This window comes from Cryptomeria japonica, chromosome 8, assembly GCF_030272615.1.
Source record: "Cryptomeria japonica chromosome 8, Sugi_1.0, whole genome shotgun sequence".
NCBI classification, from domain to species: domain Eukaryota; kingdom Viridiplantae; phylum Streptophyta; class Pinopsida; order Cupressales; family Cupressaceae; genus Cryptomeria; species Cryptomeria japonica.
Window position 1 is genome coordinate 454,499,157 of NC_081412.1, and position 72,089 is coordinate 454,571,245.

Below are 72,089 nucleotides of genomic sequence, written 5' to 3' on the forward strand. Positions count from 1 at the left end.
GAAAGTGTGAGAACTTGAAGATGGGTGAATATGATAATATTACTTCTTTTATGCATAAAGTGAATGAGCTTGTGTGCAAAATCAGATGTGTCGGTGGAGTCCTTGAAGAATCTTAGATTGTTGCTAAAGTGTTGAGATTCTTGCCTCCCGCTTACAAGAATAATGCTTCTTCTATTGATGATATCTGGACTATGAAAAATGTGACAAAAGATATGCTGGTTGGTAAGCTTGCTACTTTTGAGCTGAGTGAGTTTGGAGACCCTCTTCCTAAGACTGAATCTTCCTTCAAAGCTACTATATCTGGGAAGCAGAGATATGATCTAGGAGAAAGTTCTACAAGAGTATCTAGATATGAGAAAGAGATGGAAGATGAAGAAAGAGAGCTCGAGAAGCTTGAAGAACTTATTGCTAGAAGATTGCCTAAAGGTGCCGGTAAGTATGAAGGAAAATTACCTCTTAAATGTTTTTCATGTAATAAGATAGGTCATTTTTCATCAAGGTGTCCAGAAAGAGATATAAATGCTAAGATGTCATTTAAGCCTAAATAACAAATGAAGTGTTATTATACTACTGATGAAGGTGTGACAGATGATGACTTAGATAAGGGTAATTCAGGAGATGAATTTGTGTTCATTGCTATTGAGGAAGATGATCCTGTAACTATAGATTCTGCAAGCTACACTAATGAGGAGAACGCTTTGGATGCTAAAGTTGAGGAGAAAGATGAATGGGTAATTGGCAATGGTTTCTCTCATCATATGCTAGGTGATAGGAGTAAATTTGTAAACTTGGAAAGGTATGATGGTGGTATAGTAAGATTTGGAGATAACAAAGCTTGTGTAATCCATGGCAGAGGTTATATTTCTCTTGATGGTAAGCATAATACTAATGATGTGTTGTATGTTTAAAGCATAATATTTTGAGTGTTGGTCAAATGGTTGATCAATTCAAGAATGAAAAATGTGAAATCTTGAGTATCTCTGAAACTGATATTGCATCAGGGACAAAGACTAAAGGTAATATCTTTCACTTGAATGCTAGTGGTAAAAGTTGTCTGATTTCTCAGATAGATGAAATTTGGTTATGGCATAAAAAGATGTGTCATGTAGATTTTGATTGCATGGTTAAGATAAGTTCTACTCAAGCAGTGAGAGATCTACCGAAGTTAATAAAGCCCTCTAATATGGTATGCAAGGAATGTTAATTAGGGAAGCAAACAAGAGTTACTTATAAGAGAAAACACTATAATTCTAATGGATTGTTGGATCTTTTGCATACTTATCTATATGGTCCTGATGTATAATGCTGAACAACTCATACCCTAATTGGTACTGAGAGGGGGGGGGGGGGTGAATCAGTACAGACAAAAAATTTCTCAACAACTTATCAAGTTAAAGCAATACCAACTGATTGTCATCATTACTGAACTTAACCATGGTAATACTCGTTAAACATAGTAAGACATTAGACACCATAAATTGATAAGTCAGAACACTTCAAATACATTCAATACATGATATCAACTTCACCCATAAACATATGCATGTGGTATACCAACAATACCATAACCTAATAACTCTGCATGCATAATCTTTCAAACAAAGAATACATAATCATCACATGAAAAATGCATAACACATGACACACAAATTTTTCACGTGGAAACCCAAATGGGAAAAAACACGGCGGGGATGAATACCCACAGGCTTGTTTTTGAACTCTTTTGAAGCTCGCTCTGTTAGGAGCCTAGTCTGGTTAAAGACTTTACAGTAAGGTTATGTTAGGAACTGATCCTGTTAGAGATCACCCGGTTAAGGGATGGCTATATACCCTGTTAAAGGTTGAAACCCAGTTAAAAGTTACCTCGCTAGAGGATTTGAAGAACTCAATGATATTGAGTCACCTGGTTAAAGGTTTTACAATAAGCCTGTTAAAGCTACCCGGTAAAGGGATTTTCCAACTATTGAAATGATTAGAAGACAACAGGTAAAACTCTGATCTAATAACAACACTACATGCCAAGGCAGATCCTTTTCAGTTCCTCTACTCTGCAATCACATTCTGCAGTTTTCCTCTTACTGGTCTGGCAAGTATCTCATCACTCGGATACACACACACACAACTTTTGCAAACAACTTTACAATAAAAAAGATCATCAACCTTATAGACATCATATAGGTCAGTAGCATAAACCTTAAACCCTAAGCATCTTAGGTTTACAACACAGGCGGTCCAATCCCGATCGTCTAAACATATTGCATAGAGTATTATAATTTCAAACAGATCACAAGACAATCTGCATCGTTCATTCTTTGCCACACATGGGAATCAGTAACCCATCATGCTGTCTTCTCATACCGCAAAGAAGAATGATCATTCCCGTGGTAGACTTCTAATGGATTCAATATTCTCATGCAAGATCCTCAAGGAAATCCTTCACGTGCACAAGGCTGACATGGCACCTCAATCTCATTCACATTTCTTAGCTAACTCATCACAGAGTATCACCGGTTGCATCACACAGGCTGGATCGCCAAACCGGTAACCCTAGAGCTGAGACTACCAACCGGTAGTCACACTTAGTGAAACCCTGACACTGGTTCACTACATCTCCTCATACCTCTTCATACTGGTTCACCAAATTCTTTTATACCAGTATACATATACTTTATTGACATCAATGACAACATACATTATCAGCATATCAACATGTCGGTTCATCAAATGCCAATAATATCCAACAATCTCCCCCTTTGGCATTGATGGCAATACTCAATGTAGCACTGCAACTGTAAACATCATAGACCAGTGTATCTGCATTAACAGATATCTTCTCCCCATACATCAGATATATTCTCCCCCTTTGACAACAATGCCAAAGTGGAGGCACAAGCTCCCATACTCCACTATGCTACTCCCCCTATGGAGTAGCATCCTGCAACACATCAATCCCGAAAGATTATTCACTGTAGTACTTGACTGATGTGGAGCGCACAACTTAGTTGAATTCATGAAGGGGAAGAACCCCTAATTCACCTCTCAAATAGGTAAATGTAGTCTTCGGTAAGGGCTTGGTGAATATGTCTGCTAGCTGCTCCTTACTGGAACCATGTTGTAGTACAACCTCCTTATTCTAAACTTTCTCTCTCAAGAAGTGATATTTAAGCTCAATGTGCTTAGTTCTAGCATGCAATACCATATTCTTGGAAATATTTATTGCACTTATGTTGTCACAAAATATATTCTCTGGTTCAGATACAGGTACTTTGAAACCTTCCAATACATGTTTCATCCAGATTACTTGAGTGTAGTTCATAAATGCTGCCACATATTCTGCTTCAGCTGTAGATTGGGAAATACAACTTTGCTTCTTACTTGTCCATGATACTAATCTTCCACCGAGAAAGAAAGCTCCATCGGTTGTGCTCTTCTGGTCATCCACAATACCTACCCAATCGACATCGGTATATACTTTGAGATTATAGTCACCATTATATGGATACCACAATCCATAATCAACTGTTCCTTTAAGATATCTAAGAATCCTCTTGAGAACTACCAAGTGGGATTCTCTAGGACATTTATGAAAATGAGCTACTATGCCCACTACATGTGCAATATCTGGTATGCTGTGCACCACATAGTGCATCTTACCGATCATTGATCAATACTCCTTTTCATTCACCAGTGCTAAATCATCTTCCTTAGTCAGTTTACAGCCAGTCACCATTGGTGTACCAACCGGTTTTCTTTCCTCCATGCCAAAAGTCTTCAATACCTCTTTGACATACTTGGATTGGGTAATAAAGATACCCTCTTTCATTTGCTGAATCTGTAAACCAATGAAGAACTTTATCTCTCCTATCAGAGACTTCTCAAACTCTTTCTTCATTTCATCTGCAAACGCATGACTCATTTTATCATTTCCTCCAAAGATTATGTCATCCACAAACACTTCACAGATCAGAATTTGATCACCTTCTGATTTCAAGTAGATGTTGCTATCTTCACTTGTTATCTAAAATCCAATCTTCACAAGATGAGAGTGTAATCTTTCATACCATTCCCTAGGTGCCTGTTTCATTCCATACAAGGCTTTGTGTAATCTACAGACCATGTTACTATCTTGTGATAAGGAAAACCCTTCCAATTGCTCTATATACACTTCCTCTTCTAGGATTCCATTAAAAAATCCAGACTTGACATCCATCTGATAAACCTTAAATCCCTTAAATGCTGCAAATGCATGTAGCATTTGAACACCTTCTAGTCTAACCATAGGAGAAAAGGTTTCTCCATAGTCTTCTCCCTCCTCCTGAGCATATCCTTTGCATACAAGCCTAGCCTTGTTTCTTACAACTATGCCTTCTTCATTCAGCTTATTCCTGAAGACCCATTTGGTTCCTATGACATTTTTATGTTCTGGTTTGGGCACCAAAGACCATGCTGTATTCTTTTCTATCTGGTCTAGCTCCTCTTCCATTTCTTTAATCTAGTCTTCATCTGTAAGAGTTTCTTTGGAAGTCTTGGGTTCAAATTCAGAAATCATGCAAGAGTTCCCCTTCACTTCTCTTCTTGTGAGTATCCTTGCATCTTTATCTCCTATTATTTGCTTCAGATCATGATGTAGCTTCACATATCTAGGAATGACTCTAGCCTAATCTTCTAGCATTTCTTCTCCTTCACTTACCTCATCTTCTTCTCTTACTGCAACTTCTACCTATACAGGAACACTGAGATCCTAGAAGGCTATACTCGGTTCATCTTCCACTTCTTCACTGCATGTTTCCTCAAGTTCCTTAGGGAATTCATCAACCCTAACATTGATACTTTCAACAATCTTCTATGTTATATTGTTGTAGCACTTGAGAGCTTTGCTCTTAGTGGAATATCCCAGAAATATTCCTTCATCACATTTTGTATCAAATTTGCTCAAATGCTCACCTCTCTTGATATAGTACTTACTACCAAACACTTTAAAGCAAATCACCGTGGGAGTTTTACTAGTCCAATACTCATAAGGGGTTTTATCTTTTCCTTTCTTGATAAGTACCCAGTTCATAGTATAGACTGTAGTGCTCACTGCTTCTCTCCAAAAAGTGTGAGCAACCTTTCCTTGGATTAGCATTGTTCTAGCCGCTTCAACTATAGTCCTGTTATTTCTTTCTGCTATGCCATTCTGTTGGGGTGTGCTTGGGGTAGACAACTGCCTCTTGATACCATTATCTTCACAGTACTTGTTGAATTAATCAGAAGTGAATTCTCCTCCCTAATCAGTTCTCAGACATTTTATCTTTTTACCACTTTCTTTCTCTATTAATGCTCTGAAAGCTTTGAATTTTCCAAATGCTTCAGACTTGTCTTTCAAGAATGTGACCCACATCATTCTTGAGTAGTCATCAGTAAGAATCATAAAATACCTATCTCCCTGAATACTTTTAGTTTTGAAAGGACCACACAAATCAGTATGCACAAGGTCAATTAAATTTTCTGCTGAGAAGGACTTACCTTTAAAAGTTGAGGAGGACATCTTCCCAAGTTGACATTCTCCGCACAAAGAATTCTTAGGTTTGTTCAGCAAAGGTAATCCTCTTACCGCCTTGATATTACTAGCTTTAACAATATTATCAAAGTTCATATGACAGAGTCTCCTATGCCATATCCAACTGTCATCAAACTTAGCCATTAGACACCGACTTATCTTGGAATTCAACTGAAATAGGTTGCCTCTGGTCTATTTACCGGTGGCAATAAGTTCACCACTCTTCCCAATTATACTGCAGACTCTGCCTTTGAATTCCAGAATGAGTCCTTTGTCATTCAGCTGAGCAACACTCAACAAGTTATGCTTAAGACCTTCTACCCAGTAGACATCGTCTGCACTGCTCTTTCCATTGAGTGAGATGGATCCTTTACCTTTCACCAAGCATGGTGCATCATTGCCAAATCTGACAACATCTCCATCATATTCCTCCAGAGACAGAAAATTTCTCTGGTCACCAGTCATGTGGTGAGAACAACCACTATCAATTATCCACTCATTAGAGTTGTCAATGCGAGAGACAAGTGCTTTCTTATCAAACACTTCTTCCTTTACAGCTACAAATACTATGTCTTCATTTTCTTCATCCTCCGATTCTTCATCAGTGACACCTTCATCCACAACAACAAGACAATTTCTTCTATTTCCTCCTTTATACTTTCTAAACCTTTCCGATTTATCCTTATTATCACTATTAGGACAGTTGACAACTATATGTCCTATCTTGTTGTAGGAAAAACACTTCAAAGGAAGTTTACCTCTATATTTTCCAGTTCCCTTCGAAAGTCTTTTAGCAAAAAGTGCTTCAAACTCCATCAGAATCTCTTCATCATCCATATCTCTACATTGTCTGGATTCATAACTGGTACTAGTTTCTTTTCCTTTTTTGGATGGTGCAGTAGATGCTTTAAAGGCTGACCCAGTCTTCTGAACACTGCCATCATAGCTATTCAACTCATATGCAGTCAACTTTGTAATGATAGAGTCTAAGGATACCTTGGTTTTATCAATAGACCTTAGTTCCTGGATAGCCACAACTCTGATTGCATAGATTGGTAACAATGATCTAAGGACTTTACTAACAACAATGGTGTCATCAATAGTTCCACCAACACTTTTGATATTGCCAATCATGGTCTTAATCCTAATGCCATATTTCTGAATGGTCTCTTCTTCAACCATCCTCATATCCTCAAATTTACCTCTAAGACTCTCTTCCTTAGCTTTCTTTACATGCTCATCACCACCATAGATGATTTCCAGTGCATCCCATACATCCTTAGGTGTGTCCTTGTCTTGTACATCAATGAACTCAATATCTGACAGGTTGTTGATAAGGGCTTCCATGACTTGCCCATTTTCCCAAATCTCTCTCTTCTAATCATCAGTCAGAGTGCCAGTGGGAATCACATAGGCATTCTCAACATAGCTCCAGTGTTGAGCACCCATACTCTTGATGTAAATCTTCATTCTGTCCTTCCATAAAGTTATCTCTATTGAACTTAGGACCTTCCCTCCTCATCATTACAACAAGATCTTTTACCTCAAGTAGTTAAGCTTATATCACCAAGGACCTGGAGACACTCTGATACCAATTGATGTATAATGATGATGAACATCAGATACCCTAACCGGTACTGAGAGGGGGGGGGGGTGAATCAGTACAGACAAAAACTTTCTCAACAATTTATCAAGTTAAAGTAATACCAACTGATTGTCATCATTACTGAACTTAACCATGGTAATATCGGTTAAACACAATAAGACATCAGACACCATAAACTGATAAGTCAGAACACTTCAAATACATTCAATACATGATATCAACTTCACCCATAAACATATGCATGTGGTATACTAGTAATACCATAACCTAATAACTCTACATGCATAATATTTCAAACAAAGAATACATAATCATCACATGAAAAATGCATAACACATGACACACAGATTTTTCATGTGGAAACCCAAATGGGAAAAACCACGGTGGGGATGAATACCCACAAGCTTGTTTTTGAACTCTTTTGAAGCTCGCTCTGTTAGGAGCCTAATTTGGTTAAAGATTTTACAATAAGGTTCTGTTAGGAACCGATCCTGTTAGAGATCACCCGGTTAAGGGATGGCTATATACCATGTGGTTGAAACCCTGTTAAAGGTTACCTCGCTAGAGGATTTGAAGAACTCAATGATCTTGAGTCACCTAGTTAAAGGTTTTACAATAAGCCTATTAAAGCTACCCGGTAAAGGGATTTTCCAATTGTTGAAATGATTAGAAGACAACAGGTAAAACTCTGATCTAATAACAACACTACATGCCAAGGTAGATCCTTTTCAGTTCCTCTACTCTGCAATCACATTCTGCATTTTTCGTCTTACTGGTCTGGCAAGTATCTCTTCACTTAGATACACACACACAACTTTTGCCAACAACTTTACAATAACAAACATCATCGACCTTATAGACATTAGATAGGTCGGTAGCATAAACCTTAAACCTTAAGCATCTTAGGTTTACAACATAGGCGGTCCAATCCTGACCATCCAAACATATTGCATAGAGTATTATAACTTCAAACAGATCACAAGACAATTTGCATCATTCATTCTTCACTGCACATGGGAATCAATAACCCATCATGCTCTATTCTCATACTGCCAAGAAGAATGATCATTCCCAAGGTAGACTTCTAACAGAGTCGATCTTCTCATGTAAGATCCTCAAAGAAATCCTTCATGTGCACAAGGATGATGTGGCACCTTGATCTCATTCACATATCTTAGCTAACTCATCACATAGTATCACCAGTTGCATCACACATGCTGGATTGCCAAACCAGTAACCCTAGAGCTGAGACTACCAGCCGATAGTCACACTTAGTGAAACCTTGACACTGGTTCACTGCATCTCCTCATACCTCTTCATACCAGTTCACCAACTTCTTTTATACCAGTATACATATACTTTATTGGCATCAATGACAACATACATTATCATCATATCAACATGCCGGTTCATCAAATGCCAATAATATCCAACAGGTCCCTCTAGAGTGAGAAGCTTGCAGGGTGACAGGTATTTCGAGTTGCTGATTGATGACTATTCAAGGATGACGTGGGTTACCTTCTTAAGGGAGAAGTTTGAAGCGTTGGAGAATTTCAAGAATTTCAAAGCTAGAGTTAAAACTAAGACTGGATTGAGGTTGAAGTGTCTGAGATCTGATAGAGGTGGAGAATTCACTTCCTGTGAGTTTAATACATACTGTGAAGAGCATGGAGTTAAAAGACAATTATTTTCTCCTAGGACACCACAAAAAATTTTTGTGGAGAGGAAGAATAAAACAATTCAAGAAGTAGCTAGAAACATGATGATTGAAGGAAATCTTCCGCATGTATTTTGGAGAGAAGCTGCGAGCATTGCAATATACACTCTTAAATGGGTACATATCAAAGGTGATACTGGTAAGACTCTTTATAAGTTATGGTTTGGTCATGCTTCTACTATTAGATATTTTAGAATTTTTGTAAGTAAGTGTTACATTAAAAGAGATGAAGATCTTGGAAAGTTTGATGCTAGATGAGATGAAGGAATCTTTCTTGGTTATTCAACTAAAAGTAAAGCCTACTGGTGTTATAATAAAAGATTAAGAAAGATGGTTGAAAGTGCTTGCAGATATGATTATGATGATCGGGATGCCAGTTCATATAAAGGAAAGCCAATGCAGAGTCAAGTTTAGGTTGATAAAAAGAGATAGAGAATCAAGAAGAAGTTGCAAATGCAAATGCAAAAGAAAGAGTTCAAGAAACTAAAATTCAATAAAAGTCCTAAAACTCCCAAGTATGTGAGGTTGAATCATTCTAAAAATCTGATTATTGGTGACAAGAATAAAGGTGTGATGACTAGAAGAAGACTTGTTGAAGAAATTTGTTTGATCTCTAAGATTGAGCCTAAGAATGTTGATGAAGCATGCAAAGATGAAAATTGGATTGAAGTTATGGAAGAAGAATTGAATTAGATTGAGAAAAATAATACATGGATTCTTGTTCCTATACCTTAGGATAAAAATGTAATTGGAACTAAATGGGTATTCCAAAATAAGTTGAATGAACAGGGTGAAGTTGTTTGAAATAAAGCTAGATTTGTTTGTAAAGGTTATTCACAGATGGAAGGAATTGACTACGAGGATACTTTTGCTTTGGTAGCCAGAATTGAAGCTGTTGGATTATTTCTTGCCTATGCTGCTCACAAAGATTTCAAGGTTTATCAGATGGATGTCAAATCAACGTTTCGTAATGCTGGATTGGAAGAAGTCTACATTGAGCAACCAGATGGATTTCAGCTAACAGATGTAAAGGACATGGTTTGCTGGTTAAAGGAAGCATTGTATGGATTGAAGCAAGCCCCTAGAGCCTGGTATGCCAGATTGGATAAGTATTTGGTGAATCTTGGATTCAATAAAGGTACTCCTGACAGTAATCTTTATTTCAAGATTGATCACAATAATGTTTTAATTGTTGAAGTTTTTGTTGATGACATTACCTTTGGAGGAAATGATTGGCTATGTAAGAAATTTGCTTAAGAGATGCATAATGATTTTGAGATGTCTATGATTCGTGAAATTAAATTCTTTCTAGGATTGCAAATTACTTAGTTGGACAAAGGTATTTTATATTTTAGTCTAAGTATGTAAAGGAATTGTTGAAGAAATTTGGTCTTCAGGATTCTAAACCTGTTGGCACACCTATGGTGATCGGATGTAAGCTGACAAAGGATGACGACTCTTCAAAAGATAATTAGACCATATATAGATCTATGATTGGTGGTTTGTTGTATTTAACTTAGAATATACCTGATATAATGAATGTTGTGTGTCATGTTGTTAGATTTCAAGCTGATGCTAAGGAATCTCATGTTATTGCTATAAAATGGTTATTCAGATATTTGAAAGGGACAATTGATTTTGGTTTGTGATATTCTAAGAATGATGACTTTACTTTGAGTGCCTTTATAGATGCTAATTGGGTAGGTGATGTTGATGATCGGAAGAAGTTGGTCTCTTGGGAAAGTAAGAAGTAGAATGCTATTTCCTTATCTACTACATAAGCTGAATACATTGCTGTTGCTAGTAATTGTACTCAGGTAATTTTGATGAAGCAGATGTTGAAGGACATAGGAGTTATTTATGATGAGCCTATTGCTATATATTGTGATAATTCAAGTGCTATCAATATTTGAATGAATTCGGTGTTGCATTCCAAGACAAAGAATATATCAATCAAGTTTCATTTCTTAAGAGAGAAGGTGAATGAGAAAGAAGTCAGATTGGACTATGCATCTACAAAGGAATAAATTGTAGATATCTTTATGAAGCCTTTTCTTAAAGATACTTTTGAGTATCTCAGAGAGAAGCAAGGTGTAATTATCCCTCCTAATGAGAACTAAGGTGCATGGATTTGCATCATTTTGGTGAACTTCACAGAGATACTTTATGCTCTTGATTGGTGAGTGAGGTTGGTACTCAGGGGGAGTAGTCAATGTTAGTGTTGATGGTTCAAATGTTCAGATTTGTGGAGAGAGAAGCTTGATTTCTAAACTTTTTTCATTGATGTCAAAGGGGGAGAGAAGCATTTGAAAAAATCTATACAAGAGTAGATCATTTTGAGATTTGAGTTGTTTTAGGGGGAGCTGATCCTTGTGATTTTGAGGGAGATTACTGAAAGTCAATTTGTTTCTTTGCATTGATTTTTTTTCATATTCATATGTTGCCATCAATACCAAAGGGGGGATTGTTGGATATTGACTGATATGTTTTCATTGATGTGTTTTTCATTGATGTCAACATATGTGAAGATTGTTGGAAAGTTTTGTGTATTCTGGAGTGTTGCAATTTGATGGAATGAGTAGGTTTAGCCTGTGTATTATAGATGAGATGATGCAGTTTGAAGGGTTTCTGGTATGCTATCTATAGATGGTTCATTCCTATTTGTAGAGGTCCGCATGATGATTTGATTGAGTTATGAGATCTGGTATTGAGGATGTTATGTAGTTGTTCATGTTATTCAGTATTCTAGTTTGTGCTCTTTATTTCTCTAGAATTTCTATATCTTTAGTTGCGGATGTGTGGGATGTGTTCTAGACATTGATGTGTGTCCTCAGTTAGTTTGGTTCATGATTTGGATATCCACAAGCAAATATTTTAGGTTGATAGTTAGTTATGATGATGTTCTTGAGCTCCAATAGAGAGATGATGATGATTCTGGTAATCCAAGTTATTGCTGTTGTTGTGATGCAATTCACATTGCTTGTGAATATATCTCTAGATTGTGTTCTATGCATATTGGTGTTTCATATTGATTATTGTGCACTTTATTGAATATTTTTCTTGTCCGGTGATGTTCTTCATGTTATGCAACATTATTGGTGGTTGTAGTGTGTTGCACATGATCGAGGCATAATTCTTGGAGGTGTTTCATATTTGTGGTATTTATTTGGGTCCAGACTATATCTTAGCTAACATTGTTTTGGTCCACATGTATTGTTGTAGCGTGTGAGGATATTTATTGTATTGAGCATTTGGCCAACCTTGAAATATAGGTTGAGGGTTTGTATAAATATATGTAATAATCATGTAAGATGTATGTCTGCAAATTTATGCATTGTATATGCAAGTGAATGATCAAGTTGGATGTGCAAACAAGTGATCTGATCTTTCGAAAGTGTGAAGTAGAGAAGTGTTGCAAAGCAGATTGTGTGCTTAATCGAAACTATACTCAAGCATATGGAGATGCTATTTTCACAGTTCATGTGATGTGGATTGTAGTTTGAATGTTTTTTTAAGTCAGTGAGACTTCCTGTAAGGCAGTGAGCCTTCCCTTAAGGTTTTAGTCTTTCTAGGTTTGTTATTTTGAGCAGTGAGCTCTACGTAGTGTTCTTGAATGCATGTGCATTCCTATCATAATATTCACATTTACTCCTAATAGGGTATTATCTCATTGTGGGTAGGTTCCCATCGTGGTTTTTCCCTTAACCAGGTTTTACACGTAAAAAATATTGGTGTTATGCGTGTTATTGATGTGGTGTTGTTTCATGCTTTAACTGTTAATTATCAAAACTATTTTGTGGTTTAAATTGTAGTAAGTTTTGTGCAAATCGATTCACCCCCCTCTTATTTTTCTACATTGTTGCCAACATAGTGACAAGTAGAACTTTGTCCCTTGTTTATTATTTTGTCCCTTTTGTCCTTTAAGATCTTAACTCCATTTAGGTCTCTTAGGATTATGCCCCTATATTTTCATTTTCAAGGGTCTTCATAAATCTCAAAATCCCAAAATGATAGGTTGCATTTGTCATCTCTAATTTGCATCTTCAAAAGTATTAAAAACATAGGTCTCACCTTTTAGTTGCATTCTCCCTCCATGGTTATATATTGTTACCCTTTAGAGATACATTTATCACCCATCACTAGTACATTTGGGCCTAATTTTTGACGGCTGATCATCGGAATTGCGACTACTTTTCATCAAACTACCGACAAATGAAGCTGTCAAAAACTTGTCGTCAGACTTTCCAACGATGCCATTTCATGTCTGAAGTACGAAGACACCATGAACTCTGCCAATGATGGTCATGATCACTCTTTCGGTAAAAAATATTATCAGGTGCCCATCAGAATTCCGAATCTCCCCTAGTAATATGCACCGATGACTGTTCAAAAAGGAAGTGCCATTAGACATACAACATCCTCGTCGGATGTTCCTTTAGTTGTCCTCAGAATTCTGATGACAACCAAAAACTTTGCACCGATGAGAATGCTGTTGGTCTGACGGTTTGGCTGTCGGTGCAAAGTTTAGTTTCCGTCGTAATTCTAAAGGCTATTTATTTTAAAAAATAAATAAATTTGATTATTATCTAGACGTAAATAACACCTCATTGATATGTAGAGCGAATGGTATTCTATCCCCATCAGCTACCAATAGGGGGCATAGGTTTCAAGATAATATGAGGCGCACCATGGTTGAGATGGTCCATCTCCTCAGAGGACTATATGAACCACTGAGTACTTTAAACCTATTAAAAATGGTGCTGATAGGGAATTAGCTACAACAAATGGTATTCTATCCCCATGAGCTACCAATAGGGGGTATAGGTTTCAAGCTAATATAAGGCGCACCATGGTTGAGACGGTCCAACTCCTAAGAGGACTATATGAACCACTGAGTACTAGCAAACCTATTAAAAATGGTGCTGATAGGGAATTAGCTAACCCAAATACAAGAGCCTTTAAATCCAATTTTATGGAAAAGGAAGGGACAACACCAATGGAAGAAGAAGAACCCAATCAAGGAGATGAAATGACTTTATCTACTTTATCTAAGTTAGTTGTTCTTGTTCTTCTTTGTTCTTTTCATAAGTTATTTGTATGAGTCACATTTGGGTTGCAATGACTTTATCTACTTGAAACCTACTTTGGATGTTTTTCTTAAGCTTGTAGCCTTTGAATCCCTTGCATATTTTCAACATTTCCCCCCATCAGGTTTCCATTTTAGGTTATCAACCTAATAGGAATGGTACAACTCTATCTTAGTAGAAAAATCCATTTCTCTCTACTTCGGTGTTTTTTTCCATTATTTATGGGTTGGGTTTTATCTCTCTTTTTGAAGGGGTTTCTTCTCTTGAAGCATTTCTATGCTAAGCCCACTCTCTCTTTCTCACATTGTATTTGTGATGAAGGATTGAGGTTCTGATATCTCCATGTATCAGACATTTAAGGACAACAAGATTGAATATACACCATGTTTAATGAATAGAGATTAATTCACCTTGTGTTTGGTGATAGAGAGATGTGTGGGGGCCCTATGCATCCAATCAACAAGGTTGGAGATCATGTTCTGATTAATATGAAAAACAGGTTTTAAGGACCTAAAACCTTTAAGATAGGAGCATAAAATAGTTCATCAAAAAGCATCCAAACCTACTAGGAACAACTTACAAAATGACTGGCAAAAAAGCTAGATAACCGAAAGGACATCAAAAGAAAGGAACAACAAGACATAATAAACAGGGAAAACACAACACAACTATAAAGACTTAAGGAGATCCACCGCCTTATTGACCAGTTGGTCATAGTTTGCCACATCAGCGTTGAGTTCTTCCATTTCCTTGTTTGGCTTCTTCTCTAGGTTGGAGATCATGTTGTAAAGGAAGAACACAAGCATTATTGATTGTCCTAGAAGGACAAAATGTGACAAATTGAAATTACTAGTGTCATTGCTGCAAAAAAAAGTCTTGTTGGAGGGTTTGGGAGGTTGGAAGTCCAAGAGACTCATCCTAGTTCTTGTGTAGGTTCTACAAGTCAGTTTCAAGGGTTTTTTTTAAAGGCATAGATGTGTTGATTTGACCTTTGGCCATCAACATTGACAATCCTAATTGCAAAGGACAACTAGTAACCATCAATGATAGCATGTGTGGCATTGTTGAGATCCACTAATTTGCACTTGTTATGATGTCCTAAGCCCAAGACTAGTTTACCATGATAGTTATATTGCCTTGTAATGTTGGATCAATCCTTGAAAGGGTGATCAACGTCTAGTGGCCAATAGGTGTGTCCAAGGGTACCCATAAAGGATGGGATATGAAACCATTGTCATTGTGAATTGAAACACTTGTGAATTTTTAATTTGTGAACTCTTATGTTATGGATAGGGTTGGGGAATGCTAGAATCCCATGAAAATTCAGTTTCCTATATCTATCCACTTGCATATGATCTCTAGCAAATGGATTTTCTCTTTGTTGACCTTGATGGAGGCTTTGATTCTATATGTTTTACTATTGACCTTATTGTTGATATGGTTGTCCCACTTGGACGTGAGGTATTTGTTGTTGAATCCAAGGTTGTGAAACATGGATTTGTTGCCAATTCTAATTTTGAAAATTTTGTTGATTAGAAAATGGATTTTGTCCCATATTTTGATAACCAAAACTGGCCATGCCCATACTTTGTGATACTTGAGTCATAGGAGTGGTTGTAGAATGTAGAGGTGTAGAAGAAACTTGAGCATTATGTGGCAAGGAAAGACAATATTCTGAGTTACTCCAAAGGATTAAGTAGATGTGAAACTTTGATTGGAATAGGTGAAATTTTAAAATATTGGCCATTTTTGGGCATTGGTTCCATCTTGGTTGGACATAATTGATTAAGTGAAGGCCAAAACATTTGATGGTCCAACTTCAGTAGTTCCCATACAAGCAGTATTCTGAATCAAAGGGCTGGCTATACTAGAGCAAGGTTGCATATTTGTTCCAAAAGTTACCCCCTGACTTAGAGTAAGTATTTGTTGTGAAAGGGCTTCCCTTTCCTTTTCCAACTTAATCCTTTCCACCCGATCCTGTAAAGCTTGAATTTTCATTCTTAGCTCAACACCTGTTAATTGAGGAACATAGGTTGAGAAAATATTAGTATAAGTGTATTGCATGGTAGTAAAAGAGCTATTTATTGGGAATTGATTCCCAACCATGTTCTGAACTTGAGGTAGTAAACAGAGTCTTGTTGGAGGGTTTGGGAGGTTGGAAGTCCAAGAGACTCGTCCTAGTTCTTGTGTAGGTTCTACAAGTCAGTTTCAAGGGTTTTTTTTAAAGGAATAGATGTGTTGATTTGGCATTTGGCCATCAACGTTGACATTCCTAATTGCAAAGGATAACTTGTAACCATTAATGATAGTATGTGTGGCATTGTTGAGATCCACTAATTTGCACTTATTATGATGTCCCAAGCCCAAGACTAGTTTACCATGATGTTCATATTGCCTTGTACTGTTGGATCAATCCTTGAAAGGGTGATCAAAGTCTAGTGGCCAATAGGTGTGTCCAAGGGTACCCATAAAGGATGAGATATGAAACCGTTGTCATTGTGAATTGAAACACTTGTGAATTTTTAATTTGTGAATTCTTATGTTATGGATTTGTTGATTATTGCTACACAAAGTAGTTTACACAATTGAGGAAGGATATGCAACAACTCCTTTAATGAAAGCATCCATTAAAACTCATAGCTATTGTCAGCTCATGAAATGTTACAATTGCAAGATAAGCATAGGATGGGTTTGTTAAAAAGGCTTTAGAATCTTTCAAGAAAATGTGATTTGCATGGTGAAACCCTTGTGAGAAAAAAACCACACCAAAGAGAACAATGCTTGTGTTATTCCTTCAAATGGGTTACAAGAATACTTCTCTCTAAATTCCTCTAGCACTTTATTACTGCTACAACCTACAAAACAACTTGTCTAACCTCCTAGACCAAGCTCCAATTCACAAAATAAATAAAGGTGAAAACATGGGATGAGTTTGCAAAACATTTTACAAGCCCAATTTCACATCTCACCAATGAAAAATAAATGAGGAAATATTTATTTCATATTGTGTTATTGATTATAATATTGTCTGCAAGGGCTCAAAGAAATGTTGGCATATGCTCAAACAATCGTTTATGACTGAAAATGTGTCTCAGTCAACATATAGCAGCAAGGAGTGGTTAATGGTGAATCTTATGCAAAGGATTAATTGAGTAAGAGGATTAGGGGAAGGAAGGAGAGTGAATAAAGGTTATCGGAGAGTTATATGGTTGGGTAAGGCAAGTAAACAACCCAAAAATCAAAGACCTTTTACTATCCTACAAATGACAGTGGCTACCCTTGTTGATAGGGTATATAGAGCTTATATTTGCAATATTTATTCTTGATTGGTTGGATGATTAGTGTTGGTGGAGAATTTTAGGTAACTACAATCAAATTCCTAGAAGTCCCTAAGGCATTGATAAGAGTGAAAAAGTCTAAGGGTATGACTGTCCTTGCATACTGTATGACTATCCTAGAAGTTGCATCACTTCAAAATGGCAATGAAATAGTGTCCTAGAAGTCAAAGGATATGACTTTCCTAGAAGTCTAAGGGTATGATTGCCCTTGCATAATGTATGACTATCCTATAAGTTGCATCACTTCAAAATGGTAATGAAATAGTGTCCTACAAGTCTAAGGTATGACTGTCCTAGAAGTTCAAGGGTATGACTGTCCTTGCATAGTGTATGATTATCTCAATCATAATGAAATTATTGCATCACTTCAAAATAGCTTTCACTTTTACCATTTTTCTATTAACTTTTGATCTCGGTTACTTTAAAACACAAAACTTCATTTGAGGGGGGCATAATTTGGAAATGAGAAGTGCACATTTGATTTAAGTATGAAGTGCAAACTTGATTATGAAAGTTTATGTCCCTTTCAAAGGGTAGAAATAATGAAGAGTTGCTCTCTTTCAAAAGGGTTCTATTTATATTAAGAACTATGAAAAATGAAATTAATCATCTAATGAGGAAAATAAATAAGAACTTGTTAATAACTAATTGAACAATATCAATCAATTTTAGTATGCTGATTGATTCAAGGTTCTCATGGAGTGGAAATGCTGAAGACACATCGATCATTCAAGGTATTCATGGAATAGACATCTGAAAACATCTCATTCATGAAGTAACAAAATGCTAAAGAAAATGTCAAGTAATAAAAAAACTTACAAGGATGAGGCAGATTCATAACTTTTGTAGTCCCGCCATGGATATCAACACTAGAAGCAACTCATACTGTTAGTGTACATACAAGACAATATGGGAGTTCATTATACCCAACAACTTGTGCTGTTGTTGTTCGTGTTGGCTCTATTGGACCCTACAATTAAGATTCAATATACATTATTCAATAAGATTAACTATGCAACATAATGAAATATTGAAAAGTGTGTTATCTTATTGAGCTTCGCTTGGTTTTGAGAATAGTTTAATATTCTCTACTTAACAGGGCCAACCATGTGAAGGTGGAATCTCATTTGGCCCCTCCCCCCTCCTAACATCACTCTAAATTCCCCATTAACATCTTATAACATTCATTCATTCATTCTTTCTACCATTAATAAAATATAACATTCATTCATTAATATCACATAATGTTCATTAACACATAACATAGATTAACATTAATTAACACACAACATTCATCATTATTAATTAACACATATCATTCATAACCATTCATTAGCACATAATTACATTCATTAACACATAAAAATTAGTCATTATCAAATAAGGTAGATTACAATCATTTCTTTTTTTCTTTTTTCTTTGAAGCTATGAAAAGACTAAGTGGAACATCGGTTTCTTCATCATTTCCCCCCTCTACAGTTGTTCTGCCCTCTGTTCGTGATATCGATGTATGCCTAGTCCTATACTGAGGATGAGGACACTAAAGCAAAGGGGGGTCCTCTGCAATAACAAAGAAATGGGTTAAATTCAAAACATTTTTTTTATTATTGTTACAAGTATTTCATTAATTTAGAGAACATAACTATTGCACTCTTTACTTGATGGGGCCACATCATTTTGTCTAGCCTCAACCTCAACATGTTGAACACCCTCTAGATCATCTGGAGTTGAAATACTAAAGGTTACATTAATGCTGAACACCAATTGCAATTATATTTGTTTAAAGGAATAACAGTGGTCCTCTTTACTTGATTGGGGAAAATCACGTTCCTGATGTTGTGTACCTAGATCATGCTCCACTTGGTCACCATCGACTACATGCTCTAAAATATTAACAAAAAAGGTTACATTAATTACTACTATAATTACAAATTAAGATGTTTAATTGTATTAATAACTACATAAAAAAATTTGAATAGAAAATGAATACCTCCACTACTGGGATGCACATCTGGACCTTCATGTGTAGGTGGTGTTTCACAATTAGCAGGCTGCATTCCAATGTCATGAATATTGTTATAATTGCTTTCTTATTTAAAACAAATATAGTCACTTTATGTTGGAGCTCAACATCAATTAGATTATTGGTGAAGTATTCAATTTGAAACAATTTCCATTTAGCATATTTACTTGTGTGACAGATGCACCGGAATATTATGTATGCCCACTCAATTCTCGTAGCCAATCAACCATGGTTGTATAGCCTTGGTGGTAGGCAATTCTCTTGTCATCTTCTGTTGGTGCTCTATTGAATTTAGAGCCCTGTATTTTTGCTTGGTATCGTGAATTTTGCTTGCATTGCTTGATAAAAAAAAATCATTTGCAATTTATAAATATTTTGATGCAATATTTCATTTACAGATACTTACAATTCGTGTGGCAAGTTTCATATAACCACTAGAGCTGAGTTTGTGTTTCCCGTTCTTTTCTTGTCTTGCCTTGGTTGCATTTGACGTGCCACTCAGTCTATGAAAAGTTTGAAATATGTAAGATAATTTAAATATAAAGAGGAGTTAAATTAGTACATAATTACATTCTTAATAGTATCCCATACCTTCTTTTGGTGTCTGGTGGTGTAGTTTATTTTTTCCTTTGAATTCTCTCCTTGGCATCCAAAATTAGGTCCTTCCACTCCCTCTCTAGAATCATGGGGGGACGCTCGTACTTTAGGTTCTTCTCTAAATGGGTCCTGTATTGGTCCCTCACATACTTTAGATATGTGCCAACTTTTTTAAGGAGCTTGGTTTTGTCAAAGGTGTCATTTCCAAACTAGTCAACCATATGGTTTGTCAATTCGTCTTTTAACATTTTTTCTTGGTCATTCCACCTTTTAAAGCAAAAACAAACTTGTTAGATTCAGAAATGAACTGAAGCTACATTTATTATAGTTCAAGAAATGAATCAAAGGAAAACTATTCTAGCAATGATATGAAATCAAAATAGTGGATTAGGGTTAGTTCACATATGATGTACCAACTTTTACGTATGGTGGGCCCCAATATTTGCAATGCAATGTCACTAAGACATTTATAAAAATATCATTTCCTACAAAAAATTCATGGGATCATTAGTCCAAAACGAGTGATCAGAAAGTAAATTACAATTAGGCTATATATAATAATAATTTTAAAGTACCTGGAACCTTCTGTATCTTAAAGGGAATCATTTCTTCGTCACTCACCACCAATGTGGCCTGCAACATTCCTGTACTAGCAATACGAGAAGATCTAAGAAATGATGGTATGTTATTAGCAGTAGTCACCTTTGGCGCATCCTCATGTGCATCTCCTGCTACAGAAAATGAATCCACTATGAAATGCTCCCAAGAAAGAACGCTTGAAGGGTGTTGGATTTTGCCAAGATCAAGAAGTCATTGAAATGTACATGAAAGAGACAAAATATGGGACAAGAATAAACTGTATTCTCATCAATAGAAAATGATCAATAATTGTTACATACAATGTAGATGAGCCTGCTTATATAGGCAAGGCTAGGGATATGTATGAGCACACAAGTATGACATGTGGCTCAATAAGAAACAAGGGTAGGTAGGAAATAGGTGTGGGTAGGTAGGAGAAATAATATAATATTCCACATGAGGTGGATCACCCACCGAAGGTGGAATTATCACTCCACAATAAGTGGATATGATAGTGTAATAACAAGATCAACACCATAAGAGGTGGAATTTCTCCTACACACACTATCCCAATGTGGCACAAATACCCAAGTGTCTCATATCCAAACTACTATGAAATGCATTATCCTAAGTAAACTTAAGTAAGTGTAATAATATCCATGATGAATAATTATTTACACCAACAAAGGGAAATAAACACATAACAGAAGATAGAGCAAAAGAGGGATCTACCAATAGTGGGTGGGCCAATATGATGTGTAGTAGAGGATGTCTACATGCTGCATGTTGTCGACATTGCTCTCGGTAATACAGGTGGGGCTAACCTCTGATGAGGTGCCGACGACATTTGCATAGGAACATTGACAACACATGAAGAATAATACATTAAATATATAAAACATTAAATATATGAAAAGTGCAAGAATTGTAAACAAGGATGAACCTTTATTATGAACATTGACAATATCAAGTATGATGCATTTTGGGTACTCAAAGTGATAAGCCAAGAAAATTGTCACCACCTGAAGTACTTGCAACACCTTGATCCCGACCACCAGTTTCACGAGGACACATAAATTGCTGTAAAAACAACACATACATATTTTAGTTAATGACATAAAAGAGAATAAAATATAAACCATTATTGAACTTTTATTATAATTAATGTTTTCATTACTGCTTACTTGCAAGTTTTGTGCTTTCTACATCAATTCTTGCACCCTCTCTCGTATCTCATCAATCTGAGGATCCATGGATGCCAAAGCAACAATCTCTTTACTAATTTCTCTAAGAGACTTTTTTATGAATTCCATAGGGTTTGTGGAATTTCCAGGGTCATCATCACTTAATCTTGTTGAGTCCACACCCCTAGAGAGGTGCTCAGGTACTGCAACTCCCTTTCCCTTTCCCCGAACATCCATCTGTGTCAAGAATATCGTTAACAATTATAAAATTAGTCTAAAACACTCAAAAAAAGAACACTTCTATCTAATTTGTACAATTACAATGAGGTTTACCTGCTCGGTAGAAGTGTGGCGACCCACATCCCTATCTGCATTATTTGATGGATCCATGTCACCCTATGACAAATAAAAAATATAAAAACATTAGCAAAATTAAACCAATAGACTTAGCAAAAAAAATTCATAATAAATGGTATATTGGAGTCATTAATTGGAGGTTGGTTAATTTAAATGGTATATAGTACGTACCACCCCCATGATAGTAACTTTGTTTGTATCTATATGATTCAGATTGTAATCGATTAGAAGCTCTTTCCTTGCACTTATTGATTTTATCGCACATAAGAATCTCGTGCACCTCAAATATACAATTGGGTTGTTTATTAGTTGACCCAGATCACGTACTATTTATAAAACCTGCAATATTCCTTGTTTCTTTTGGCCTTCCATCAATGTATACTACCACTCGTTTACTTTGATCATTATCTTTTTGTTAGATATAATTTGCTGACAGTGCATCCCTACACATACTTTTTTTATATCGAACAATTTGCATCCAATTATTGTAATTGTAACAAGGTCTGACAAACTCCATCAATTCAGCAACTTTGTTGTAATAGACCTTTATGCCGTCCATGGAAAATAGGCCCAAACCATGTAACGATGAAGGTGCTATGCAATATATCCTATCGTTAACACAAAAAATCAGTGTTTATTGGAGGAAGTTCCTTGGGTACCCATTGTTTCTGTAGATGCTTGTACCTCAAGGGCACCTCAATGTTGCCTTTGGTCTCATCATCATAAGAACATGACCCCCCCTAAGGAAGGAAAAATTTCATGCGTTTATTGAATTTTCTTCTAATCTTTTGACCTCTAGTTGATCTCCCTATTGTAGACCTACTACATGTATCACTTTCATTTTCTATTCCCGCATTTCCCTCACTCGAGGAAGACACATCTGACAAATACCTATTTGGTGGTACCTACACTCCATCAAATGAGAGAGTTAGTTGGTAATGAGAGATATTTTGCAAATGAGGGTAATGTTGATGAAGAAGTCGTCCCTAAAGTTGATGTTGAGATTAAAATTTGAATAAGTCCAATTGGGGCCTCAAGTGTTGATAACTGTATTAGATTTGTTGCTAATGTTGAGGTTTGAAAAACTGAGGAAGTTTTTTTTCCATGTAATTTGTTAAAAACAAACTATTTCTATAGGGCGTATTCACTAGTTATACCTGTTGGTCCATGAGATTGTGCAGGATCCTCGCCAAAGGGGTTCAGGTTCCTGCACATGTAATTCAATTATCTTATGTTAGCTAAAAATTACATAGTACACAACATGAACAACATGAACTTTGTAGACAAAAAGAGTATTAAATAAAAAAAAGATGCTGTCATCATAATCATTGTAAACTTTTTAATTCCTTACCTTTACTTTATGTAGACTATGCAAGATCCTCAACTAAATGGTTGACGATGTCTATAGGCAATGACCTGTTCCCACCAAGGGTGACATCATCACACAGGGACTATACTGCATGAAATCAACACCATCAATTGAGCATCATAAGCATTATATTTGTAAGTTGATAAACAATAAATACATACGTATCATAAGAATCATAAGCATCAAATGATGTATCATCATATATGCAACCGAGCATCATAATTAGCATCATATATGTGTCATCATAAACATGTAATCCATCACATATGTATCATAAATCACCATCCATGACATAGGTAATAAACAATCCACATTCTATAAATAAACACAAAGTTCAAAAAATGTCACGTGTATCATCATAAACATGTAATCCATCACATATGTATATTAAATCAACATCCATCACATAACTAATAATCCATAAATAAACACAAATTTTAAAAAATGTTACATAAATAGTCACTCTCCCTATCTCCATCTCCTTGGGGTGGCATAGTTCTACTATAAGGACTTGCTAGAGGTCATGGAACATGAATTAAAAACATTAAAAGGTGCATCATATTAAATTCTATCAAGAAATCAATATTAAATAGATAATATACTAATCGCATACCTCATACATTTCATAGATAATATACTAATCGCATACCTCATAAATTTTATATTAAATTTTTTATCAAGAAATCAATAATAAATAGATAATATACTAATCACATACCTCATACATTTCATTCATCACCATGATCATGATGATCATGATGATCATGATCATCATGATCATCATGATCATCATGATCATGATCATCACCACCACCACCACCACCATCATCTTCGTCATCACCATCACCATCACCATCACCGTCACCATCACCATCACCATCACCATCACCATCACCATCACCATCATCATCTTCTTCTTCTTCATTATCATCGAGTAATTGTCGATCATGATCATCATCTACTTCATCTTCTACTTCTTCGACATCTTCTTCTTCCATCACATTATACTTTATCGACCTTCCTCTTGGATCATGTCTAACAATAAATGACCAACCCAGTTTATGTGGAACCTCTGAGTAAAATACCTGCTCACATTGGCTTGGAAGAACATAGGGCTCATCCCCAACTGGTTCAAATGACCTTGTATTAACCATTGTAAAACCATTATCATTTTCAATAACAGTTCTATCGGGATCATTTTTATTCAATCGTAGCTTGTACCATTTGACGACGAACAAAACTAATTTGAAGGAATTAAAGTCACACTCAAGTATATCATCCAAAATGCCATAGTATTGATTTTGAGACTCTTCAGGATGTATGTCATTTCTCGATGAAATATTTGTCACCTCAAAGACTGCAGTTATCCCAGAATCACAAGTTTTCTTTGTGTCATCCAACTTTTTGATGCAAAATTTATGACCATTGCAGCACATAGCATTGTGGTGTTTGACCTACGATATGTCAAACATGTAAAAATTATTGCATTGTGAGTTGATAAACATATGGGTGATTAATAAATTTATACGTACCTTTTTATCTCTTAAACCATATGCTAAATCAATTTCGCTTTGCATAACATTGGAATATCCATTACGATGAGCTTCTTTAACCAATGAAGCCACACCTTCCCATGTTAATGTGTGACCAAAATGTTGACAACGTTCAATCCATACCATCATCCAATCAATATTGTTTGCAATATACAAATGTAGTGCATCCAAATGTCGACCAACTGTACAAAAAATAAATAGACATCTTACAACCAATTTATTTTGAAGATTAAGAATTAATTAACTACAATAACATCTTATAATTACCTCTCACTTCCCTCAATCTACCTTTCCCCATTAAGTACTCCCCTTCGAATTTGTTAATGGGGTTGGGATCCCAAATGCGATCCACGTGGATCTTTGCTGCAAACTTAGGAAGCTATTCAGAATGTACACCATAGTCTGGTATACCATATATCCCTCCACCATAGAACCCTCAAGATGTACTCTATGTTGAACCAAATCCTTCAAAAATTTCAAGTGCCTCTTAACCATCCACATTGACCTAGTGTGTAGAGGTCCACACAATTCAATCTCCTCAACTTGTTGTATGAGGTAGTGTTCTTGTGCATTGAAAAAAGATGAAGGTAGACACTTTTGCATTTCACACATTAGATGAGGAATTTTTCTCTTCCAATATTTAATATCTTCTTTATGGATTTCTTTACATGACAACCACCTACAAGATATTCAAGACGCAAAAATATGTATTACATAACAAGTAAAACAAATTGCAAATATAATATCTATACAACAAACTGAACAAATATCACTACTTACCTCATGTATTATCCATGATCATGAATGACTTGCTTGACATTATTGTCGAAGTCCTCTGGGAGAGATAGAGGTAGAACATACTGCAACAATTATAAAATTATCTTTTCATTTTTTCTAACATAATACAATGAAAAGTAAATGCACAGTATACAAATATATAGTAAAAACACAAGAACATGAATTACCTTAATGAAGGTGTGCCAATCATGCATTTTCATCCCTGACCAAAATTCACTTTTCTTTGATATGAGATTTTTTATGTTCGTAGCAAATCCTGGGGGAAATCAAATTTTTCGTATGAATTCTTTTATAGAATTGCTTTGCTGGTCTATTAATAACCAAGGAAGTTCACTTATATTAATCTGGTCTCCATGGCTATTTGATTGAATGACATTTTTAATTGCATGATTGGAATCTTGAATGTCACTACAAATTTTGACAATTTTTTCTTTGTCACGCCTTCCATCCAATATTTTCCATAATGTCTTTGTTATATTCTTTCCAATATGCATAGTATCAAACAAATGCACAATTTGTAACTGCTCGTAGTAGGGCAACCTAATAAATTGTCGGGGATAACTTTTTAGTCCCTTAGGAAGGTGGTCATTTATGCCTTGATGACCTTCATGATCATCAATCACATCATCAATAAAAAAAAACCAATAGAAAATATGTTTGATGACATAAGCCATTAGATGGAATGGCATTACCTTGATGATTAATTTTATTATATTCCAACTTTCATAGGTGAGGTGTCATTCTTTGTGTATTTTATGTATTCTCTTCTTTCCCATTGAAAATATGTTTTTTCAATATTTCGATATTTATGATTTTTGTGTGCCTATACTCTTCAAACACTTGCTTTCCTAAACTTTTTGAATGACGAGATTTCATCTTTGGACCACAAAATGGACATGCAAATTTTCTCTTTGTTTGAAGACCTACAAGATAATGTATAATTGGATTAAATATGCTAATTTTTTAAATTCTAATTATCATGCACAACTTGAACACTATAACATACCACAAAAATGTGTTAGCCCTGGGGCATCGTGTATTGTTCATACAAGCATCACAAGGAATTGAAATTGTCTTTGTCCTATTGGTCTAGAGACATCATACATAGTGACACCATTCCATAACTCCAACAACTCATTGATAAGAGGCTCGATATATACATTCACATCTTTAACTTGGTACTTACCTAATCGAATGAACAAAAACATTACATAATTATCATGACCATTTTATTGTAATATTTATAATTAAATGTAGACGACTATATTTAAATGATAAAATACCTGGAACAATCATTGCCAACACTATGTGCTCCCTCTTTATTAACATCCATGGAGGAATGTTATTGTTGATAACAAAAACATGTCACATTGAGTAAACAAATCTCATCTCTCCAAATGGATTGACACCGTCCGCTACCAATGAAAGCCTGAGATTACGAGGTTCTTCTTTAAAATGTGGCCACTTTTCCTCTATGTCCATAAATGCTGAACCATCCGCAGGCATTCAAATAATGTCATCTTGACTTCTATTGCATGCATGGTAATCCATAAATTATGCCAAGCTAGTGCACTTGAATAATCATTGCATACGTGGAATAATGGAAATATAGCGAAGAACCTTGTGAGGAACCCTTTTTGTTATTTGATTTGTTTGATATCTACTGATATGACATTTAGGGTATTCAATTCAAAATTCATGTTGTTTGTGATATATACTATGATTATTGGGACAAACATCTATTGCTTGATAATCCATTCCAATATCTTTTATAATGGCAGATAATTCTCGGTATGAGCGAGGTATAATATTTGATGGTGGTAACAAAAACTCACCTATCAATTGACAACAAAAAAATATAATTTGTTAATATAAAGAATATTAATGGTACAACATGATTCACCATTTATTATGACATACATGACATACATTAACATACGTGAGATTGTTATGCTAGATCAACCATTCATAGCCTTCAAGTTCACCAACAACAATACATCGGAGAGAATAGTTGTCTGGGAGCCTTTGTAAAGGGCCTCAGATGCCTTCCCAAGTAGAGGAACATCATGAACAACATCAAGGTCATCTTAATCATCATGATCAACTGCGCTAGTACTAAATGTGTCATGGATCAATGTTTTTGTACCATCATCTTCAATTGTGTTTTGTGGCTCATGATCGTAATCTTCCATGGGATCATTATCTTCAACTTTGATAATCACATCTTCATGTTCCTCCACTTTGAAAATCATATTCTCTGGGTTGTGTTGATCCATATCATGTCCTCCAGGGTGCTCGACCTATATAAAATTGATAAACATAAATAAACCATGATCACGATCTCATCATCAAGTGATTTCTTATGTATATAAATTGTTAAAATGATATAATGAAAAACTTACCAATGGATGATAATCATGTCCACCTTGAATGTGACCATGCAAACTACAATGTTTCTTAGCTGTTTTGATTAGAAGTCTTCTAGTCTTTAACCCCTTACAAATTTTGCAAGGACAATAACATTTTCCATCACCTTTTCTTTTCAAGTTAGACCATAATCTAGCAATTGTCTCCTTATTTTGTTGTTCGCTGATATTATCTGACATGGTCTTTCTTCATAGGCAAAAAATTCTAGCTATAGAACTAGTTATATAGAAGTTGAAATGTTAGTTATGAAATCACGTTTCAGTATAATATACCAAATTAAATTATTTGAACATAGAAATTATGCAAATTGAACCAAAACCATTTAACTCTTCTTTTTCATCTCAAAACATATCTAATGGCTCTATGGTATGCAATCCTTGTATCGTATCTTAAGTTGACTAATGTCTAATTGGGGTAATCCATGAGTATCTAATGTGAATTCATTATCAATGTTGTGAAGTCATCAAGAGTATGGTGATAGTCATCCTTATAGGATCCTCTCAATACTATCCAAATCAGTCTAAAAGGAAAGTAACTATCCATTCCCATGCTCATGCATACTTACATGACTAATTCTGCCCTTGTGTATCCTAAACATTGGAGAGACCTTATTTGACTTGCCTAATCAATGTGGTTGCTGTCCTAATATGAAATACTGAGTTCTACCCTTGCCTCTGCATCAAACTTGTCACATCATGTTTCTTCAACAAAACACACTAATATGAATTGAGCCAACACCATGAGGATAGGGTCAAGTATCATGGCAACTAATCATATTACGTGAAGACGAGGTTCACACATAAGTGTTGGCTCTCAACAATGCCACACTTCCAAAATTGTCAGTCTCAAGACTTCTCCTATTGGATCAACACTCATTGATGGCCACAAGGCCAAATCAATGTATATAGGATTCAAACTCCTTACTCTAGTCTTGGATGACCCTACACAAGGTCTATGAACACTCACTTGGTATTACAATAGAAAGAGCCTTCCTCTAGAACTTTGTTTGCAACACACACATCATTGGTAATCATTGTTATGATGGATGGTCTATTAGGATAGTAAATAAAATGATTATTATTTTTCCACCCTTTGAAACTACAACAAGGTATTTGACTTGGCAGGGTCCCCACACATCACTTCAACACCAAACATTAGTCAATTCAACCTTTTTCCTTCTCAATGCATTTTTTTTTTGTCTTTCACTGGTTTTCTCAGTCTGATACATAGGGACATCAGACCTTTCATGGCATCATCACACACGCAAACTTCCCCATATGTCTCTGTAAGTCTAATATATTAAATACATTTCACCTAGCACTATTTGGTACACATTCTTTTGTCCTATCCATATAGGATGTTTGCACACCACACTATCATCCTTGATTCATGTTTATGATGCAGAGGTAGGGGCATGCATAATGGTTTCAACATACAAAGTCAATGATCATACAATCCATTCTTCTAGACACCCTTGGATATATTAATTGGCTTCTAGGCTAGGGAAAACTAATATGAATTGAGCCAACACAATGATTATAGGGTCAAGTATCATGGAAAATGATCATAATTTGTGAAGACAGGGTTCACACTCATTGATGGTCATTTTGCAACTCACCTTGAGTCTACATGAGCTACAGAAGCTTGTGCTAAGTATGGATGATTGTCTCCTTCCAATATGTAGTCCTTTCATATTTTAGGTGCCTATGCACTATGTTGTTGTTAAGTATTAATGTAGTCTTAAGACATATCATGACTCCATTACATGTCCACACTTGGGTTTACAAACACAACTCTGTCAAAACAAAAATAATATCACTAGTAAAACTATGACTGTGACAATTAATACCCTTAGGATAGTCATATACATTTAATCTATTTCATTTGGGTTTTATCCACAAACCATTCCAAAGGTTGCATAGGTTCCCCTCACCCCTCTCTCTATCATCAACCACTTCAAAATACCAATCGCTTGGTCTTCCCACCAAATTCTTCAATCTTACTACCTTTTACTGTCAGATACATAGAGATATCAGTTTGTCCTCATGCCCAAACACGTACCAAATCTAATTTGGAGCCTTTCACATAATATAATATGATATATAACATGAAAAAAGGTCTTCCCACACATTTGGGTGAATTTATATGCATGGGAGACCAAACTGTACATTATTTACTCCTCTCGGTAAACATTAGGCAGGGTTTTGATTTTTTTTTGAAAAACTATGATATCTTCTTTAAAACACAATGAAATTCAATGCCACAAAAAGACAAAATGAAGTTAACTCACTGATATACCACATCCAATCGACTTCCCATCAAATTATGATGATTTTCACAATGAAAAATGAAGAGAATCAGACCGAAACGTCAAAAAATGAACATAAAACCCCAATTTCATTAAGCAAAACTCTTGGATGGCCTACCAAAGGCCTATTTATTCCCATCCAAGTGGGTTGCAACCTCAAACCACCATAAAATAACTTTCCAACCATATTTTTAAGAAGTTGCTACAAGAAATGCAAAAGTTGTCATGGCAAAATGACAACTTTTCCTCAATGGACCTCAAACTTTCACAATTAGGTCCCAATACATGAATATTTGAATGGTATGGTAGCTTCCAAAGAGGGTAAATCTTGCACAAAAATTGAACTGACATAAAGTTTACAATAAAATATTTATTCAAATATGCAGTTAACAATCTCCATGCACATCAATCCTCTTCACATTTAATGTCTCTCCCTAGCATTTCAATTTTTTAAATGCTATTGATTTGATCAAACACATGGCAATTATATTTATGGTAGAGTTTCAAAAGCCTTTACTCTTTGATGGATATCATACCCTACTCTATGGATCAAGCTTGCATCTTTTCTATTCTTGTTTCTTGCATAGCCTGTCTCTATATTGTGCCACACACCATCTCTGCAGCCTTCCAAAGTAGTGTTATGTTTGTTCATTGCCCCTTTTACTAAACTCTATAAACTGCAATCTTGTATTTATTTTTAATCTATGCTTTCCTACATTGTTTGATCTGCCATCTTGTTAGAAATCTCCTATCTATTATGCTTTGATGGATGTCGCATCCTATTACAAACCTCACTATTTGGCACTGGCAGAATGGATATTAGCAAAGGTTGTGGAATATGGCTTTTACATCTACCAATTGTCATTCCATCTTGTGCATATGGATTTTAAATGTAGAAGAAATGAATTTGACAAATAGGCCATATGATGGATGATAAGTGAAGGATGTAAGTACTAAAGGTGTGGCACTAGTGGCTCTGGTACATGAAGGTGAATAGAGGTTGTGGAAGGAGAAATGGTGGAAGTTGGATCTATGGTAGAGGTGGGGGTAGATGCTATTTACGCATGAAAATATTAAGCTAATACTCATAAAATAGCTAGGAATCCAACTTAAGGCATTCTATTTGTTAATTAATTTCTCTACCATTGAGCTACTACCCCCTTTCTTACCATTCCATTGTTGGCTTGAGTGTAGATTATTTTCAACACCCATTATAAGACACATTATAGGTTATTGGGGCTCCTAACCTAACCTAGCTTTGATAACATTTTGAGCTACTACTCATGGACTAGTTAGGTTACCAAGATATGACCTTCTATTTTTTGTTAGAATGAGATCTATGACTAAGTATTAGAGGATCTTACAAACTTGGGTATCATGATTTTATGTGTCTTTGACATGTATCCTAGTAACTATATAAGGATCTTACTAGTCCTAGATCTATGCCTTGTCTTTTTGATATGGTTCCTAGTGAGAATATATGAATCTTACTAGTTGTAAATGTCATAACTTTGTGTTTTGCATGCTCCATGTGTGTTACCAATGTTACACATATTAATCACTTTGTACTTCCCTTTTATCTCAATATTGTAGAATTATAATATCATGTCTTGGGAGCTACCACCTTTCCAAACTTGTAGTCATCTTGACTCTTCAATATCTTGGTGAAAGAATATTTGGTTTCTCCATATTTTCCCAAGAGTACATGAGCATAATTTCATACTCTTTCTAAGAGGGGGCTAAATATTGCATCATAAGTTGTATCTCTTTATAAATATACACTAGGTTTGGACTCACTTTAGTGGTTGTGCCTTATTTATGCCTAATTGTACTTAGTTTTGAGAATGTTTCCATAAATTTGGTTCATCCCCTTATTCATGATGTTCCTCATGGCTCAATTTTCTAGGACTAGGGTCTTGGGAACCCTTATTCATGGAAATTGGACCTAAAATTTGAAAGATGAATGTTGGATTTGCAAATAGTAGGAATTTCCTCTCCAAATTTGGACTTTTCCAAAAGTTCAATTTGAAAAGGTGCAAGCTACATATAGATACAAGTCTATTTCTCATTTCAAACCCCTATCAACTCCAACCCACATCTACCAATTTTTCAATCAAGCAATTCAAATCAATTGAGCATAGATCTATAATCAAGGAACAAGGCATTCAAAGATACAACTTTGTTACATCGGTTATGATCAACTACATTATGTTTTTGGATGATGAAAGCATACACTAACTTGTTTTAGAAACATTAAGGCTTGTGTGGAACTTCATGCCAAGCATTTCAAAATTGAGGTATATTTGTCAATTTTTTATTTACATTTGTGTTTGGAACATATTAACACAAACTCTAATGTTATGAAGCTTCCTCTGCTAGATACCTCCCTAGAACTAGTTCAAGATGACTCTCACACACATTTGTAAATGTGCAAGGAAACACAATAGACAAAAAAATAGTAGAAAAGGAAGATGGTTTTCCAGCTAAAGACCTTAACATAAAACATGAAAAATTTAAGTAACTATTTGGAACTACCTCACTATTAGAGGGGTTGTGGTTGATAACTACAAAAATAGTTTAATTTGACAATGGCCTCTCTTACTCTATCTTCTCATGACAACTGGAAACTCATCAATGCTACCCACGAAAGGTCGATCCTTTAACCGGTTAGCTCATTCTTCACTGTGTATATGTCCTAGTGCCATGGTAGGGGCATGGTGGGAGAGAGAGAAAAGAGAAAGAGAAAAGAGAAAGAGAAAGAGAGGGGGTGTGGTTGATAACTACAAAAATAGTTTAATTTGACAATGGCCTCTCTTAGTCTATCTTCTAGTGAGACCTGGAAACTCATCAATGCTACCCATGAAAAGTTGATCCTTTAACCGGTTAGCTCATTCTTCACTGTGTATATGTCCTAGTGCCATGGTAGGTGAATGGTGGGAGAGAGAGAAAAGAGAAAGAGAGGTTGATTTCTCTCTGAGCCGTATATAATTCATGGTGGAGAAAGGGGAATACTGAACATCGACAACTGAGGCATGGGAGCAACATTAAAAGACTTCTAATGATGTTGACCTAGGAATGAAAAAGCACGGGTAGTTGTGAAATACAGTGGATAGCTCAAGCAATGGGTGGGACAACGCAAGCAATTCCTCATATATGCAAACCAATGAATGAAGGTTAAGATTCTACCCAAGCAATTCCTCATATTATGCAAATCCAAAGATTCAATGAATGAAGGTGAAGATTCAACAATTCCTCATATTATGCAAATCCAAAATGAAGGTGAAGAGTCTACCTCAAATGGTGAGTGTGCCATTTGATCTTGCCAGTGATTGAGGTCGACACAGAAGCCTGTGCGAGATTGAATGCACAAATGACTTGCCCTCTTTTTTAATTTTAAAAGTAATGCTTGTTGTCGTCGAAATTTTGACGAACTTGGGAACTTTTTTGAAAAAACAAAAATAGATTTCATTGCTAATGCCATCTCTATGGAAACCAAATGTGAAATTACCATTGGAATTCTGACGAATGTGTGCATTAAAAAAAAAAAGTCAAATTGGGTCACAATATACCTTCTCTGTCAGAAACCTCCGTTGGAATTCTAGACCAAATGTATTAGTGCCTTTAGTTGCATTTCATTTCATTCATAAACTCCAAAAAATCAAAAAAAACATTACATAGAGAAATGGTTGAAATGAGATCCCAAACTTCTAAGAGTCAATAAGATTCGATGTACCAACCCATGTTTGGTTCAATGTTCAACACATAACCAGGTTTTGATCCAAGACAATCGCAATTTAGTTAAATGCAACAAGGCAACACCATGCAACAAATTGTTAATCCAAATATCAATAGACAATCACAATTTAATCCAATGCAACAACAAGGAAACACCATGCAACAAAGTTTTAATCCAAATATTAATCCACCTACAAGGACAAAACCAAAATATGGTATGGTTCAATTAGGGCCAACACCAAGTGCCAATGTAACTAGGATGTGGTAGTGTGCCACCAACACCAACAACAAATGTACCACCAAGATATGATTTAAATTAGTCAAGTCAGGGTTATATTCAACAAGGTTCATCATCAAACATTCAACCAATTTATCATCCAAGTTTTGGTTATGTTAGACTTGGATTACCCTCAAACATTCAACAAGAGGCACACTTAGACCCATAATCAAACTCCTCTTCAGATTCAAAATCGTCACATGGGAGTCATCTCTCTTTAACAAATGTTTCTCAAAATAAAATTGATAGGGAAATGAATGATCCTAGGCTTGTGAAAACTTTGGATCAATTGACCTTTAAGGATCCAATGAGACATTCTAAATGTCATATGGAGAAACTTGCATCAAGTTATGAACATAAAACCTTGTTGGATGAATCGTAAACACAACTTGGTGCACATGAACAAACAAAAACTGTCTCAGAACTAGTGCCAACAAAACTTGTAAGAATTTAACTTTGAAAATTCCCCTAAAATCTATATTTGAACAATTCAATAATCCTTTGTTCAACATGGTATCACTATCACCTCAGATAGATCCATATACAATAGTGATACTAATAGTGTTGACAAGAGCGCTAGAAAGTGCATTTCAACCCAACACATCAAGTATTCCTTAGATAAATCAACAAGTGGTGCAAAACATGTTTGCATTTACCACAAGTATACCATATATACCATCTTTAGAACAAAACTTGAATGCACAACAAAGTTCTCTGCTTTTGCATGCAACTCCCTAAATTAATTTCCCATTGATGGGAATAGCCATGAATGTCCAGATAAGTCAAACCTTACCAAAACTATGCATGCCTAAATGAGAAACATTACCTCCAACCATGTCACAAGTTAATGTACCTTCTTTTAAATCACAAACCAACACTAACATGCAACAAAGACAACCAACCAACGCCTCACAATAGGAAGACATAAAAATGATGTCACAGAAAAATCCTCCCAAGTAGCAAAAATATAAAACCCAAAAACTTGATAACTTGTTTGGAAGATTAGCCTATTTGCAACCAATGATGTAATATCAACAAAGGACTGTTCAATACCAACAACAATCACAACCAACAATGCAATTTCAACAAGCAAGAATTCAATACCAACCACAGGAACAACGAATCTACCATTATGTTGGACACATACACCAATTGAATGCACATTATCAACTGACAATCCAACAATTTCAACAAGAACAACAACAATATGTGTTGCAATACCAAGAACAGGTACAACAAGCTCCCCAATTTCAACAAGTTGTTCAATTAGGTGCAAAACAACAAATGAATACACATTATCAACTGACAACATAGTTTCATCAACATAGACAACAACAACATCATCCTCAACCGACAATGCAATTCCAACAATGAATCCAACATACAACACAACACCAACCTCAAATGCAATTGAATTTTTAATTTTAGCAATCAATTCAACCCACTGTTTAGTACCAACAACCACAAAAAATATATTAGTACCAAGATACATTGGCGACACACTATGGAGATCCATATCAAAATATATCAGTGGAAACCACCCCAAGAAAAACATATTTTTAATATCATAATCAAAACCCATTTGGGGGTATGTAATGCCTCGCCAGGAAACCCCTAAGGGTTAAGTTAAAAACACTCGAATAGGGTGTAAATATATATATATTTTTAAATAATAATTAAGAGCGTTAATGAAAAGTTACAACATAGATAACACAGCGGAAGACTAAATGAACCTAAGGAGTTTCCCAACGCGATTACATAACCTTACCACCTAACTCAACTTGCGTCATTAGATTCATTAAACTGGATATCTTAATTACGAGATAATGCATAGATCTTGATTATATACGTGTTCAATGGTTTGACATCTTATAATTTTAGGAAGCGTTCATTTACTTTGGGTGGTTAGGAGGCCATTGAGAAGTTATTTATTCATTGCACTTTAATTCATAATTACATTAAGAGGCCTCCAAAAAGGTTCATGCATTTAATATAATGAAGTTCATTCATTTGGGTTTAAGGTAACCACCCACAATCGATATCTTTCTTAAATATTAAAAGTATGGTTAATCAGACGAGATTCATTCATTAAGGATTAACTACAATTAATAGAGTGAGGTCCCTTCATTGGATTTCATGCATAGCCAACTACTGAGTTGTAGTTCTTATATGAAAGATAAAATGTGAGTAGCCATAGAATTCATTTGAAGTTTTGATAATGCAAATAAATGGACTAATTTCATTAAGGTGGGCGTGTATTAGGTCACACGAGAGCATCATTTAAATTAAAATATCGTTAGCTAGATGAAATTTATCATTTCAAGATTTGAATAATAATATCATAGTGACGTTCTCCCATTAGGATTGAAATACAATTATCTTGTTGCATATCACTCTTTTTTTTGTTAAATGAAGTTAATATGAGAGAGATACTTTTACTAAGATTTAATGTATAAACAACTAATCAATTATTTTCCCATTTTAGTTCAATTTTAGCAACCATAAGGGATTTTGTTTTATAAGGGTTATAATATGGATATCTAGTAGAGTCCACACAATTATCAAATTAATCTGGTGAGGATTAGTGGTTATAATTACAACATAAATAACTAAATATATTCACCCAATATAGTGGAATATAATTAACATGGCGTTGCTTATTTAAGAAGATAAAAGTAATTACCTATATGATGATCATCCTTTAGATTCCAACTTAGAAAATTATAACATTAATTCTATCTTTATTTCCCCTACTCATTTGTTCAATTTACATGCTTAATAACAAGTTAATCCGATGATGTAATCTAGCAAGATTCTTTCCACTATTACAACTTTAATTAACACATTTTAAATACTTTGCCATAATCATAATTTACAATGTTTTATAAATCTGATTTACTACATTCCTCAAGATGTTTGATTTTGTGCATTTGATTTAAATTCGTTAATTTTCCATCATACACTTATACAAGATAACAACCATACATGATAACTTAAAGAATGAAACAAAGGAAACTAAAACATCACATAACACAGATATGATCTCGGAGTTCACCCCTAAGGGGCTACATCTCCGGGTCTGCTCAACTGTAAGACCCCTTGGTATTAATATTGTTAGAAATACATAATTTATAAGTCTTGCACATCCTTGCCACTTAGGCGAATACAACCAATATACAACAGCCACCTCAGACGTTAATTACATAATGATCCCTTTGAAACGGATCCTACCAAATACATCAAAGCAAAAAGAACAAGGATTTCTTAACTGGTGGTACCCTAAATGGAGACTTGACCGACGTGGGTCAGACAAAGTAATCAGATGACGGGGACCCAACCTACCTACCTAGGCCGTGCTATTATAACAGACGCATCAAATTTCCCAAAATAATAAGCCATGCTCAAGCGTTAATGGGTAATTACAACACTTTCTCAAGTTGACATAAACGTCTAAACAGATTAATTAACCCCTTAGGTAAACACTAATGACGAGTTGGTTTACAACAATAGTCTAGCCCCTTCTCTAACGACACAAAAATTACCCTTTTACTATACAGAACAAATTACATTAAGAGTAAATGGAGAAATGGAGAAATCATTACCGAGCTAAATCAAGCTTCTATTGCTTACATTTAAAAAATTAAAGACCATTACCTCCATCCGATTTAAAAAAAATACAATGAAAGTCATTGCTATATTAAAGCCCAAATATCTATATATGAAGATAATAATATATACATTTATCCCCTTTTGGTTTTATTTTAAAAAAAATCAACACATTATTTACTATGATAACAATCTCAACTCATTTTTTTTTTTCCATCATACAAAATAATACCCAAGGTATATTTTTTTGTATCATATTATCTTATTTATTTATTTATTTTTTTAAATAATAAAAAAAAGTTTAAAAAAACTAAAATATACTAAAACTTAAAAATAAATAAATAAAAAAAGGAAGGGACATTGCGGGCCCCACCATCCAACCCGGAGTGGCAGAGGTCCGCAGCTCCCGCGCGACCCTGTTGTGGTGCAGGATTTCCCTGCGGCCACAGTGCTCGCAGGGTTTCCCTGCGGCCACTGTGGTCGCAGGTTTTACCTTGCGGCCACTGTGAACGCAGGGTCCCCTGCGGCCACTTAGTGGCTGCAGGTCCATGCGGCTCTGTGGGGCTTTCCTGCGTGCCATGGGAGAGGGGAAGAAATGGGGGAGGGGGCAGCGGTGTGAGCCGAGCTTCGGCTCCTTCGCCCGCCAAACCCTACCCATAAATTTATATTATTATTATTATTATTTTTTGTTTGTATAAATTTTCTACTCAGTCCAGTTTCGTCCCAAACCCAAATTTTACCCCTTTTTTTTTTTGAAATAAATACAAAATGAAATAACTAACTCTCATAAATCCTTATACCCTTTTTTTTTCCACAGCCACAAATATTTTCCAGATTTTTTCCAAAAAACTTCATTATGGGAAAACTATATTTCCTCATCAAGTTTAAACACAAAATCTATTAAGAACAAAATTTGATTCTAGAACAACCAAGCTTAAAAGAAAATTGAAACTATCCTTCAAAAAAAACATTCATGGGTAATATCCTCTTTTTTTTTTATCCAACAAGAAAATAAAAAAGGTAGATTTGAATCCTACCTCATAATGCATTCCGGGCAAGAATCTTGATGAAGAGCTCCCCAAATCTGCTGCTCTAAGACTCCATCTTTGTCCAAAAATCCCCCAATCTCTCCTCCAAAAACCATTTTCTTTTCCAAAAAAAATAACCCCAAAGAAAAGAACCCCCAAAAACATTTCCAAACTAGGTTAAATGAGAAACCCTATTTTTGCCCTAATTTTCAATTTCGAATTTAGGCAATTATATCTTTTTTTTGAAAATAAAAGAAACATGAGAATGGAAATCATTATTTTCCATTGCTTAATAAATCTAACTTGTTTTATTCTAATTAAAATTAACACGCTTCTGTTTCTTATTTAATTTCTAATTTTAATCTCTCAATATCGATTTAGGCCTACATTTATATTTCGGAACTATTGACCGGGTAAGGCATTTTGATTAATTTAATTTTCTAAAAATCAATCTTTTTATACTATATCAACTATACAAGTAAAAAGGAAATAATTTCTTTTAAATAATAAAATTTACCCTTTTCTCTTCCAAATGCGAATATGATTAATTTATTTCTATTTCCCAAATGACTTTAAATCTTTCCTTTCTAAAACGCATAACTCATTAAATTCGTTATTTTAAAATTAGCTTATTAAATTAACTCGCTATAACATAATAAAGCGACCTTTTTAAATAAATGACTAATCTAATGCAAGAGTCTTGTTTATTCTAATTTCTCAACTACAAATGCGTAAATGTTACAAATTCGCAAATGAGCACACTAACCCAAGTTAGATACCTTAAGCTTGCTACAATAATAATTAAAGCAATCCCTTTAAATTAATGATTACTCGTATAGAAGAAACTACCTATTTAAATTTCTATATCACTAATGTGTACGTTTACTCATTAAATTGAATTTAATACTTAGGATAACAAACTCCACTTACCTCGCACAAGGCACGCAAATCAAGGAAGTCCTCCAAATCTCTTGACATGCATCCCAATGAAAAGCAAGCCCCATGAATCCACACATGATGCTCACCTAACCATGGCTAAGGCAAGACAAGAGTTATATGACCACCAAATCCGAATTCTAAAGATGAAGGAGGCATACTCAACCTTGCAAATCCCAAAGGAGATGAACCTTGCCCTAAGCGGTGTTGTACCTGCAATCTCCTGCACCCATGAATTCATACAAGCATGCATATACATATACATATTCAATGAGGGCGTTAGCTCAAGATTTATCACAAGAGTTAGGAAACAATTACATTTACACAAGAATCGATGCAAGAGCACAATAATAAATTTGCAAAATTATTTATATTATCTAAACTACACATTGCATCATGGTTAACCTGCCATTCAAGAATGCCACATAGGAATTCAACCAAGGTCAAACGGGTTTTATAAGTCCAACTAGGGTATGGGCATTACAGGGTACGACACATTGACAAAGAGGCCATCCAAGTATGAACGAGGAACCTCCAAGACAAGGACCATCAAATATGATGACACAAAAAGTTGAAAAATAGTCAAGACAAGTAGAAGCATTGCAAACCAAAGGGACAAAAAAGGGTTATACACAATAGGATGTATGCCCTAATCCATTCGATAAAATATTTTATATGCATCCCTTTCCTAAGAATTTCAATGTACCAAATTTTTATAAATACAAAGGGAAAGGAGACCCTAAATATCACATTAGGGAATTTTATGCATCCTGCATGGATGTTCATTATGATGAGACATACCTTATGCATATATTCCCTTAGGGTCTCTCAGGACAAGACATGGATTGATATTATCGATTACTTGGAAACATAAAATCATGGAATGAACTAGCTAAAAAAGTTAATTAGTCATTTCTCTTTCAACATTGACAATGAGGTCACCATGACAAATCTGTGTACCACAAAGCAAAAGATGGGAGAATATTTTATAATGTTTTTACAGTGATGGCACAACCTGGTCAGTTGATGCCCTTTTGACATCCCTGAAGAACAACAAGTGAATTTTTTTATTGAGAATCTGGTACTAGAACTAATGTATGAATTGAAAATCAAAAGTCCTAGCACAATTGATAACTTATTAAGATAGGGGTAAACATTAAAAAACTCTTATCTAGAAGGGGATTATCAAGATTTACAAACACAACAATAATAATCCAAGAAGTTCAAATGATAAGAGCAAGTTATAGTCTCGAAACAAAAATGTCACAAATAACGAAATTGTGGATGTAAGAACAGTTAAAGAATTGCAACCAAAGAACAGTCTCAAAGGATCTACACAACTAAATACCTAAGCACCTAGTTGGCCTCAACAATATAATTGAACAACAAATGCAATTCAACAAAACCAACAATGCAAACCTCCTAGATTAAGGGATGCACCTCCGTGACAGTTTACACCATTATGAGCGTCGATTGAATCGGTTTTGAAATAACTGTTGCAATCATATTTTATCCATTTGCCTAAGATAAGGTATGAACCTATGGTCAAACTTGAATGGTGGAATGATAATGCTTATTGTGACTATAATCGTATGGAAGGGCATAAAATGACTTCCTATTTTCATTTAAAACACCTCATACAAGACTTAATCGACCAATGCATAATTGAAGTGGAGCCTCATGTAGGATCATCCAATGTTGATCATATAATTTTCAAGACTCCATTACTTGACCATGGAAAGGGAAAAAACTCTAGTTCTGGCTCGAGGCCTAATGACATTATGAATTATACTAAAAATTCTCATGAATACATGATAAATTGCATCCATGTGTTAGATAATTATGTGTCTACTATCAAAGAGCCAAATCCCCAGTGTGTAGTAGCCACCTGATGATCAAAAATCACTCTGGAAGGAGCTCCTCCAAATCCACAAACAACTAGTCTATACAACCTCCTTGATCATCCGATTAAGTGCCAACACAAATTTCCATTCTTGACTTATTCTGCATGTCCCCTACCCATAGAGCTGTCCTAGATAAGCCTTGCAAGAGTCCACAATTCCTACGAATATAGATGTTGATTAGTTTCAGGCCATGATAGGTCATCTCATTGCCACTCAACATGTCACCTTCATTGAGAATGATGTTCCTCGTGATAAGCCCAATCATAATGATCCATTACATTTGGAAGTCTTTGTCCATAATTGCAAAATCAGATGAGTCTTGATAGATGGCAGATCCAGGCTAAACATCTGCACCTTGAGAGTTGTAATAGCTCTCAGATATTTAGAAAGTGAAATAGATGCTTCCAAGAGAATAATAATAAAGGTCTATGATAATGCATAACATCCCTCCAAGGGAAGCATCATATTACCCATCTAGGTTGGTCCTATATTTTTTTAAAAATTGCTACAAGTTTTGGACCTTGATTTACCCTATAACATGATTCTTGGTCGTCCTTGGATCCATGCAATGAAGGTAGTTTCATCAAAGTAATATCCATGTCTAAATTATCCTTATAATAGAACAAAAGTTACTATTCCTAGAGATTCTAATCCTTTTCAAATTTGTGCCAAATTGAAAGGGAATCTTAGGTAAAAAGGGCTAGTTAATAGAGAAGCACCTTCTTCTAGCTCCTCTCAATATGTGGACCCTTTTACATTGGTAAAATTGACCAAAGGTATGTTTAAAATTCAAGATCAAGAAGGTGGAGAATACAACATGGCTCAATCATTTCACATTGGGAAGTTGCCTATTTCTCCAAAATATTATAGAAAACCACATCTTTTGTAGAAAGAACAAAAGGTTGTCATTTAGTACAAACCCCCCATCACATTTGCAAAGTGGGGTAAATTGAATAAAGAGAACATTGAAGAGGAGATATTTGATTGGATCCACTAAGATAAACATGACATACCACTTGTGCAGTTATCTCTTGAAAAATATGGAAAAGGTTTCACTATCATGCAAAAGAAAGAATGTGATGGGCATAGTGGTCTTGGTGCACACAAACAAGGTATCATAGAACCAATCATACCAAAGGCTCAACCTCAAAATAGAGGAATCAGATTTGTACCATTACGAATTGGCTCCTCTAATATTAAGTTAACCTTGCATGAAAAAGGGAACACCTCTAATAATGATAAGATAGTTGAGGAGAACCATATTGAAACTGATTCCAATGAGTGGGATTGGAATTCTTATTCATCTAGTTCTTATACCCTGAATAATGTCTTTGACCCTAATGATTTACCCTTGTGTAGCGTCCTAAAATTGTGACACTTGCAATTGTGCAGAGACGAACAGATCCCCCTTCGTTTCGCGGATTTTTTGGAGGACCGTGTGCACGCCGGGCGCCATCGTCCTGTCAAATTTTGCTCAAATTTGCAGGATAGCGCCGTATCGACATTTTACTACTAATTCCAGGTCCGCAGCTTCATCCTATATCCCTATCTCAGTTTATAAGCGAATCTTTCTCACTTTCTATGTATTCCTAGCTTAATTCTTCTATCAACATTCTTTACAAAAGAGGGTAGCCTTGTTGTCTTAACCCTTGAAACTCATTTAGCATCCAATCTTGCCTTGTGTGGGATTGGATCTTGTGGGTTTCAACCCCTCTTTTGAATGTAAAGTCTCCCTTAGTGAAAACCATCAACCCTAGCGACCTCCCTTCTCTCTCCTTGGAGTTGGAAGAGGGGAGAGCAACTAGGGTTCGATTGCGATTTTCCGCTTTACATTTTGGTGAACCCGATGTGAACATTCTTTTTGATTTTTCATGCTTAGATCTGAAAATTGGATTCCTTGATTACATTTCCATGTTTGATCTTTTGCAAATTTTAGAGGTTAATTGCATAAAAACCCTAAATTTTCTTTTTGAAAATTGAACTTGTGAAATGTTTAATTGTTAATGCTTATTTCAGATTTGCTCTTCTATTATAAATTATCAATTCATATTTGTGCTTTAATTTTGAAAATTAAGTGGTTAAGTGTCAAAACCCTAATTTTTGAAACCCTTTTGATTCAACTTTTATCCGACAATTTCACTGATCAAAACATCTCCAAATCAGCTGTAACTTTGGATTCCGCAATAAAATCACAATATCTTTCATCCCTGAAAATTTGCAAAAAAGTTGCGAGGACCGTGTGCACTCCAGGCGCCATCGTCCCCGACATTTTTTTCAAAATTTTGGGAGCAAGATCTTACTGTATTTTTCTGCTAAAATCCAGAATTTTGGCTGATTTTATCAATTATAACAATTTCAAAATTACAGTCAAAGTTGGTCTTGTGATTGCTTGGATTAAGGCCCCTAATCATTCAAAAATCATTGAAATTGAAATTTTTGTGTCAAAATTGTGTTTCTTACTGTCCTAAATCTGAAAAATGTGTTTGCATTCATTCGAAATTTCAGTGCTTTATTCAAATTCTTGCAATTTGTGACTTTTGAAACTAAGTGCTTAATTACAACAACTTTGATTTCCGCTTTTAAAATTGAATTTTGCGTGAAATTGAGTCAACTTTTAAATTTCAAAACTTGCATTGCTTTTGGTATTCCCCCTAAAATCATAAAATTCAAAATTTCAGTTTCCCTCTCTTTTTCAAAATTCAAATTTTGCATTTTTCGACAATCTTGGTAGGGTTCAATTTTGAGATTGCAACTTTAATTTGGCCTATCTACAGATCGTAAAATCACTCAATTTTTTTAGATTAGCTCTAAAATCATCATACCTTTCATCCTTGCAAATTTTGAAAAAAGTTGCAAGGACCGTGTGCACTCCGAGCGCCACGGTCCCGGACTTTTTTTTCAAAATTTCGGGAGACTGTCGTGATTGCATTTAATAGCTTAAATCTAGAAGATTGGCTGATTTTACTGAAAATTGCTACCTCTAAATTCAAAATTTTCTCTCCCTCTTTAGTGCATGAGTTTTACAACAATAAGCCCTACTTACACTATTCCCGTTAGAAGAAGCCTTAGAATTAAGTCTTTCCGAGGTTTAACTACCGAGGAGATGGAACCTAATTTGAATAGCCTTTTTAACGAGGACATGGGTAATTCCTCTAATCCTCCTAATGATGAAGAAGCTCTCCATGAGGTTTCTGTAGAACAACTTTCAAAATTGGATAACCAATTTGACGATTTTCGACAGTGGATGTCTCAAGAATACCCCGATAGTCAAGCTCTTCCTTTAATTGAGGGTCTAAAACGTATGATTCAAAGTGATAAGAATGGAATTGATATTTTGCATGGTATTGCACACATTGTGGATTCAAATGTGATGCCTATGAAGAGTTGTGCCGAAACTTTAGGTTATATACAACCTCCCACTCAAGCCAATCATTCTATTCCTTTTACAACTTCTATTGCTAGCATACCTACCTTTACATCAAACATAATGACTACTTCTATACAAGACATTCCTCCTATGATCACCAGTCATGGGGGCAATCCTTCTTCTTCAATTAACCCTCTTCCTTCATTTAATCCGATTTCCTCATTCATTCCTTCAATGAGTGTTCCTATTACATCTCCGCAAATGAACATGACGTAAGGGGGCAATTCATTTAACCATTCCATTCCTCCTTGTAGTGTTCCTCCTATCCAATCCTCTCCTATGACTAATTATCATAGTGTCCCGCCACCTTACTCTTTACCTTCTTTCAATAACATAACACCTCCATCTCAATCTAACACATCTAATATGAATTCTTCGACTGAAGCGACCATTAACAATCTTGCACAAACTGTCTCTTCCCTATAGCAACAAATTGCCTCTATGAATCAATCTAAGTTTAGTATGCCCACATTTGATGTTGCGAGCCCACTTTCTCTTGACATTGTTCGAGCTATTCCCCCTAAACATGTTGAAATCCCGCATTTGGAGCTTTATAATGGTAAAGGTGATCCTCTAACACATGTTAAGACTTTTCAAACAATATGTACCGATTTTGCTTATGGCCAAAGGTTGCTTGCAAAACTGTTTACTAGAACATTAAGAGACAAAGCCCTACAATGGTATTGCTCGTTGCCTTCTTATTCTATTACTTCTTTTGAACAACTTGCAAATGCTTTCATTCAACAATTTCAAAACAATATAAGTCCTAAAGTTACTTTGATTGATTTAATGCATTGTAAACAAGGTGTTAAAGAAAAAGTGACTGGTTTCATTGGTAGATATAAGCATTTGTATGCTCAAATTTCTTTTCCAGTGCCTGATAATGATATTCAAAGAATCTTTATTTCTAATTTACAAAAAGATATTCGAGACAAACTTCTGTTTTCTGAGTTTACTTCTTTCCAACAGTTGTGTGCAACTCTTCACAATTATCAACTGACTGTGAGTCAAATGGAACAATCACATCCTATGGCTCCGAGGGATAAGGGTGATAGCAGTCAACAACCATTTGGAAAGTTTAAACCGAACAGAGATTCCATCAAATTCAATGAAAACATCATGAACAACAATGTGAATGCAGCATCAGGTGTGCCTCCTATTTCTAAGTTTTTCAAGAAAGAAAGAAAGTATACTCCTTTGAATGAATCATTTCATAGTATTATGAATAAGTTATTGGAACAAAATGTGCTTACTCTTCCTCCTATAAGGCAAATTGATCCTGCAAAGATTACTTCACCTTATTTTGATAACAAAGCTTTTTGTCAATTTCATCGTCAACCTGGGCATGATACTGAAAAATGTTTTTCTTTAAAGGGTAAAATTCAAGATTTGATTGATAATAATACTATTTCTGTTTCTGGAGTGAATGATAAAGGCAACACGTCTGTAGCTCCTCCTAACCAAAATCTTCAGATTTTTACTGATCCATTACCTTCTCATACCTCTAATGCGATTGAGGCTAATGATTCCTCTCTCTCATCTGATGGTCTTGTGTCTATGACTCCGAATGTGATTAACTTTGTAGAGCAGTAAGAAAACCCTAAAGAACCTTCCATCACATTTGATTATAGTGAAACTATCAGGGCACCCGATGGTCCTTTATACATAGTTGCAAAAGTTAAGAATACACCTTGCCGTGGAGTGCTTATTGATCCTTCGTGCATGGTTAATGTTATTACTGAAGAATTTCTTTTTACTTTGCAATTGAATCAAGTGATCTATGACAAAACAGATGTGGTTGTGAAATTATTTGATGCATTTTCTTCTCCTGCAATTGGTTCTATTACATTACCTATTGAGGTCCATAAAAAATCTCTTGATGTAAACTTTGCTATTATTCCTTCATCCGAACAATTTCGTGTGAAGCTTGGCTATCCTTGGCTATCTTCCATGAAAGCTATTGCTTCTCCTATTCACAAATGTTTGAAATTTCCCCATAATGGTGAAGTTGTTACTGTCAATCATAGTCTCTTTAAACCAGCTGAAAGAACTTCTAGCGTTCCTATAGATTACTTTTGGCCTAAACAATTCCAATCTCTTCCTCCGCGAAGTGATCATCTGTTCAAATCTTATCAAAAGTGGAAAACAGATATGATCCTATCTCTAAGTGAACCTAGAACACCTAAACTTGACATTCCTATCGTTCTTGAGAAGGAAGTTCTTCCTTTGAAAGATAAAACTAATGTTTTTTCTCAAGAAGATTCCCAACCCATCCCTATGGATGTGACTATGTCTATGCCTAATAAACCTTCTAAAAGTAGACCTATACCTCCTCGTCATGATGGACTTGGTCTCCTTCCTAAACCAAATATTCCTCCTTTATATGGAGCAGTTCCTCCTCCTTTCTTTTATAGAGAGAAGAGACATTCTTCTTCTCCTATTATCCAGCCTAAGAGACCACAACCTAAACACCCAAGTGATAAGGATGAGAACATTCCTCCTCCTCAATCTTCTCCACTTCCTACTAAGACTAGATGAAATCGTTCTGCACGCGAACGTCGACGAAAGCATCGTCTTAGGGCTCAAGCAGCTGCTTCTCAAACTTTACAATCTCCAAAAACACCTTTAACAAGCATTATTCCATTTTCTCCAAAATCTCCTAAACATAAGATGCATGATGGTCTTGATCCTGTATGGGTTAAAGATCCTATTTTTATAAATCTTGATGATGCTATAGATGAAAATGTTATTCACGATGAACATGTTACTCCTCTTGCTTCTGATAGTGAATATGAACTTGTTGATATTGATAACCATTTATCTAAAGAATTTTCTAAAGCACTTATCCTAGCTCCTAGACAAGAACAACGTGGCTCGGGACATGAACATAGCCCTTGTTTGGATCTTGTGATAGCTCCATCTGCTGTGTTGGATGTTCTTCCTCTAGCGTGTTCCCTGCCTTCCCGAAACATTGATCAGCAAGATCGGGGGGTAGATGACGTGCTAGACTAGTTACATTAGCATAGCAGATTCTCTCCTCCTCTCTTTTGTAACTTCTTCTATGTGTTATTCTCATTCTTCTATTTGTTGTCCTTAGTGTTGTCTACTTGAGGATGATGCAAAGCATTGAGATCTCTTTTGGTCTCTCTCATGTTGACTCAAAAGACACGTGTTCCCTTCTTCTAGGCAACCTTCCTTGATTGGGGAATGAAGAACAATTATGCATACATACATATGATATATATACATGACTTATCATACAGCATACTGACCTCGAGGAAAGCGAAGTCACCTCGTGCTTTGTATTATCCTTGGGTTTATCTCACACTTGGAGGCTAAATCTTTGTGATAAAGTGCTCCTTTCCCGTCTTATTTCTTATGTGTATCACTACATTAAGACAATCACCCCCGTTGAGGCGTGTGCGATCGCTTTAACGTAGGGGGGCATACACCCCGTCTATCCCTTCAGGATACTTGAAAATTTCTTGGCGAACTTAGCTTTGCCTTGAAAATTTTTGGTATTTCTTTTGCATGACTCAGTGAGGGAACCTTACTACTGACAGTCATGGTTCTCCCTCGTGATCTTCCCTTTTACTTTGTCAATCGAAGTCGTAAGATCCCTAGTCCACTAGGGGCTTGGTGTATCTTGCCTCCTTGACGTGGTGAAAGTCTTTCAATGTTGTTTCCTTGTACTTTACCGGAAGTATGAGCATACATACTCCCGCTAAAGTGGGGGCTAAATGTAGCGTCCTAAAATTGCGACACTTGCAATTTCGACTGCATTTCGGTCTTCACGATGGCGACGCAACACGGAACCTGAATGGAGACCCCGAAACTTGTTCACGACACCAAAAACTGCATTTTTTCAAGCACCCTGGCCTGAACCTCCTTTGCACCCTGCTGTCCCGGGAGGTGGGACCAGAGCGCCCAGCGCCCTGGTTCCCCAGGACCATGGCGCCTAGTGCCCTGGTCCCTGGCCCTATTTTGGGCCCAGTCTCCTATGGGACTTCGGGTCTTTTTGTTTGCAATTTGGAAAATATTGTTTCCTGGTCGGCCTAAGGTCGGGAAAATCAGTCTATTAACCCTAATTGACAAGTATATAAACAACATTTTCTCTCTCATTTGGATATGAGGATATGATGGAAAAAGCGTGGAAATGATACTCAAATATTCAAGCATTCAAGCATTCAAGCATTCCTTCAAGCAATTGATCATTCTAAGTCTCCATTCAAGGCTAAGTGTTGCATTCAAGACAAGGATTCAACCATTGAAGAGGAGATTACATACAACATACAACATACAACAAACAACAACATCTATACCTTCGCACATAAGGATACAAACATCCTTACAACAAGGTACTAGTACTTGTTTTACATTACAATCATTTACATTTACAACATTTCTCATTTCTTGGTTAATTCCAAAACTGGGGTTTGACCTAAAGGCAAACCCCTAATCCCTAACCCCCCAATTGTCTTCTCTTTTCTGTGTGTAGGTTGCAGGTACGCGGCTGAAATTGAAGATCTGGAATCCTTGTGCAGAGACGAACAGATCCCCCTTCGTTTCGTGGATTTTTCGGAGGACCGTGTGCACGCCGGGCGCCATCGTCCCGTCAACTTTTGCTCAAATTTGCAAGACAGCGCCGTATCGACATTTTACTGCTAATTCCAGGTCCGCAACTTCATCCTATATCCCTATCTCAGTTTATAAGCAAATCTTTCTCACTTTCTATGTATTCCTAGCTTAATTCTTCTATCAACATTCTTTACAAAAGAGGGTAGCCTACCCTTGAAACTCATTTAGCATCCAATCTTGCCTTGTGTGGGATTGGATCTTGTGGGTTTCAACCCCTCTTTTGAATGTAAGGTCTCCCTAAGTGAAAACCATCAACCCTAGCGACCTCCCTTCTCTCTCCTTGGAGTTGGAAGAGGGGAGAGCAACTAGGGTTCGATTGCGATTTTCCGCTTTACACCTTGGAAGAAAAACATGTAGACATTTCTCCTCCTTTGAAAACCTATCCTCGAGCTTGGATCCAATATTTTTGGGATCCCAAGACATCATCGAAAGAGATAAAAAAAACAAACAGCGAAAGGGATTTCAATGAAATATTTGTCATGATCATAACCTCTGCAACTCAAGACTATATTATACTGATGATAACATGCCCTTAGTTGACCTTGAGCTTATAGATTGGGACCAACAAGGGCCATTGAGCTTGGATTATGTTGAAAATGATGAAGCTATAGCTTAATTCTTTGAGCTTCGGGATGGCATCCCATTAGGTGATCATAAAGTAGACTTCACTATAGATCTAGACGCCATGAAATATTTTGGGGAGTCAACTCCATCTTCCATTCACAAAAGTAAAAATAATAAAAAAAGAGAACAAATGGGTCTCCTAGTGAAAACTACAAGGCACATCTAGACTAGAAAAAATAAAAATAAAGCACGTATCCGAGGGTGAAAACCTCTGTAAGGTGCCCAAGGATGGAAGAATGGACATACCCCCATCATATTAGGAAAAATATCCATTGTTGGTAGCAATGACACACAAAATAAATTTGGGGACGACTGATAATCCTAAAATCATTCACTTTGCAACTTTTTTGATGGAATAGGAAAAAGTAGACTTCACTAAGTTTTTCCATAGAGAGGCAAACAAATTTTGCATGCTCATATGCAAACATGCTAAGGATTAATCTTGTATCGATCCTTCATCACCCACCATTGCAGCTGGGTGCTAAACCAATCAAACAAAAATGAGGAAAAATGCATCTTGAGATTGCATTGCCAGTCAAAGTTGAACTCAAGAAATAATTAGATGTGGGTTTCATCAGACCCACTGACTACACAAAGTGGATTTTAAATCTAGTCCTAGTTAGAAACCTATTTGGGGACATTAAAATATGTACCAACTCTAGAGACCTAAATAAAGTATGTTCAAAGGATGATTTTCCTTTGCCAAGAATTGACATCATAATGGATATGACAAGTCAATTATGTGATGTTATCATTAATGGATGGATTCTTTAACCTCAATCAGATCAAGATAGCCCTTGAAGATCAACACAAAATAGATTTCACTTGTGCTTGGGGAAAATATTGTTGAAATGTGACGCCCTTTGGCCTTAAGAATCCCAGAGTTACCTATCAAAGGGTGATGCACACATTGATGGAATATTATGTAGATGAATTATTATGCAAAACAGTCACCAGAAACAATTATATGAGTATCCTGGATATGATATTTGAAAGAATAGAGAAATACAAGCTCTGGTTAAACCCTAAGAAGTGTGTCTATATTTGAAAAAATCCTAGGTTATATTGTTTCCTGTAGAGGCATTGTAGTAGATCTTGCAAAAGTAAAAGTAATAATAGATATGCCTCCACCTTCAAATTTAACATAACTGAGAAGTATTTAGAGAAAGCTATAGTCCATTTGGAGATTCATTGTACCATTGGCTAACAAATGTCACCCCTTTTAAGATTTGTTTCACAAGGGGGTAACTTCCATATGGAAGGATTAATTTCAATAAGCATTTCAATAGATTAAAGACTACTTGTTATGTCCACCAGTCCTAATGCCTCCAATTGAAGGCATGGCATTACATTTATACATCTTTACAACAACAAAAACACTAGGAGCTTTCTTAGCACAATGGAATGAAGAAAGAAAAGAGAGAGCCATATATTTGATCAACCGAACACTTTTTTTATCTATAAATTGAATTATACCTCTAATAAGTGTGTATGCCTAGCAATTGCGTTTGCTACCTAGAAGCTTAGACATTACATGTTTAATAATAAGACACTTCTTGTAGCAAAAACTACTCCATTAAAATAGTTTCTAAGTAAAGCAACCCTCATAGGGTTATTAGCTAAATGGATCATGATTTTTAGCGAGTTTGATATTAAGTATGTGGATTGGAAAGCAATAAAAGGGCAAGTCATAGCGGATCAACTTGCAGATGCCCCAATTCAATATTATAACCCATTATTGTTTGACTTTCCAGATGAGTCAATGTTTAATCACACTTTCTATTTACTGCTAGGCTTCCTTTGATGGCTCACACACAAGACATGGCTTGGGGCATGTATTTTGTTCATGGAATCACTCCATAGGGAGATGCAATTCCAAAGTCTTATAGAATAACTTTTGAATGCACAAAAACATTGCTAAATATGAGGCTTTGGTCACGAGACTAAAGATTGCAGTCCAATAAAATATCACACATCTTTAGATGTATGAAGATTCTCAATCATTTGTCAAGTGAATGATGACTATGAAACAAAGGATGAATATTGGTCCCCTATAAGAAATTGGTTGACTTCTTTAAGACTAAGTTTGATACAATCAAGTTCAATCAAGTAACACAACTACAAAATAAACCAACTGATGCTATGACCACAATTATGTCTATGCTTGATATGCCACAAAATGTTGATAAATGTGAGTTCTTAGTGGAACAATTACTGGTACCTTCTTTCAAAGATTTACAAGCCGAGATTGTGTGTGAAATTGTTTGTCCTAATTCTACTTGGTACCAAGATATCTATAATTACTTGAAGGCATAAACCCTACTCCAAAACCTACCCCAAAACCTATCCAATAACCAAAATCAATCTTTCATTCACCAATCATCTAGATATGTTATCATTGGTGACACCCTTTATTGTCAATCCTTTGATTAAACCTTCCTTATGTTGGCCTATTGTCATTGTTGTCATTGATGTCATGCATATGTTTTTTGGTCCGACATGAATGTATGTGATTCAGTCCGGAATTTTACTTAAAGTATGCGATATTTATTTATTATGCAATGTATGTATGTTTACTTCATACAACTTCAAGGTTTGACTTTTACTCTTACCAGAAGATTTTTTGGGTCCCATCCCATCCAGATGCAATGAGAGCATACTCTTCATCGTGTCGTCTGATCTGGTCCTATCCGGATGTGTTGGAAGAATATTTTATAGATAATTTTATGATTCAAATTGGAAGCCAACATCACATGGAGATATTTTAGTTGATGTATCGTGTGGTCAGTTCGATCTCACCCCCTTCGATTGAGTTGACTCATCATAATAATTGATGCGGATATATATTGTCATCAATATTGCATGTTAGAAGTATGGTTGTTGAAAAAAAACTATTTGTGTACTATGGGTATATGTAAAAAATCCCGTGGATGTAAATATTGTTGTGTAGATTAAGTATGATGAATGTATGAGACAATTTTGTATACTTCAAAGGACTTGTAATCTATGCATATGTCAGATGCAAAATAGTTCAAATTTTGTATATTTCATTATCCGACAGTGAGCCTTCTATATTTGAGTAGTGAGAAACCCCTTGTATTGTGTAACCAGTTACATATTGCATCATTCCTAAGAGAACACTCTCTCTGTGGTTTTTCCCATATTGGGTTTTCCACGTACACATATGGTGTTATGTGTTAATTTTATTTACTGCATTTAAACTATGATATGTGATTGGTTAGTTAGAAGTTTTAATAAGTTTACTTTGAGGGAATACTGATTCACCCCTCCCCTCTCAGTATTCTGGATATTCAACACCTCAAGTGTCTTGATTTGGAAGAGGCACAAATTGCTTTACATGCGGTACACGATGGTCTTTGTGGGGGTCATTTCAATGGTCTAAATCTAGCAAAGAAACCCATCAGAGTTGGATACTATTGGCCTACGATGGAGCAAGAGGCCCACAATTTCACAAAGAAATGTTATAAGTGTCAGATGCATAGGGACTTGATTCATGCACCGACACAAGAGATTCAACCAAAAATATCACCACGATCTTTCTCTCAATGGGGACTTGACCTCATAGGAAAAATACATCCTACTTCTGTAAATGACCATAAATTTATAATCACAACCATTGAGTACTTCATCGAGTGGATTGAGGCCATTCTTATGACATATATCATTGGCATGTAAATTTCCAATTTATTTTGAATTATATCATATGTCGGTATGGGATCTCTTTGGCCATTGTTACTGATAATGGGAACTATTTAAAAAATAAGATGTTAGGGGTTTTTATGATAAATTCCACATTCAACATCGCTTTTCTACCCTATACTATCCATAGAGTAATGGTCAAGATGAGGCATCAAATAAAACCATTATCAAAATACTCAAAAAGACTGTCAATGACATTGGCCGAGATTGGCATATGTAGCTAAATCCTACCTTGTGGGCATATAATACTAGTATTCACACTCATACTAATGCCACTCCATATCCCCTAGTCTATGGTGTTGAAGCCATAAATCCTATTGAAGTCAAGATCCCATCATTAAGAGTCTTTTTGTGTAACTTGATTGATGAATAAAATTCACGAGTATCTAGACTCAATGAGTTAGAGATGTTGGATAAGAGACGACAAACTTCTCTATTACACTTGTAAGCATATCAAAATCATCTCCATTGGAACTATAACAAGAATTTCAAAGGTTGGCCCTTTGATATTGGAGACCTGTTCCTTAGAGAAAATCCAAAGAATCAACAAGTCAGGGAAAAGCCAGGAAAAATTGAGCCCAATAGGTTAGGCCCCTTTATAATCACTGTAGCTTATGGGCCAGGGGCATGTCATCTTGTAACGCTAGAGGAAGAACTACTGCTAGATCTAGTTAACAACATGCACCTTCACAATTATTTCACACAAATATATATATATATATATATATGATCTTGAAAAAATAGCAAAAAACTTGGAAAATGTTTTGAAAAAATATAAAAAAAATAAAAAAATGTTCCTGAAAAAATATCAAAATAATTGGAAAAGGATCTTGAAAAAAGCAAAAAAAAAAAGCAAGAAAGAAAATCATCACAAAAAAAAGAAAATCATCACCATGATGAAAATCTAGAAAATAGGTGTCATATGCGAAAAAAATAAAATAAATAGTAAAGAAAAATCATTCACCTTATAGTGAAAACCTAACAAATAGGCGCTTTGGGTAAGTATTGTGGTGAAAACCTGGAAAACAGGTGCTACGTGTAGCAAGTCGTTGCTCCACCATCTATTTTCACTCTATGTGTAGCATATATTTGCATTCATGATGCACTTTCTATCCACTTCCCTATTCAATCCTATTGTCCTCTTGTGGTTTGATACTTGTCAATCTTTAGTGTCATTCCTTTTGAATCCGATGTGTAGATACACAGGTGTGTTTTTGCTTGACCACTGTACATAACTTTAACCTTGATTGGAGGTAATTTCCTAAACATGGTTGATAGATGGAGTCATTCTCACAAGTAGATAGGAGGATGCAACATGTACATAGCATGAAAGTCCTTAAAAAATTCCTAAAAATTAAAGTCTTAAAAAAATACCTAAAAATTAATTAAAGTCCTAAAAAAATCCCTAAAAATTAAATAAGTCCTGAAAAAATCTCTAAAAATTGAATAATGTCCAAAAAGACCAAAAACATTCACAAAATGTCTTGAAAAAATTCTAAAAACATTCATAAACGTCCTGAAGAAATTAAAAAAAATTAAAATATCCCCAAAAATCTAAAAATTAATAACATTCAAAAATCCAAAAACAATCATTTCATTTCATCAATAAATGGTCCTTAGCAAAGAGATATTTTGAGCAGACATAGATAGGAAACACACAAGAATACCGCACTTAACATATCACACAATAACAAACAAACTATCCAATCACGTCAACAATCAAACATATCAAACTTGTCACATCACTCAATCAACATTATCAATCCTCTTATCAACTATCATTTGTCTTATACAAGGTGCAGTATACTTGAAACTAGATAGTGTCCATCTTAAACGAAGTACTTCATTCCAGAAACTAGACATCATGATCATCCTATCAAACATAAACTATCAAGTTGACAACAAGATCGGAATGGTTGTTGACTCACTTGGTTCAATGAGTATTGTCTTTCATTGATTTATCTTTGATCATGTCCCTATGCTACTCAAGGATATCTAGAGGTGATGAGAGTGACCGAGATGGTTCATGGTCTTTTGTTTTATTTTCTGCTTGCGGGATATTTTCATGACATTTCAGGGGATGTATGGCTTGGGTGTTTGTATTGGCACATTCACTTTGTGGTTGTTGCACATACCTCATCCCTTAACATACAATTGTTTTAGGATGAATTGAAACATTCCTTGTTTGCAATGTGTCTGTTTTCCATAGAAGGATCACATTATCACTCTATATTTTTATGTGATGGTGAGACACATTCATTTGCTATGTTAAGTAAAGCTCTCTAAAGTTAAAGTGCACTTATGAAAGTAATGTTTCATCATTACTAGCTATTCTCTATCTAATTTTGCCTCTTACTAACACTTATTCAGTTAGTCCTCTTGGTCTTGTGCTCTGGTACACAAATTGTAAATTCGGGACCTGTATCTTGCTCTTTTGACCTCCAATTTCTCTTCTGTTCACATTTTTGGAATCCTAGCAGTATTTTTTGAAAAATTGGCCTCTTGTTCCAATTTTTCTCCCAATTTTTTGAGGGGGAACCCTTGTAACCCATTATAGCTGGGGCAACTTTGAATGTAATTTTTCTAAATTTTCTTTGAAACAACGATATAAATTGCATTGTCTCAAAGAGGGTCAATATGTAGACACTAAAAATTGGTGAATACCCACGTCTCCCCTTTTTAACACATCTCCTTATCATGTGTTTGGTCTTTACCATTTGTCTATGCTGTGTCATTCTTTTGTCTTCTATTTTGATCACTTTCTATTGATTTTCTATCATTTTGACCTAAATTGCTCTTCTTGTCCATCTGATTAAATAATTTTGTTGATTTTTTTAATCTCTATCCCTTGACATCAATTTTACCTAATTCATTGCTAGGGTTAAATAAATTATTTAATTATCAATTCCCTCTTAGGGTTAAATAATCATTTAATTAATTAACCCTCCTTTATGCTAACATATTCCTCTTTTGATAAGTAAATTCATTATTTATTTATCCCTATTTTCCTTGTCACAATTAAATGAATATTCAATTGGCCAATCATCTAATTTGGAGTGAATTAATAAATGAATATTTATTAATTCTATCTCCATTTTGATCTCCACTTCTAACTCCCCTTATCTCTTCCATGTCTTTCCCACTTTGCTCCACTTTACTTCACTAACCCTCTATTTCCCTCTCCACTTGGAAATGACAACTTTCCTATTTGGCATCATTTAAATCAATCTGTCATTCGATCTTGTTCATCCATTTGATCTTCAAATTTTATAAACTGAGGTCTCATTTCTCATATTCATAACCATGATCCTTCGATTACCATCGCGATCACGTTGTTGAATTACCCTTGCTTATCACATTTGTGCTCTCACCTATTTGAGAGCAACATAACATTAGAGGAGAAATAATAAAAGATGAAGCATCATCAAATGAATGCAATGAGTTTTATTTCATTTTGAGATTAATGTTGTTTAGTTTGTTATGCATTTTATTTTGATAGCATTATCAATGTGATTAGGTAAAGTTTTCATGATATTTGGCTTTCGTGGTTAACTTTATGATATCATGTTTGTTTCATTCCCTTTCCTAGTTGATAAATACAAGTACAGGCCTTTGGCTTTGTGCCTATATATATATATAAATGGATATCCGTTACTAATGAATATTTGTAAAAAATGGATATCCATTACTAATAGATATCTATTCTGAATGGATATTCATTGAGAACAAATTTTCGTTAACAATGGGTATTCATATTGTTTAACAAATTTAATAGCTTTGATGTTTCCCTCGACATTTCTTTGGGATTTGGTTGGGGATGTTAAACTTGGAAAGTCAACAACAAAAAAAAGTTTAGAGGTTTTCCTTGGTTTTCTAGGCTTCACCCATGTGGCTGATTACTTTTTTAAATATCCAATTTTTATGAAACAAAAAGGGTTTATAAGGGAAATTGTTAGCTTTCCAAAAATATAAACAATGCCTTATTTTGAATTTTAATATATAATTATAATTAATTTTCTACATACATTACAACTAAAGTCCCGATTGATAGATGAATTGAAAAACATTTATATCTTTCAAACGATTTCACATTTTTTAAATCTGAAAGGTGCGCCACATTCTAATCTTTGCACACTACAGGATAAAAAAAACTAATTTAATAAATTTTTCACCAAGTTATGGTTGTTAGACATATGAGTTTTTAACATTTTAAAAATTTCTAGTAAAAAAATCATAACTAATTATTACTCTAGAAAAAATTACAAAAATATGTGGCACATTAGAGCATTTTTCCTCTACTTATATTTAAAGTTTCATAAACAAATATTATGTTTTTCTTGTACTAAGGCTAGTTAGACATACACCTACTTTTTATCTTTTTCCTAAAAAAATAATACTATTGCATTGAAATTTCAAATTTTCATCAAATAGATTTACTTTTTTTTTAGAAAACAACTGGTATCTTAGAAACTACATTCAATTTGCTAAAAAATGTGTTCTTAAATATTTTTAAAAATTATGTTGATAACTATTAATTTTTTTTGTCAATTTGTCTAACTTTGCTTTTTAAATTTTTCATCACCACTTAAGAGCCTAGTTTGGCCCATGATGATCATGCACACACTATGATACACAAAATTTTAATACTACACATGTTAGTAATGGGGGAAATCCTTTTAATCAATACTTGTACATACCTCCTTCAACTAGTCTTCCACTTGTTTTCCAATCATCCCTTTTACCTCCCTATCATAATGTTCCACTTACCTATCATAATGCTACACCTCCATCACACTCTAACATCTCTCACTCAAATTCATCCATCGAAGCCACTATAGCTTATTTTATCCAAAATGTTTCATCTTTACAACAAAAATTGGCTTCCATAATCCAATCCAAATTTACTCTTCCTACATAACCTATTGCTAGCCCACTTTCCCATGATTTTTTTTCTCTTGTCCCACAACACATTGAGGTTCCTCATTTGGAGAAGTATAATGGACAAGGTGACTCCCAAGTGCATATGAAAACACTTTAAACTTTGTGTACTGATTTTTCATATGACCACAGATTCATTGCATGACTATTCACCCTTACCTTAAGAGAAAAATCTTTGAAATGGTTTTGTACCTTGCCTCTTCATTCAATTGATTCTTTTAAAAAATTGTCTAGTGCATTTGTGCAACATTTTCAAAACAATATTGGTCCAAAAATTACTTTGACTTATCTGATGCATTAAACAAGGTGTTAAAGAAAAACTAACTGATTTCATTGGTAGATACAAACATTTGCAATCACAAATTTCTTATCTTGTGCTCGATGGTGATGTTCAAATAATTTTCATTACTGTTGATGGTGTTTTTATGCACCATCAAACACAAAATAAAGTATTGAATACTCTATCCTCTCTTGAGTAAAGACTCTCAAATGTTGAAGATTCACATAAAGATCACTTGAGATGACTTCAAGGTTCTTTTATGTTAGGTCTTGACTTTTTGAGTAGCTTCAATGGTGTATGATGTGATTTTGCTGGTATCACAAGGTGGACTTACACTAAATTCCTGAATTCTTGAATGATGCTGGAATGTAGGATTAACTTGATTAAAGAAGTAAAAAAGGACAAGGGTTGAAGAGACTATTCTAACTCTAAGAATGTAGGAGCAATGGATGATCTTTGATGAAACTCTAACTAGGTCTTGCTTGGACATGCTATGAACATCTCGACAAGGCTACTGCAATCTTCTAAGGATAGCTTTATGATGTTTAAATCACCATTACTAGTATAGATACCATCAATTGGATGCATATCAACGAAGGAGAGATATTGAAGTTAAGCATGGGCTAATATGGATCTAGTTGACCACGCAAGACACTTTACCATTGACAAGGTGTTAGTAGTATGGATACGCAGATTTCACCATTGATCACACAAAATTTCTTCCATTCATCTAAATAACTTGAAATCAAATTGAGAAGTGGGTATGTGCAGGATCATGGTGTGCCAAAACAGGCCCTTAAGTGGCAATGAAATTTCAGAAAAATCAGAGTTATGCAACTTGACATGAAAATTTGAATAAGTTGTGAACATTATTTTTAAAATATGTAAGAAGAGAATATATAGAAAATTGAATGTAGTTTCTAAGCTACTAGTTGTTTTTTGGAAAAAAAAAATCCTATTTGATGAAAATTTCAAATTTCAATGCAGTGGTACTAAAATTTTAGGAAAAAAAAAAGAAGTAGATGTATGTCTGACCACCCTAATCACAATCAAATATTAATATTTTTTTATAATATTTATAATATAAGTATTAGACTCATGTCCGGATGTGACACATATTTTTTTTTAATTTTTTATGAATTAAATAATTATTTATGATTTTTTTACTACAGCTTTTCAGAAATTCAGAAACTCCTACGTCTGACCACCTTAACTTGGTCAAAACCTTATGAAATTTAATTTTTTTAAATTTTTCCCTATAGTAGATGAAGCATAGGATGTGACACATGTTTTGGTTTCAAAAAATGTTATACCGTTTGAAAGTTATGAGTGATTTTCAATCAGTATATCAATTAGGACTATTGTTAGAATTCAATTAGAAAATAAATAATAATTATTTACTAAAGTCGAAATAAGACAAGCCTTATATTGTTGGAAAGCTGGGAACGTCCTTAAAAAAACCCTTTTCATTTTATCAATTTTGGCTCCAAAAAAAGTCATCAGCCACCAGTGTAAAGTTTGGAAAACCAGGGAATACTGAAAAACACATTTTTTCAGTTGACTTTCCAGGCTTGTAACTTCCAAGCCTAATACCAAAGCATTCCCGAGCCGAAATTTGAAATTTGAAAATTTGAGTACAGAAATTTGTTGTCCTCGATGAATTTCCCTTTGCCGCCATTTATGAAGTAAACTGCCACATGGCAGAAATTCAATATCCGATTAAATCGGATATCGGATTATGTGGCAGAAATCCAATATCCGATTAAATCGGATATCGGATTTTATTAGTCATATTTTAAAGAGGGAGAGAAGGAGAGAGAGAGAGAGAGAGAGAGAGAGAGAGAGAGAGAGAGAGAGAGAGAGAGAGAGAGAGAGAGAGAGAGAGAGAGAGAGAGAGAGAGGGAGAGAGAGAGAGAGAGAGAGAGAGAGAGAGAGAGAGAGAGAGAGAAGGAAGGAGAGGAAGAGAGAGAGAGGGAGAGAGAGAGCATATGACCCCTAATGACACAATTTGGTGTCTTAAGGGGACCTATGGTGTCGTTAGGGGTCATATGGTGTCTTGGGACACCATAGGACCCCTTAAGACACCAAATCATGTCGTTAGGGGTCATATTGTGTCTTACGACCCATAACTATGACCCCTAATGATAGTTATGTGATATGGTGTCCCATGAACCCTTATGACCTCTCAGGACACCATATGACCCCTAATGACACCATATTGGGTCGCTTTGAGTCATATTATGTCCTAAGGGGTCATATTGTGGTCTATGACCCCTTAGGACACCATATGACCCCTAATGACATGATTTGGTGTCTTAAGGGGTCCTATGGTGTCTGTAGGGGTCATATGGTGTCTTAGGACACAATATGACCCCTTAGGACAGAATATGACCCAAAGCAACCCAATATGGTGTCATTAGGGGTCATATGGTGTCCTAAGAGGTCATAAGGGTTCATGGGACACCATATGACCCCTATGGACACCATATGACCCCTAACGACACCATCGGACCCCTTAAGACACCAAATCATGTCGTTAGGGGTCATATTGTGTCCTAAGAGGTCCTATGGTGTCCCAAGACACCATATGACCCCTAACGACACCATAGGACCCCTTAAGACACCAAATCATGTCGTTAGGGGTCATATTGTGTCTTACGGGGTCGTAGGACACAATATGACCCCTAACGACACAATTTGGTGTCTTAAGGGGTCTTATGGTGTCACAAGACACCATATGATCCCTAACGACACCATATGACCCCTTAAGACACCAAATCATAACATTAGGGGTCATATTGTGTCTTACGGGGTCGTAGGACACAATATGACCCCTAACGACATGATTTGGTGTCTTAAGGGGTTCGATGGTGTCGTTAGGGGTCATATGGTGTCCCATGAACCCTTATGACCTCTTAGGACACCATATGACCCCTAATGACACCATATTGGGTCACTTTGGGTCATATTGTATCATTAGGGGTCATATTGTCTCTCTCTCTCTCCTCCTCTCTCTCTCTTTATCTCTCTCTGTCTCTCTCTGTCTCTGTCTCTCCCTCTCTCTCCCTCTCTCCCTCTCCTCCTCTCTCTTTCTCTCTCTCTCTCTCTCTCCCTCTCTCTCTCACTCTCTCCCTCTCCTCCTCTCTCTCTCTCTATCTCTCTCTCTCCGTCTCTCTCTCTCTCTCTCTCTCTCTCTCTCTCTCTCTCTCCCTCTCTCCCTCTCCTCCTCTCTCTCTCTCTATCTCTCTCTCCCTCTCTCCCTCTCCTCCTCCTCTCTCTCTCTCTCTCCCCCTCTCTCTCTCTCTCTCTCTCTCTCTCTCTCCCTCTCTCTCTCCCTCTCTCCCTCTCCTCCTCTCTCTCCCTCTCTCCCTCTCCTCCTCTCTCTCTCTCCTCCTCCTCCTCTCTCTCTCTCTAAAATATGACCAATAAAATCCGATATCCGATTTAATCGGATATCGGATTTCTGCCATGTGGCAGTTTAGTTCATAAATGGCGGCAATGGGAATTTTTTTTGGGGACCACATATTTTTGTACTAAAATCGGATATCCGATAAAATTGGATATCGGATTTTATCGGATATCTGATTTTGGTACTAAAAAAAAAAAAAAAAGGGTTTGTGGGCCATTCTGTTGATTCCAAGGGCCAACAGTCTGGGTCCTATGTTTTCTGTCGACGATCACAAGGTTGCAGACAGCTAGAGACAAATTAGTGCTTTTGGGAGATTCTTAAAGTGAAAACTTACATTGAATCATGAAGGAGCATATGTGTGGAGGGAAATGGGGAGTAGTAGTCATCGGAAGTCTAAACGCAAAAGAAAACTTTCAAATGACCAAGTTGAAGTGTATAGAGAAAGAGATAGAGAATGTCATAGGAGGAGAAGACAAGGTATGTTAAATATTGCTAATGTTACTTCAACTGAAGAGGAAATTGAAATTGAAAATGTGCCACAAGTTATTGAAAATGAAAATGTAGATTTTGAAAGTGAAAATATTGAAAATTTTGAAAATGTTGAAAGTGATAATGAAAATGCTCAACATGTGGAAAATTTTGACATAGGAGGTGAAAATGTGGAAAACTTTAACATTGAAGGTGGAATTGCCTCACCAAGTGAACCATATGTAACACCTAATTACTTTAGAAATGAAGACCCTCTCATGGATGAAAGACAAATTCCAAATCCAAGACCTTCAAGAACCCCAAAATGGTTATTTGAAATCGATGAGAACATTATTGCGAATCTTGAAGGCAAGAGGTCAACAAGAACCATTCGGTTGTGGGCTACAACACTTTTCAACCAAAATTTTAGCAATAAGACATTGACCGAGCAATGCCAACTCTTTGTTCAATTGCTAAAGATGATAAAGATGAGACCATTGCTAAACAAATTGAAGATTCGTATGAACAAGAAGATGAAGAGAAATTCTATTATTGCAAAAAATCTATTTGATGCTCTCAATTCTATTGGAAAGAATACCAAAGAAAGAGATAAGAGAGCTGGTCGAAGAGTGATTACAACCTCCTTAGTAAGCCATCAATTGAGGAAGGCTCGTCAAATGAGACAAACTTGTGTTGATTTTAACATAAATCGTAAAACTTTGGATAGAGCACTTGCACGAAGACAAAGACTTGACGATCCACTTCAAAAAGATACATGGGTATTTGGTGGGAGGCTTCCACGTGTTGATAGAAAGTTGACTGACAATGTGAAGGAAAAGATTCAACAATTTTGGCACTCTAATTCTAGAGTGTCACCCAATGTAAAGGACATTTTGAAATTAAGAATCGGCAACCGAGACCGCACACCGCATCCCAAACATTTCTTGGAATCAAGCCAAACAATGTTGTACAATTTTTTTTGTGAATTACATCCAACTTTGAAAATATCACAAAGGGCCTTTGAATATTTGAAACCATTTTATTGTGTTCCTCTTAAGATTCACAATACTTGCTGTTGCAAGTACCATGCGGAGTTTTCAATGTACCATGAACTTTTATGTCATATTCGCTCTATGATGCATACTAATGAGATGTTGTAGGAGTGTGGTGCAATGCTATTTCTGAGATCATCAAGAGACTTTCAAGATCTATTTTTATGCCCTAGAGATGATGGCTGCTATTTCTATAGAAATTATTGTTTGAATGAGAAGTGCTCAGAATGCGGTGGGTTGTCAAAGTTTGTTTCATGTTTTCATGAGGGCAGCGAACACGAGTTTGGAATTAATTATGTTGAGAAAAAAAGATACGAGATAGTGAAATATACTATGAAGAGTGGAGGTGAAGGTTCTAGATGCGAATTAGTCTCAAGAGAAGTGAGTATTGCTGATTTTATTTTGGATTTTAAGGAAAATATTTTCTACAAGTATGCAAGGAACACCCATAGGTCTTAGTGGTTGGATCAACAGTTCAGGATGTGTAAGAACTCTTTCCCGATTGGTACTATTGTATCGGTGGTTGATTTTGTAGAGAACTATACATTGCAACCACAAAATGAGGTACAGTCTCAGTACTACAATTCAGTCCAGATTGCTATTTTTGTTCACATTACATATAGACATGCTCCTGATAGTACAAAAGAGGACAGGAAGATAATCAGGGAATATCATTTTTATATGAGCGATGATAGATCACACTCCTCTGAGTATGTGCAACATTCTTTCAAGAATTTTTTTGAGTTCTTGCATGAGAAAGATATTGCAATTGATTGACATATAATATGGTCAGATAACTGTACGAGTCAATTCAAGAATGCGCGTATGTTTTATTGGTTGGGTAGAATGCATGTGGAGAGGCGTATACCTCATATTTGGTGTTTTTTTGAGGCGGGGCATGGGAAGGGAGAGCATGATGGAGCAGGTGCATGTTTGAAGAGAGCTCTAGTTAAGGAGCAATTGAGGATTTCAGGTGAAAATTTCTCTGATGCATGTTCTATTGTTGATTGGTGTAGTTCAGCATTGTCACATGGAGGTACTCTTGATTTAGCAGTGAGCAGATTCTTTTGGTTGGTTGAGGAGGGAATAGTGGGAGATAGATTAGATTGTCAAACAATTAAAGATTCTTCAAAGATGCATTCATTTCTCAGCTTAGATGCAAGTACATGGACCATTTGGACACAAGCGTTGGCTTGTTTTTGTCAGAGTTGTCTTCAATGTGATTGGGATCAGTGCGAGTCAAGTGAGTGGGTTGATACGTGGGTTCCCCACTATCTAACTCCTTTATCTCAAATAATATCCTTGTCAAATGATGACATGGAAAGTTCACTTGAGTATGATCGTCTATCAGATCTTGTACAACCAGGACGTGTTTTTGCAGTTGTTGCACCACAAGGGAATGAAGAGAGATCAGAATATTGGTTGGCATGATGTGTACAGGGAAAACAAAAGCTAACACAACCAGTGACAGATGATGATGGGTTCACATATCCTACAGGTTCAGTTGTTGTTGTGGGAACTTGGTTGCAAACATACATGATTAGAAAGAATGGCATACCTGCATTTGAAGACTATGAGAGACACAAAACCATTATAATGTATTCACACCTTATTATAGCTACAAATGTCAAGTTGTTGAAGCATCAAGCAAAACCAAAGACCAAAGAGCTATGGACAGTGACTACTACTGATCATGAAGCAATACTGGATACTCTTAAACAAAGAGATGACCCTTCAGGCACACTTGAGTAGTAGGTCTTTAATGGTGCCTTATTTTTTATCATGCATTTCATTTCAAACAATGATCATTAAACCTTAATGTTCAAGTTTGTTATGTGTATATTAAGGATGTGTTCAAAATGCAGGTCTATTGATGAACCTTTTTTTTGGCAACACGGTTTTTGCATGCACATAGCGAGTACACTCGATATAATTGGAAGGGACGTATTTTTGCAACACGACTTATTATCATGCATTTGATGAGCTTTACAATTTTTGTTATTAGAGAACACTATTTGATAATTTTTTATGATATAATTATCGCATAACCTTTATGCTCATGAAGGTATTTTTTGATGATATACAACAGTATCACATTACAATTTTTGCGTCAACATAGTGGGTTCTGTTGATATAATTCAAAGGGATGTATTTTTATGGTATATGATCCCACCTTTTCATTTATTATCATGCATTTCAGTTGAAGTGATTATCATAAATCCGTTATGTTCATCCATGCATTTTATGTGTAGACTAACAATTCTTAAAAATATAGGTTCATGCTTGATCATTCGTTGTTGACGAGACCCTCTCTTGGTGATGGTACATATTCCTTTGTGCATTAATGAGATTAAATTGTGGGTCTTGTTGTATTTATTATCATGAAGATGATTCAAATGCATGTGGCTAGGACACATCTGCAGTGGATCAAATTGTCATGACAGATGATCTATTGAATCAAACATTTGACATTGATAGTCAGGTAAATAGGTTAATGTTGGGCCTTCAACATCAACACCTACTAGTCAAAGTGGTCATCGAACTTTCACTCAGGTAACCTTGTCTATTTTTATTCATTAATGGTTTATAAAATAAAGTCAGTTAGATTTTGGCAATTGAATAACATTTTTTCATTTTCAGATGCTAACATCAGATGCACCTAATATTCTCTCCACAATGGAGCATGGTGTTCTCTAGCAGTAGCATCTTTGATACTTTTGACAGTAGTATGAGTCAGATTAGTAAATTTCTAATTTGATGCTTCCCATAGGGCTTTGCAACTTCAGATTGTGAGTGTGCCCCTGGTACAAATGAATTGTACTTTAATCGACATAGATGGTCTATGATGGCTTTTTTGTAAGACTATATGGTTTTATTACATATATTGTACTTTAATCGACATATAACAATATCCAAGTGGTGGTTGGCATGAGCTTGGATATGGTAAGTTGTATGCATCTTGAAGTTGAATATGATGTGTTGTATACATCTTGAAGTTGAACTTTGATTAGACTTTGTCAGCATTTGATGAATCATAAATGTCATTTTATTATTAATCTTGTGAGTGTGAGGTGTAGGAATAAATATCAATTACTTTGAAAGTCATGGATGGTTGTCCTCATATGATAACCACCAGATGGTTGTGCCTTATGAAGAAAAGCTGAACAGATAATAACTAATTGAGAACATCAATTCAAATCCATAATCTAGAGGATACTAATAACAGATATTTGTATATTTATTTTTTCTAATAATGAAACAGGTACAACTGTATTGAGATAAAATGAAGCTTTTCTCTCATATGAAGATGTCACATTGGCAAATTGGTCTTTATTATAATACACAAGACATAAGTAAAATCAAAATGCTCTTAGGGTACTGTTTTGGACTTGAACCATATTGCATAAATCTCAAGGCTTCAACTTGATTATCATTAAAGGTTTTTGATTGTTTACAAAATATCCCTTCATAGATGTCACATGCGTAGGGTATGACCTCGAGCGTCGGATCGAGTTGGGGGGGGGGGCAAAGCAGGAGCATGCGTAGGGTAATAATGCCTAACTGGACATGTTGGAGCTGACGGTTCGTCATTGCGATGAGCTGAATGAGAAATCGACCAGTTGACAACATTCCATTGAGTGAGACTGACGATTTTTTCACCAACCAAAAAATTGCTGCCCTAATAAAACCGTAGGGCAACTTGAATTACTGAGATAGGCTTTTGTAGGGACCCCTCTCGTGGCCCTGTAGGTTCAAACAGATCGTTCACAGGTGCCATAGATTCGGAGTTAGGGCCCGTCAAATTTTGACAATTTTGAGCACTTAGGGCGCTCAAGGGACGACGCCGGTAGGGTATGACCTCGAGCGTTCGATCGAGTGGGGGGGCAAAACAGGAGCATGCATAGGGTAATAATGCCTAACTGGACATGTCGGAGCCGACGGTTCGTCAACGCGGTGAGCTGAACTAGAAATCGACCAGGCGACAACATTCCATTGAGTGAGACTGACGATTTTTTCGCCAACCAAAAAATTGCTGCCTTAATAAAATCGTAGGGCAACTTGAAATACTGAGATAGGCTTTTGTAGGGACCCCCCTCGTGGCCCCATAGGTTCAAACGAATCGTTCACAGGTGCCACAGATTCTGAGTTAGGGCTCGTCAAAGTTTGACAATTTTGAGCACTTAGGGCACTCAAGGGACAACGCTGGTAGGGTATGAACCCGAGCCTTCGATCGAGTGGGGGGGCAAAATAGGAGCATGCGTAGGGTAATAATGCCTAAGTGGACATGTCGAAGCCGACGGTTCGTCATTGCGACGAGCTAAACGAGAAATCGACCAGGCGACAACATTCCATTGACTGAGACTGACAATTTGTTTGCCAACCGAAAAATTGCTGCCCTAATAAAACCGTAGGGCAACTTGAAATACCGAGATAGGCTTTTGTAGGGACCCCTCTCATGGCCCTGTAGGTTCAAACGGATCATTCGCAAGTGCCACAGATTTTGAGTTAGGGCCCGTCAAAGTTTGACAATTTTGAGCACTTAGGGCGCTCAAGGGACGATGCCGGTAGGGTATGACCCTGAGTGTTCGATCGAGTGGGGTGGAAAAATAGGAGAATGCGTAGGGTAATTATGCCTAACTGGACATGTTGGAGCTGACGGTTCGTCATCACGACGAGCTGAACGAGAAATCGACCAGGCGACAACATTCCATTGAGTGAGACTGACGATTTTTTCGCCAACCGAAAAATTGCTGCCCTAATAAAACTATAGGGCAACTTGAAATACCGAGATAGGCTTTTGTAGGGACCCCTCTCATGGCCCCGTAGGTTCAAACAGATCGTTCGCAGGTGCCACAGATTTTGAGTTAGGGCCCGTCAAAGTTTGATAATTTTGAGCACTTAGGGCGCTTAAGGGACGATGCCGGTAGGGTATGACCCCGAGCATTCGATCGAGTGGGGGGGCAAAACAGGAGCATGTGTAGGGTAATTATGCCTAACTGGACATGTTGGAGCCGACGGTTTGTCATCGCGATGAGCTGAACGAGAAATTGGCCACGTGACAACATTCCATTGAGTGAGACTGACGATTTTTCGCCAACCAAAAAATTGCTGCCCTAATAAAACTATAGGGAAAATTGAAAAACTGAGATAGGCTTTTGTAGGGACCCCTCTCATGGCCCCGTAGGTTCAAACGGATCATTCATAGGTGCCACAGATTCTGAGTTAGGGCCCGTCAAAGTTTGACAGTTTTGAACACTTAGGGTGATCAAGGGACGACGCCGGTAGGGTATGGCCCCAAGCGTTCGATCGAGTGGGGGGGAAAAATAGGAGCATGCATAGGGTAATTATGCCTAACTGGACATGTTGGAGTTGACGGTACGTCATCGCGACGAGCTGAACGAGAAATCGACCAGGTGACAACATTCCATTGAGTGAGACTGACGATTTTTTCGCCAATCGAAAATTTGCTGCCCTAATAAAACTGTAGGGAAACTTGAAATACTGAGATAGGCTTTTGTAGGGACCCCTCTCATGGCCTCGTAGGTTCAAATGGATCGTTCGCAGGTGCCATAGATTCCGAGTTAGGGCTCATCAAAGTTTGACAATTTTGAGCACTTAGGGCGCTCAAGGGATGATGCCGGTAGGGTATGACCCCGAGCGTTCAATCGAGTGGGGGGGCAAAACAGGAGCGTGCACAGGGTAATTATGCCTAACTGGGCATGTTAGAGCTGACAGTTCGTCATCGTGATGAGCTGAACGAGAAATTGGCCATGCGACAACATTCCATTGAGTGAGACTGACGATTTTTCACCAACCGAAAAATTGTTGTCCTAATAAAACCGTAGGGAAAATTGAAAAACCGAGATAGGCTTTTGCAGGGACCCCTCTCGCGGCCCCGTAGGTTCAAACAGATCATTTGCAGGTGCCATAGATTTCGAGTTAGGGCCCATCAAAGTCTGACAATTTTGAGCACTTAGGGCGCTCAAGGGGCGACGCCGGTAGGGTATGACCCCGAGTGTTCGATCGAGTGGGGGGGCAAAATAGGAGCATGCGCAGGGTATTGTTCATTAAATGAATTGTATTGTTCATTGAATGAATTTTATTGTATTGTTGATTAAATGAATTGTATTGTTTATTAAATAAATTGTATTGTATTGTTCATTAAATGAATTATATTGTTCATTATAAAAACAACACTTATGATGAAATGAAATGAATTGTATTGTTCATTAAATAGCCATTATTAACCATTGTTAATTATTGGAATGAAGATTAAAAATTTCCATGATAACACCACACACAGATGAGCAACAGTTTATATGATCAAATATCAACTTCTGTATATATAAAAATGTCGAATGATTACAAATGTATGTCCATACACAAATATGGCATAAACACCAACTGAAACAAAATGTATGTCTAAATACATGAATGTATGTCCATATACAAAATATACATGCCAACTAGACATGTAAGCATCCCAAAACTATCTATAACATCCTAAGCTGTTGATGGATCATCAAAATCGATCCTCTTCGCCGCACTGCTCGGCTCTGAAGGATCCTGCACAAGAAAAACAAACCACGATTAATATTAGTTATATTATATAATTCACGTTCGAAAAGTTAACATAAAAATGAACTATTTAATTGAACTATTCATGTTTACCTCATCTCCATGTTTTCTCTTCAGCTTTGCAGGACTCTTGATGTATGTCTTCGGTAGAGGAGGTATGTTTTGAATATTTTCATAAACAACCTACATATGTTTAGAAACATGACATTGATACAAGTTAGCATATAATTATCACTGATAATAACAAATTATATCTGCTAATCAAAAAATAAAATAAAAACACATCTACTCGAGGCATCTCTTCTTCTTCTTCAGGTATACTGGGTGTAGTCATCAAGGATGTGAAGCCAAGGATTCTCTGTATATATACACAACAAGTATATGAAACTATCAATCTATGTCTAGACATGCATAATCACTATAAGTTATTTAAACTATTCATTCAATCATATTTGCATTCAATTACCTTTCCCTTGTCTCCAATTGCACTACCAGATCCTAGATCACACTGCACCGCACTCGTGCTGCTTGTGCCCTACAAGAGTAAAATAAGATATACATGCAAGTTACTACATAATCTAATTAAAACAAATATAAATGATGAGCATGTATGTCCAATAAAATACAAATGACTAGGTGCAATAATATATGTACTGTCAAGCTATTGAGGCCAAATGAAATGGCCGACAAGGTGCCGTCCTAAATCTGTCTCAACTCATCCTCGGTCATCAACTATTAAATAGACCATGTAAATAAAAATTAGTACTTAATATTATCTAATTTATAAATATTTAATTAAAATATAACATGAACTGTGAAAACACAAATCTTACCAATACATCATCAATGTATGATGACGGTGCCTCCTTGCCTCTAGCATGTGAGGACTCCCCAGGGTATCCTCCAGTCTATGTAATAACCTCTGGTGCATCATGCATCTCATGCACCTCGTAATCTACACTGCCCATAGCAGGATCAATGGG